Source organism: Emydura macquarii, unplaced genomic scaffold, assembly GCF_026122565.2.
Source record: "Emydura macquarii macquarii isolate MOO-44397 ecotype Brisbane River unplaced genomic scaffold, CSIRO-AGI_Emac_v2 contig_1045, whole genome shotgun sequence".
Lineage (NCBI taxonomy): Eukaryota > Metazoa > Chordata > Testudines > Chelidae > Emydura > Emydura macquarii.
This window is the reverse complement of record NW_027131182.1, coordinates 18,575,392-18,647,480: the sequence shown is the minus strand read 5'-3', so window position 1 is coordinate 18,647,480 and position 72,089 is coordinate 18,575,392. Positions and strand designations below refer to the sequence as shown.

Here is a 72,089-nt window from a genome sequence, read left to right as displayed (position 1 = left end):
TGTGAAATAATGCAGGTAATTTCAAAAGCAGCCCAGTGTTTGATAAGTCCAAGTAAAATGAGATTTTATATCTTATCTTTTTCGTTATGTCCAAGAGCTTGTTTTGGGTTAATAGTTGTTGACAAATAAAACTTATTCAAACATAGAACATGCAAAAATAAAAATCAGTTATAAAATTATCATGGCCAGGTTGCAACTGTTACTTGATGATGTGTAGTGAAATGAAATCCTTATCCCTGAGCATCATAGTGTATTCATAATCACAATATAAATTTGAACCTATCAGGAAATGTTGCTAGAAATGCCCATTACAACTTCAGAGACGTACACATTACTTTCAGAATAAAGATGTAGTTTCCGTTTTGGAATGAAATATCCAGCTTCAGTTGAAAATATGGAGTCCTCTCTGATATTTTCTTAGTGGGTCTTTCTGCTACACCCTGGTATTCCTTGGTATTCCAAAGCCTTTCTTAATCCTTACCTAACCCACTGATTCTATTATTATCTGCCACTTCAAGAGTTTGTCAGAATTGAAATTCTTTTTTAAAGATAAAAGCAAAAAAAAAAAAAAAAGGGGGGGGGGGGCAAATATAGTGCCCATCTTTAAGAAAGGAAAGAAGGAGGATCTGGGGAACTACAGACCAGTCAGCCTCACCTCAGTCCCTGGAAAAATCATGGAGCAGGTCCTCAAGGAATCCATTTTGAAGTACTTGGAGGAGAGGAAGGTGATCAGGAACAGTCAGCATGGATTCCCCGAGGGCAAATCATGCCTGAACAACCTGATTGCCTTCTATGATGAGATGACTGGCTCTGTGGATGTGGGGAAAGCGGTTGATATGATTACCTTGACTTTAGCAAAGCTTCTGATACGGTCTCACACAGTATTCTTACCAGCAAGTTAAAGACATATGGACGAATGAACTAAAAGGTGGAAATAAGCTTGCTAGATCAGTGGGCTCAACGGGTAGTGTTCAATGGCTCAATGTTTAGTTGACAGCTGGTATCAAGTACAGTGCCCCAGGTGCCAGTTTTGTTCAGCATCTTCATTAATGATCTGGAGGATGGGGTGGATTGCACCCTCAACAAGTTTGCAGATGACACTAAACTGGGTTGAGTGGTGAATACACCGAAGGGTAGAGATAGAATACAGAGTGACCGAGACAAATTGGAGGATTGGGCCAAAAGAAATCTGATGAGGTTCAACGAGGACAAGTGCAGAGTCTACACTTAGGATGGAAGAATCCCATTCACTGATACAGACTGGGGACCGACTGGCTAAGTAGAAGTTCTGCAGAGAAAGACCCTGGGGTTACAGTGGACAAGAAGTTAGATATGAGTCAACAGTGGGCCCTTGTTGCCAAGAAGGCTAAAAGGCATATTGGGCTGCATTAATAGGAGTACTGCCAGCAGATTGAGGGAAATGGCCTCTATTTTGCGCTGGCAAGGCCACATCTGTAGTATTGTGTCCAATTTTGAGGCCCCTCCCTCCCTCCCACTAGAGAAAGGATGTGGACAAATTGGAGAGAGTCCAGTGGAGGGCAACAAAAATGATTAGGGGGCAGGGGCACATGTCTTATGAGGAGAGGTTGAGGGAACTGGGCTTATTTAGTCTACAGAAGAGAAGAGTGAGGGGGGACTATGACAGCAGCCTTCAACTACCTGAAGGGGTGTTCCAAAGAAGATGGAGCTAGGCTGTTCTCAGTGATGGCAGATGACAGAACAAGGAGCAGTGGTCTCAAGTTGCATTGGGGAAGATCTAGATTGAACATTAGAAAAAGCTTTTTCACTGGGAGGGTGATGAAGCACTGGAATGGGTTACCTAGAGAGGTGGTGGAATCTCCATCCTTAGAAGTTTTTAAGGCCCGGCTTGACAGAGCCCTGGCTGGGATGATTTAGTTGGGGTTGGTCCTGCTTTGAGCAGGGGGTTGGAGTAGATGATCTCCTGAAGTTATTTCCAACCCTAATCTTCTATGATTCTATGACATACCAGAAATTATGGACATGATATAGGAATAAAGTGCTAAAATTCTAAGGTCTATATATGCAAGAGGTCAGACTAGATGATCATAAGGCTCCCTTCTGAATTAGGACTCAAGAGATCTGGGTTCAATGCCTGGCCCTTCCACTTGTCTACTGAGTGACCTTGGTCAAGACTGCCTCTCTGTGCCTCATTTTCCCCATCTGTAAAATGGGGATAGTGATATCGACCTCCCATGTAAAATATTTTGCGATCTAAAGATGAAAAGTGCTATATGGGCTAAGTATTGTTTTTATTATATCCAAGGAAAAAAAAGTTTTTATATATTCTTTTTCCGGAAATATAGATGATAATGCATGACATACACACATATGCAAAAAGCACAAGGTCAGCTGCCACCAAGATTCTTCAGATCTAGATTTCTAGAAAACATATTTTACTATGAACATGAAAAAGAGAAAATGAAGATTTATTTTTATATAAAATATAATAAAACTTTACAAATTTGCAGTAATGACCGAATGATCCATTGTGGATTTCTTAATTTTGCAAATTATCCCAATGTGCTTTGTTCATTTATTTGTGATTAGCATTTGTTATGATACTAGAGTGGGGCAGGAAACAGTTTTCCCATAATATGAGGTTTTTTGAGATTTCAACATTTTTTCTTGCTCTGAATTGGGACACAGTAAAAATCTTAAATTTTTGTGAAACAAAAATCTCCCAAAAATAAAAAAAGTCAGAATGCTCAACTGAAATGTTTCATTTTGATAATTTGAAAAGGTTTTGTTTCACTTTCAACCTTTTTATTTTACATTTCTTTACTATAAATTAACTTGAATTTTGAAACAAAAAGTCATTTTGACCCAAAAAGGAAAGCTTTTTGTTTAAAAAAATTTATGAAGCAGGAAATTTGTCAGCACTGAGCCTTTCCCACAAACACTTTTGGTTTAGACCAATCAGAACTTTCTGGCAAAAAATGCTTTGTTGAAATATTCCTGATTAGCACTGTAATACAAAACCTCACTAAATCATCTTCATTGAGAAGTGGGGAAAGATTGGAGCAAGCAAATGATGGGTGCGCATATTAGCAAATTACAAATTAACAATATTTAATAAATAAACAATAAATAGTGTCAATTTAAAGCATTAAAATATGTGAGGAGTAAGCATTATGTGAGGAGTAAAGCATTAAAATATGTGAGGAGTATACCCATGTGTGTACTGGTCACTTTTGGTGATTTCTATGGGGAGTCTTGCCTGAGCTGGGCCTGTGTCTGTCTTTCATTCCACAGGATGATCCTGATATGTTCTTGCACAGGTATGGTGTCTGCTGGTAACTTTAGCTCTTATCCAACAACTGCATGCACATGGATTCAGGGGTCTACCTATGTGAAGCCAGTTGCAATACAGACGCTCTTGTTATCTAGTATGAATCTAGTATCACAGATGCTTTAGAATTACTATATAGCCTCAACAGTGAAAGTAGTAAAATGTTAATTAATATCCAAAATGTTTCCCCATGTTAATATTAGAAAGCTGTATCTCTTGTAACCATTCTTACATTTTAATATTATTTTTATTATAAATATTACATGGTGTTAGCAAACTTGGTGGAATATTGATCCACTCACCTAAATATTCCTATTGAAATCAATGGAACTACTTGGGTGAGTCAGATCAGCAGGTTAAGTTTAAAACTGGATAGATTATTTCAGGCATTTTAACAACAATCGTTTAAAAGTTTGATCAATTGTTATGTATATATTTAGAAAAAATAAGCAGTAACAATTGCCTTGAAACCAAATCAATTTCCTTCAGTTTATTGAAGAGAACCAGACTCCTTCAGAATTGCCCCTGGAACCTTTATAAGCGGCAGCAGAGAAATTGGTGCTGTGTACTGAATTATTATTTTTTAACACCAAATCACTTTCTAGCTGCCAAGTTTAACATGGTTCACTGACCTTTTCATTTCCTCTGTGTGTGTGTTTGTGCATTTTTTTTCCTTTCCCCAGAGATTTGCCTTTTGACTAAGGGCCGCCGCACTGCCAGCGTAAGAGCCGACACATATTGCCGTCTCTATTCCCTCTCCGTGGACAATTTCAATGAGGTTCTGGAGGAGTACCCCATGATGAGAAGGGCCTTTGAAACGGTGGCCATCGACAGATTAGACAGAATAGGTAATATTTTCTTTGCTATTTGACTTTATTCTCAAATCATTTACTTTTTTTTCTGAGTGGAAATCTAAAATTCCAAAATAAAACCCAGTTTTTAAAATGACCTTACTGTTCCACTGCAGGAAATGTTCTATTGACTTATGAATAAGAAATGTGGTAAGGCAAGAAGTTTTAAAATAATAAAGAAGACTTTACTTCATGCTTTAAAAAGGTCTCACACGCTCCTCTGGGGTTTATTATTAATACCTTAATTATCATGATGATTATTTATTAATCATGCATAGTGCTGTGAATACACACAGCATTGTTCAGTGTTATAGGTTATTGACAAACAGATAACATTTTCCTGCCCCGTATAGTTTATCGTCAGAGAGACCAATGCTGAGAGAAGCTGAGTGCTTTCAACACGCACAGAAGGGGAGTTGAAACCATTCTGTGCTTTGCTTGAGGGCCTCATTTGCCTCACAAGATGGGTGCTACAGACCTGATTTCCAAGGGTGCTGAGCACCTGCAACTTGAATTAAAATCGCTGGCATCTGCTGGTGTTCAGAAAATCAGACCTCATATGTCCAAGTGAGCGACAAAGTGATGAGGTAGTCTCTCCACCACTTGCAGTCTTTAAAACAAGATTGAGTGTGCTTCTGAAAGATAGGCTGTAGTTCAACTAGTGCTTATAGGGTTAATACAGAAATTACAAGGTGAAGTTATTTGGCCTTTGTTATGCAGGAGGTCAGATTAGATCATCACAGTGGTTCCTTCTGGCTTTAAAATTTGTGATTCCTGCAAGGTGCTGGACACCTTCGACTCCCACAGGTACCTTCCAGGATCAGACCCTAACAGAACAGGTAGCCTGAATTTTCACTCAATAGGGTGTTGCCACTGGCACTGAAACACTTCAAGGGGTTTGGTTCTAGCAGTTTCTTCAAATGGAGATGTAGGGAGCTTGAAGTATATTAGTCATAGGGGCTCAAAAAGTAGCATGGAAGAAGGCATACACTGCTTAAAATGTTTACTATGAAAAAAGTCAAAGAAGTCAGTATTTATAACAGACTTCTGCTAATATTTAATCAGTAAATACATTTTAAAATTATTTGTGCAAACATTTTGCAGGAGTAAAAAGCTTTCAAAAATGTGGTGCACTGAGTTAGCAAATCAAGATGCTGCAAGCTCCTTTATTCAGGGGTCATGTCTTTATTTGTGACTTGCACAGAACCAAGCATGTGGTCAATGCTTAACACATAATAAATATTATTAATGGTAGTAATGAATGGAATTTCCAATAGGAAATCGACACTTGACAAAAATAGTACAAATTCTCATATAAAAATAGGAACAATTTAGTTGGACTTGTTATTCCTGTATGTCTGATTCAGTTGATTCACAGAGAAATACTTGTTGCCTGCACTTTCACAGCTGAGCAGAACACTGACAGTCATTAGGCAAGCATCTTTTGAGAGAGCCCAGATATTCAATTTACATCATTACATAACCAGGTACCACATAAGCAGTGAGTGTATATGAGTTCACAGTTATTTAGAGAGATTACATTACTTCTCTTGGTCTGGTAGTCACTGGTTACATATATCTAATAATTAGTTCCAGGAAATGTGCTAAATGGCAGATGTATTTATAATGTATGTAACAGTTTAGTGGACAAAAGAACTAATGGATATAAACTGGCCATCAGAAAGTTTAGACTTGAAATTAGACGCATGTTTCTAACCATCAGGGGAGTGTAGTTCTGGAATAGCTTTCCAAGGGGAGCAGTGGGGGCAAAAAACCTAGTTGGCTTCAAAATTGAGCTTGATAAATTTATGGAGGGGATGGTATGATGGGATTGCCTAGTTTGGCAATTGACTGATCTTTGACTACTGGTGGTAGATATGACAATGGCCTGTGAAGGGATGTTAGATAGGGTGGGTGCTGAGTTATTACAGAGAATTCTTTCTTGGGTGTCTGGTTGGTGAGTCTTGCTCACACGCTCAGGGTTTAACTGATCACCATAGTTGGGGTCAGGAAGGAATTTTACCCCAGGGTAGATTGGCAAAGGCTCTGAGTGTTTTTCACCTTCCTCTGTAGCATGGGGCACGGCTCACTTGCTGGTGGATTCTCTATACATTAAAGTCTTTAAACCATGATTTGAGAACTTTAATAACTCAGCCATAGGTTAGAGGTTTATCACAGGAATGGGTGGGTGAGGTTCTGTGGCCTGCATTGTGCAGGAGGTCTGACTAGATGATCATATTGGTCTCTTCTGAACTTAGAGTCTATGAGCCTATGAGTAGTCAGGAAATTATGGCAGTTTGATAACAAGAGAGATGTTCTTTTTACACTTAGTCCAGTTGTTTTTTCCACCCCTTTCTATTGTTTGGTAAATTGTCATGGTTATATGTTCAGAATATAATTTTAATAATAATGGTGCATTTTAAGTAAAGAGGTGGGAACCATGCTGGTACAGAAAGTTCAGATCTCTCAATGCAGGGTGTTGTTAAGGGAGGCAGTTCAGCTACAGAGGTTTTGGGTGTGAGCAGAGTCAGCGGATCTGGGTTGTGTGTGCTGTATGATAGCTACTGAAGAAGTACACCAAGAATGGTTCAGCACTACTCCACAGTGAGGAAAGATTTCTTTCATCCCTCACCCTCTATGAAGGTCACTACAGCACTACTACTTAGGCTGTGGGCTGACTCCCAGAACTTGAGCTGTACTGCATGACTGATAATGGATTTTGTGTTTTATCCCTGTTTTAAAACACTTTACATGCCCTTTAATATCAGGAGTTAAAACTGTGAGTGTGAGAATCTGTCACTGGGGTTCAGACCTGCTAACCTGTCTGCTCTTATACCCCTTTCTTCTACAGGAAAGAAGAATTCACTTCTCCTGCAGAAGTTCCAAAAAGATCTCAATACTGGAGTTTTCAACAATCAGGAGAATGAGATCTTGAAGCAGATAGTAAAACATGACAGAGAGATGGTGCAGGCTATTGCCCCAGTTAGTCTACAGCAAATGCCAGCACTGAATTCTAGCTCTTCAACCACTGCATCATCATCACGAATCAGGACACAATCTCCTCCTGTGTACACTGCAACCAGCCTGTCTCATGGAAACTTGCATTCTCCAACACCGAGCACACAGACACCCCAGCAAGCTGTCATTCTCTCTCCTTGCTCTTATACTACTGCAGTCTGTAGTCCACCAGTACAGAGCCCTCTGGCAGGTCGAACTTTTCAGTATGCATCCCCAACTGCTTCACAGTTGTCACTGATGCAGCAACAGCAGCAGCAGCAGCAGCAGACATCTAGTTCATCGCAGAAAAATGAAGTTCACAAGAGTACACAAGCCCTTCACAACACTAACCTGACAAGAGAGGTGAGGCCTCTCTCTGCCTCACAGCCTTCTTTACCCCATGAGATTTCCACTATGATTTCTAGACCTCATCCAACAGTAGGAGAGTCTTTAGCCTCGATTCCACAACCCGTCTCTAGTGTCCAAGGTACAGGTATGCAGGTTGGGAACAGAGGCACTGTCCCTCAAAGAGTTGCTCTCTTCCGACAGATGTCTTCAGGGGCAATTCCTCCTAACCGAGGGGCCCCACCTCCAACAGCTGTTCTACAAAGGGATTCTTCCACAGTCTTAAACACAGACCAAGAAGGAGACAAACCACGATTTGCTTCAAACTTATGATCCTTGTTAACTGTGAAAAGTAGAGACATTGTAATAAACTGAGAAATCATCCCAGAAACTATTTTAGCCTGTTTCCTGATAGACCCTGGCAGTCTACTGTGAAACAAAATATTTTAGACAGCTCTGCCCTTCATAACGAATAAAAAGTATATATCCAAAAAGGAATTTAAAAGATCTGTTTAGAATTTATGTCTTTTTTTTCTTGCAATCATTAAAGGAGTCTAAATTTTGTTGTATTATTTATTTTTAATGTGTGTTGACTTTAAAATTAATCTAATTTATTTCTCTACTTATGAAGAGATGCCCTATTTCAATGGGGGAGGGGGGGAGAATAAAACAACCCAATAATAATACACTTTATAGGTTAAATGATAGTATTATTTATTCCAGGAAAAAAACTTAAAAAAAAAAACCCAACTCATGCTAGTTAGGAAATAGCATATATTGAATAATAACTTTTAACTTTCATTAATTGCATTTCTGTATAAAAATTGTAAAGCATTTATCATGGAAAATCAGTCATAATCTCCCATTTTATGGGTCCAAATTTCATTTTAGTGCTTTCCATTCAGAATTAGATGGAAGAAGAAATATACTCCAGCAATCTGCAGTAGAAGAACTAGCATTACCACTGCTCTGGATAATTCTAATCTCAATACATGTAAATCATTCTGTTATTTCAGAAAATTGGGTGGACTTCTCTCTTCATATTACAAAAGACTTTTATGAAAATGATAAATATTGTCATTGTAAATAACTTTTTAGATCCAAACAAAAATAGCTTCTGTGTGGTGTACCATTGCAAGGTCTTTGTTTAGGAATTTAGTTTCAGCTCTTCACTTCATAACTTACTGTTTTAAAATTTATTAAATCTAAGTGCAACACAACTGTTAAATTGTAATGCAATGGCTTGAAACCTACAATGTTACTTTTACATGCACTGTTTTTATGCAAAATTGTACGCTTGATCCTGCAAACTGCTTGTGCTTCACCAGTACCATCACTTTTCTTCTTCCTTGCCCTAAACAGCATCTGAAAATATTCCATGCATGCTTTAAAAAAAACAACAACAAAAATATAGGTTCAGTCAGCCATTGTAGGAAAAGGCTTACAGTATCTCCTTGGCTTTAGAAAATGATAAACATTCATTAATTGTGTCTACTTTAAAAATTCCTATAATGCTGACTTTGAATCTCTGTTTTAAGTCTAGAAGTGAGGTTTTTCATTTAAAGGATTATTCGTAAATCACAGCTTGATTTAGACTTTCAGGTGCTTTCTGTGTCTTCACTGTAGTTTTGTAGTTGACTGTGGTGTTGATTTAAAAGAAATAAATATAATATAGCATCAAGTCTGTCTGGGATTGCACGATTTGCTCTGTGTATACTGTAATTAAATGGATAGTATATCCTAAGGCATGTAGTGTCAAACATAGCCCATAGATATGAGGTTTATTTTTTTAAAGTCTTTAAAAATAAAAGGGAAATGGTGACAGAAAGCAGGGTTAAAGCATACTGTTTTGTGAACGTTTTCTTTCGTTTGCTCAGATCTTCACATTATCTTGTGATTAGACAACCCCTCCACAAAAGAAGTTCTTTAATAATCATTTGTGCCTGATGTGCCACAGCAAAATAAAAACTGAAACTGCATATGTCATAATTCAACTATTATTGCTAAAACAGCCCTATGAACTATAAGACAAAGAATATATTGTATTCCTTAGGAAAAAGCAAACTAACCATGTGAAAGGAATGAATTCAGAGGAGGAGTTTTTTCCATTAATGCTGACCTTAGCGATGAGAATTAAATAACATCACAAACTATGCATTGCAGTACATTCAGATATACGTGAGAGTCGAGTAAATGTTCTAAAGCTAACAGAGCTTGAACCCATGCTGCCTGTTATGCCTTTTTACTTAAATGGTACATCAAATTAAAAAAAAAAAAAAGCAAGCTTGTTACAATTTTTACCAACTCCCACTCACCAGTATCAATCAATGTAATTATCCCATTAATGTGCTGCTGACATCATTAATTGGAATGGTCAGGAATAGTGTACAAGGAAGCAATGTTAAAATGTTTGAAGCATTATGGATACGCTGCAAGACCATTTATTTATCAGTACAATGTCCCTTATTTTATTTTAATACTAATAATGAATTAGAACCAATGTATTAAGATCATATTCTGATCTTTGACACTATTTAAGGTTTACATTTGATAGGTGTAATGGGGTTAGTAGTGAAATATTTTATATATATTATATTATTTTATTTTAAGCACTATGAAGAAACATTAACTCACATGGTCTTTCAGTGAAACCATAAAAAACTTTTTAATGACTTTGTAATAGAGTGGACAAAATCTGGGGTTTGTATGTTAATTCAATAAAAATGGTACAGGGTATACAATTATATACATTATATATATATATGTATGAATGTATATATACTTAGGTTAAGAAACAAATGACTCACATTCCTGTAATATAAATGTTCATTGCTAGTTCCAGAATTGACCTATTTTCTCTGTACATAAGTAAGCCCATATGTATGGAATCTCATATCTGTACAGGATGAAATGTATTAATGAAAAGGTTGGATCGTACTGCTGCTGGGAAGACAATAGTATAACTGATTCTTACAATGACTGTATGATCAGGGATGAGTTAGATTTTTTTCTTTTGTCTTTGCTCAAAGCCATAAATATATATAAAAAGATTATTAATAAATTGAACAAAATATATAAAAATGAATATTTGATTGGATCTGATATGTTTATAACCAAGCATGTCTTGTTTTACCATGAAGTGGGGACTGTCTGCTTTTTTCCTTTTCATAACCCTAACTTCTGAATTAATATGCAGGTGATACTAGAAAAACATGAGTAATTATGGAGAAAAGGTCGGTGAAGTAATATCTTTTGTTGGACCAACTTCTGCTGGTGAAAAGACAAACTTTCAAGCTTACACAGAGCTCTTCATCAAGTCTGGGCTATCCAAGCTCAGAAGCTTGTCGCTTTCACCAACAGATGTTGGTCTAATAAAAGATATTACCTCACCTTGTTGCTTTAATATCCTGGGACCAACACTGCTACGACAACATTGCAAACAATGAGTAATTATGGGCACACAATAACTTTAGAAAGAAAGAGGGCTTAGAATATTATGAGAACATTTCCAGTATGCACAAGCAATATCTCCTGCTAAAGGAAAATTGTATTCCAAAATATTCTCATTTTTTTGCTAAAGCTCTTAAACTAATAAGCGATTGAGATTAAAATGTCCCACTTTTTCAAATACAAATATTTGAAACTGAAGTTTATTTTTAATACAATTTTGACTATGCCGGCATCCAATCCAAAGGAGTTTTTTGTTTTGACAAATTGTATTCTGTCATATTTTTCAACTTTATATCATTATCTCACTGTATTTTGCTAATCCCATGTGATATACTTCCAAACTTCTATGCGGTTTGATACCTATTTCAAGTAAAAGCATATTTTTAATTAAAACTTTGTGAAGTGGTTGGAAACCAAAGGCTTGATTCTGCATCAGTCAAGTCAGTCAAATTTCCACTAAAATTTGAATGGGATCAGGATAATAAATAATACTGAATATTCCTACCCGATAATCTGCAATTGCTTGTAATAATACTTTGAGAAGAATGAATGGTATTTGCAAATTATGCCTTAACGTGCATCATGATTCTGTATTTCCCTGCACAGATACATTCTTCATTAATATTTAAATGAATTTATATCTCATATTCCTAATGTCAAATCCTGACTTAAATCATTGCAAAACTCCCATTGATTTCAGTGCGGCCCGGATTTCACCTGAAGATTTTTAGTTCTGAGCCAAATTCTGTCTGGATTTATACCTTGTTCAGAATCACTGAACATGTATAGAGATGTAAACAGGGCATAACATGGGTCCACTGCCTCCAGTCTTACTTTTTCAGATAATGTGATTCTGAAGGATTTTACAAGTTTTTGGAGAAGCACGCAAAGAAGCACTGAATTTCCATGTATCTGCTCATGCATGGAAGAAGCATCCTAATCTTAGGATTTAGGACCTGATTTTGCCACTGTTGAGCTATACCTTACACTCATTCAACCTGATTAAGGGTGGATTGGAAGCAAAACTGGTTTTATTTTAATCAGTAGAGTTCTTCATTCACTGATGCACATCTAATAGGAATAGGCTAATGCCTATGTTGTTGGTGTGTATTCACATTAGTTTTCTCACTGAATTCAATATGCCTACCCATGTGAGTTCCTGCTCAACAATGTAAGGGTTGCCCAACCTAGCTTGTATTCAGCCTAAAATGTCCCTGCTCTTTCTGAAGTATTTTTTCCCACATTTTCTTTTTAAAATTTTAGATGCAGTTTCTATATAATGTGCTGACAATGTTCAACTAGCAAACAAGATTCAGATGTTTTGATTTTTAAACAAACCATATCTCAACTGTAGTGGAAATATGTGGTCATTTCAACAACTTTCTCTTCTCTCAAACTCTGTAATTGCTTCCTCCATACCTCTGCTTACACTTTTTTGATTTCTAGATAGTCACACAAAAAACAGAGTTTCGATATAGAAAGAGAAAACCATTTCTGTCATAAATTATGCATCTATGCTATAAGCATTGTCTCATAAATTCCAGCAGATGTTATAACTAAAGCTGATTGAACTCTTTGTTGTGCACAATTTATTCACTGAATTTTGTTTTTGGTTTACAAATTGCCCAAGAGCAGATCATATGTCTTTGGTAAGTTGCAAACCGATTTGAGCCTATGGGTTTTCACAAACAATACCAAGTGCTCCTTTGCATATTTAATATTCTGAATCTGTGTTGTGGGTCAGATGGTGTAGTTTCTGGTCTGTGACTAGATGACATTTACGATCAGGAGCAGTGCCTGACAAAATCATTGCAGAATTGAAAGTCTCAGGGTGTGGGTGGGTAGCACTACAGATGGAAACAAGGTAGCAGTAGGATAATTGGATAGTTGTCCTTTTTATTTACTTTTTTTTTACATAAAAAAGAGAAATATTTGGCTACTATGTGGACAACCAAGGAATAAAATTATATGGATTCCTTCCTTACTGAGGGAGGAAGAGAGAGAAAGATAACAGATTGATGGTCTTTAACAATCTTTATATTCAGTTCTCTCTTTTTCACGCAAGGTCTAGATGGTCTGGAGGAGGTGGATAAAAAAAGAGGAAATGCCAAAGGCCACCATCTAGAAGCTTCTTCCAAATCGTTCTTTATGCAGAAAGGGAAGAGGGGCGTGCACTGAAAGAGCCACAGATCCATCCTCAAAGTCTATGATCCCTGAAGAGAGTTTATGCCCCTGCATTGGCTCTGGGACCCCAGAACCCCACTTCTACTCCTTGATTGTGGCTGTTTGTGGACCCATCTTAAAGGGTTGTTTATTTCTCCTGGGGGAGCAAATACACTGAAATGTTAATACAGCCACAGGCGTGAGTGTCCATGGGGCTGGTGAGGAACTCACTGCCAGATGTGAGGAGCACTGTAAAATGTCCATGGCCGTCTTGTATTTAATGTCTTAATTCCAACTCCCAGGCATATCTCTTCCCCTTTTGGGTGGGGGAGGAATGGAAAAATGCTGTGTTAAACGTTCCATCATTTTCCATATATAAATTTACAGCAATATTTTCTATATCTAATGAAGTACTGTTACTACGCTTACTGGTTTCTAGTTTTCTGACCTCCACTGATGTAGCTGGGTGAGCGTGTGAAAAATGTCCATGAACCACGTCCATCATATTCATTTTTCTAGTATGTACCATCCGTCATACATGTATTTTTCAGCTCAGACAATGTCCCTCAACATTCTCCATTTGGCTTTCACCATCTTAGAGTGACATGAAACTATTGCTCAAGTTGTGCCCACACCTCAAGAGCCTTAGCCAGCATCTTGGGTTGAAATGCAAGCATTTATTTTTCCCATCTACAAAATAGATTCAGCCACCAGAGAGGTACTGAATTGAATCTGAGTAATGTTAGCCACAAAATAATGGGACTTAACTGCCAATCAGGATTTCACGGAGGTTGTGATGGTGCTTCCTGAACAGCTCTGGCAAAGAATTTCAAAAAAAGATGTTTTTGCCACATTTGATCCCACTCAGAGTGAATCTTCCCCCACTGGTGCTGTAGCCAACTTCTCTCCTACTTCTTTATTTGCAGGTTATCTGAATCACACATTGGCCTGTGACAATGACAGCAGGGAGCCACTGCATCAATTCTGGAGCTCAACACATCATGATAACATCCACTGAACCATTAACCACTGATTTGTTAGCAAGGAAGCATTTTTCCTCAGAGTCCTTGGCATCCAGAGCCTACAACGCAAACAGATTATTTGCTTTGATAGGTGAAGTATGCCCCAACCAAAAACAGAAGAGGTAATAGTCAGGGCATAATGTCCACCACCCTATCTCAACATCTATCTGTAAAACAAGTTCCAGAATGTGTCAAATTACTGTATATTAGTTATAAAGCCAGAAAAAATCACTGTGATCATCTCGACTGACCTCCTGCATAACACAGGCCACAGACTTTCCCTTAATGCAGCAGTTCTCAGACTTTTTAAATGCAGCCTCCCCACGGACTTTTGTGTAACAATTGCGCCCCTCCCCCCCTTCCCCCAAACCTCCCCCATGTTCAGAAAAAACAGAGGGACTACATATCATAGGCGGAATGTGACTGCTTCATTTGGGGGGACAAGGGGTAGCAGCAGCTCCCCCGCAGCTCCGGAGCCCAATGTGACCCGCAAGAGAAAATGGTGGCGGCAGTCGGGAAATCGCACCTCGTCATCGGGATTATCCTCTGGCAGCAGCATGGACACAGCCACTGCCTCTGGGAGCCTGCAGAGCAGCAACTGCTGCTGCAGGAGGCAGGCGGTGACAGTGGATGCTGGGAGCAGCGCTCCGATTGGAGATGGAAGCAGCTGCGCAAAGTGTGGAGTGTGTCACTGGACTGGCTCTGTCCCCTGCAGCAGCCTCCCCCACCTCCACTCCCCTTAAGGGTCCCCCACCCCCAACACCTGCCCAGGGCTGCCCGTGGGAGGCACCGGGGACCCCACCGTCACCCAGCTCTGCTCTCAGCCTGATGCCCCTCACCCAGCAGGGGGAGACGGTTCCATCATCATAAGTTTTGGGGGCATTGGCCCCCCCCATTTCCTGTAAAACTCCACCCATGGCGCCCCCCCCCAATCCATCTCAGACCCTTTTGTGGGGGGCTCTCCCCCAGCTTGAGAACCGCTGTCTTAATGAATTCCTCTTTGAACTAGAGCATACCTTTTCGAAAAGACAGCCGATGTTGATGGCCAGTGATGGAGAATCCACCACAACACCTGGTAAGTTGTTCCAGTGTGTAATTACTCTCACTGTTAAAAAAATGTTCCTTGTTTCCACTTGGAATTTGTCTTACTTCAACTTCCAGACATTGATTCATGTTATACTTTTGCCTGCAAGACTGAAGAGCTCTCTATTAAATTTCTGTTCCCTATGTAGTTACTTAAACTGTGATCAATGTGCCCCCGCAACCTTGCCTTTGTTAAAATAAACAGTCTCAAGGAGCTTAATCTATCACTGTAAGGCATGTTTTCCAATCGTTTCTTCATTCTGGTCACTACTCTCTCAACTGTCTCCAATGTAACAACATTCTTGAATTGTGGACACCAGAATTAGACACAGTATTCCCAGTAATGGTTGGACCAGTGCCAAGTACAGAGGTAATATAACCTCTTTACTCCTACTCCAGATTCTGCTTTTCATATATCCAGGGATCACATTATCTATTTTGGCCACACCATAGCACTGTGCGCTCATGTTCAGATGATTACTCCCAAGTCCTTTTCAGAGTCATGGCTTCCAGGAAAGAGTCCTCCATCCTGTCAGCATGGCCTACGTTCTTTGTTCCTACACATATAACTTTATGTTTAGCTGTATTAAAAAGCATATCATTTACTTGAGCCCAATTTGCCAAGCAATCCTAGTCACTCTGCCAGTGACCTGTCCTCATAATTTACCACTCCCCCAGTCTTCAGGTAATCTTCGAACTTTATCAGTGCTGACTGGGCCTAGAACCAATCTCTGCAGGACTCCACTAGAAACACACCTGCTTGATGATTATTCCCTGTTTAAAATTACATTTTGAGACCTATGAGTTAGCCGGCTTTCACTCTATTTAATACGTGCCATATTAATGTAGCATTCTAGTTTTTTAATTAAAATGTTACAGCAGTCTAAGTATATTACATCAACATTATTAACTTTATCAGCCAAACTCATAATCTTATCAAAAAAGATATTGTTAGTTTTACAAGAGCTATTTTTCCATAAATCTATGTTGATTGGCATTAATTATATTACTGTCCTAGAATTCTTTATTAATTGGGTATTAGCTCATCATTCTGCCTGGGAACAGTGTGAGGCTGACAGAGCCAATTATTACCCAGATGTTGCATTTGCCCTTTTTCAGTATTAGTACTACATTAACTTTCTTCCAGTCCTCTAGAATGTCTCCAGTTTCCAAGATTTATTGACCATCACAATTAATTGTCCAGCAAGCTCCTTGGCCAGCTCTTTTACATATTCATTTACTTATTAAGTCACTCTCTCATTCTAGCTCTCTTTCATGTGATAGTGTAGCTACTCAGGGGTGTGCACAAGGGAGGGCAAGCAGGAGCATGCCCCCCCCCCAATAATCGTCAGGGACACAGAACTCCTATGGCCCCAGGCCATGGGGGCCATGGAGAGAGCTAGCTCCTCCCAGGGCTGGGGTGGGTGGGAAAGGAAGCACGAGCTCCTCCCATGGCCAGGACAGGGATTAAGAAAAGAGCAAGCTCCTTCTGGGGTGGAGGGAGAGGGGAGGCACAGAATGTGCCCCTCCAAAGGCCATCATATCTAAATTACTGTGCATGCCTCTGTAGCTATTAAATTTTGAGAACTCATAGAAGGCAACAGTTTTGAGGTATTGATTATGGGCAATATAATCCAAATAAACAAACATGGTAACTAGCAAGTGAGTTTACCTCTTCAAAGCAAGTAGATACTAGAGGAAAAAGTGAAATGTGTTCAGTTCCTCATTAATGTCTAAGAACATTTATACACAGCACATTCTTATCCTGAAAATCATCATGCACCCTGAATGTCATTCTTGCTGTCAGTTTGTTCTACTAGAGCAGTGTAGATAATGATACCCTTGTAGCAAAATCAGGGGAAAAATTCAGACGTGCAAAGAAGAAAATTAAGAGTTAATTGAGCTATTTTTCACCCTAAAAACATGATCTGCTCATGCTTTGGGGAAAGGTCTAGGTCAGTTCTAACTTTAGCAAAATCTGTTTGCTGATCCATAGTTGTCAGTTATAAATAAATACAATATTTTAGGTGTATTTACAATTTTTCCTTTACAGCTCTACATTACCTAGAAAAATATGAAAATAGTAATAGTACTAACCTACCAGCATTTATACCATAAACTATGATTTGAATCCCACACACTTGGATTCTTGCTTAGATTTCTTAGTATGTTTATGATTTTCCCTGTTAACTCTGGACAATATTTTCTGCTAGGACCAAATCATTAGCTCAGTACAAAGCCCAAGTGACAGCCGAGCATGAGGATAGCTGCAGGGGTCAGGACTAAGAATATCTCACCTTCTGCTATGCCGTGACAGTAGAAGCATTCCCCATCCAGTACCACAGCCTCCTGGTTGCACTAGGCTCACCACTTTTATGCACTTGCTCAGCACAAGGGAATTGACAACATATCCACATAGTAGCCTACCCCTTTCCCCAGGCTCCCTCCTGCTCAATCCTATAACATCTTTGCAAGTTGGAGAGCCGTGAGTCACAACAGAACCCAGCTGATATTTTGATACTTCTAGAGCAAATCCACATCATCCTGAGTACGTGTGCGCCTTTTTGAAGTCATAGTATGGGATGACAAATTAACCCTTTATCAACATTTGAATGACTATGCCTATAATTTAGCACTGAAATCTTCCAAAGCGGTTTTAAAAGTCAACAGTACAAATGCTTAGCTTAAATATTAGTTCACAATCACATTAGTTTGCTACTAATACCTACTTAACACTAACAGTTTAAACTGTGGTCATTTTTTCATGGTTAGTTATATAGTGTTGTCAACTCTTGGGATTTTATTGTGAGTCCTGAAATATTTGATGTTTTTTTAGGGCCCAGCTCCTTGAGCCATGTGATTTCATCTGGAAAAAAAAGGTAAGTTTCTAGACCTCATGGTCTCATTTACAGAGAAAAGCTTAAAAATGCAAACTCTAAAGAATAAAAAACCTAAAATATTCTGAAAATCTGATGATTTTTAAGCCAGTCTGATGAATTCTGGAGGCCTGACTCATAAGTTTTGGATGCTTGGGACAGGCATTACTGGAGATGAAAAACTGTTCCAGCAAATTTGGAGATCTCTGAATCTGCAACATTTAGAGTCCTATAGGATTTGCCAGCTGATTATTATCATACACTAGTCCCCTGCTAACAATGAGTGGTTTACTATAGCGGCTAGCTTACTCTAACTATGCAAATTATATCACAGTGGTGAGAAGTTCTGTCGAGGCTGTCTCAGTTTAAAAACCACTTCCATTGTTATGTGACTGTTCAGCATAATCGAAGTATTACTGATATATAAGTATCACTTAACATGGTATTGGATGAAAAACATACTCATAACCAGCCCTTTAAAACCTGTAAGGGTTTGAGGATGAAGGAGGGGGTTTAGTTACTGCACAAAAGCACATCTGCCCTGTTTTTTGTGCAGGGCTGGTTGACTGTCCCCATGGGACAAGTGCCGTAACCACTTATACACACCCAATCCATGCACAGGTTGTGGGAACTATAGTTGTGTCTCCTCACTGGCCACTACTTCAGTCTATGGGTTGTTGTAGCAGCTGCTAACTGTGGTCTCCCCAGCTCTGCATAAGAATGGACCCCGTGATCCCTTTCACAGTCCACCTCTAATCTCCCTCCTCACCTGCATATTCAGAGCTGGCACAGAGACTGCTTCCCTGCCATGCAGGCAGTGTGGTAGCCTCATGTCCCAGGCACTTTGGGAGGAGATGAGTTCCAACCGTCTGGCTGTAAGATGATGGAGCGGAAGAAGAGAGGGACCTAGCAAAAATGAGAAAAAGGCAATCAGATGTCTAAGATGCTATAATGCCATTTGTGTCAGGATAGTGACGAAGTAAAAATGGCATCTCCTTTCTTCACAGGTATGGTTTCTGTATGTATTCAAATTCTTTCTGTTCACTTTACATGTCTTTGCTACCTTTTAGTCCTGTTATCACTGCAAAGTATATTCACCTGTGGCAGGCGCAGTTGCATTCACAAACCATCAAGAAAACTGTAAGCTAACTTTTGGGTTTCAAAGCCAAAACTCAACCTGCACTCCTGGTATCAGGTGTAACTATAATGGGCCAAATTCTTGTCTGGTGTTAGCATCTATTCTATGTACTGTTCTGTGTAGGTTCTTGTGCACCACTCATCACCATAGCATATTTCCATTAAGTTCAATTGAGTTGCACCCATTTACATCTGGGATGAACATGGCCCAGTATCTGTGGGTAGATTCTATCTATGTAGCTTCATACATGGCTAATAGGAAGGAATATTTGGGCATCCAATAGCAGTATGAAGAATCCAAAGGTGAACTAATGTAATATCCTGAAGGCGGATGCCCATAATATCATGTCATAAGAGGAGCCAAGTTTTTCTAAGTGCCCCATTTTTCCTACCAGCTTCACCTGAGTCTTGCTGGGGGTCTGCTTCTGCCAGCTGCTCTTCATCATGATGCTGGGATGTAATACTGTTTACATTGATGTAGACATGTAGGAGCTGTGTGTTTTCTGTGAGCTGCTGGCACTTCAACCTTTCTTTCTTTGCCAGCTCTCTCAGTGGCTTCATATATGTTTTGAATAGTCCCGTAGAACTGCATTGTGCGGATGGAGAACCAATAGCCCAAAGTTGCCCTTTGGTTTTGAAAGGAAAGACCCAAGCCATTTTAGAACACTTCCGTTCACACCTGCATTCTCTTGGAGGCAGGACAGGAATACTTTGTGATCAATAATAGCTGGGCTGGCTGGGAAGGATTCTGAATGCTGGCAGCTGCCTGGTGGACTTGAAGACTGATTCTGCTAGCTTCTCATTTAGCTCACTCAGAAAAGGAAGTTTAAATAGGGGGTGTGGATGTTGCAAGGTTGCTAGCAGCAAGCAATGGTGTCTTTCATACTGGTTGGCTTATTATGTGCTTCCAGGTGGGTGGCAGACTCCCCTCATCAAAGGAGATTGATCATTTTTGTCAGCAGCAGGGCCCAGATATTCACTATTCTTTTTTTCTCTTTCTCCAGCTGGTTTGGCCACAGAAATCTTATTTCTGGGATGTTCCATGAGGAAGAGGGAACATAGGAAAATTTTCATTTCCCACGGTGAGTTTTCCAGTCTGGTAGTTAGGAAAAAATAATTTTTCGCTTATACCCTGTACAAATTTGCCTGGGAGTCACTGAGCCCCACTAAACGCATAGCCTCACAATGCCATTGTACAGAGTTACTTGTCAGAATGGAATTCCACTTCAAAGAATACTTTTGGGGAACAATGTGGTTGGCTAGTTGCATCTCTGACTGAGCTGAATCTGTGTTTATGGAACATAAGAATGGTCATACTGGGTCAGACCGATGGCCATCTAGCTCAGTATCCTGTCTTCTGAGAGTGGCTAATGCCAGATACTTCAGAGGGAATGAATAGAACAGGTAATCATCATTCCCTGCCTATTCTGGCTAATAGCCATTTATGGACCTATATTCCATGAACTTATCTAGCTCTTTTTTGAACCCCCTTATAGTCTTGGCCTTCATCCAGAACATCCTCTGGCAAGGAGTTCCACAGGATGACCGTGCGTTGTGTGAAGAAATATTTCCTTTTGTTCATTTTAAACCTGCTGCCTATTAATTTCATTTGGTCACATCTAGTTTTTGTGTTATGTGAAGGAGAAAATAACACTTCCTTATTTACTTTCTCCACACCAGTCGTGATGTATAGACCTTTATAGGCTGATAACAGCATATCAGTCCTTGCGTAGCACTACATTATGTTTTCATGGCACTAGGTGGGATTTTTCATTTTGTACATCATTTTCAACCCTCTGCAGTCACGTTACCTTATTCTGTAGTCATAGCAAAATAAAATGCTTAAATGATTTGAGAGAGGGGAGTTTATCTGAAAATCTAAAAGTTTTATCTGCAATTTTTATCTGAAAGGCTGTGTGCTGATTTTATGCTTAGGATACTGGGACTAGGAAATTTGTCTTTTGAAACTTCCGTATGCTGTTGTTGGTGGATTTTTCTAGCTACTGCTAAAATCAAACAACCATCATCTTAATATTAATTTTCCTTTTCCTGTTTTCTGTATCATCTACTTAATAAATTAATTCCTTTTCTCTTGTCTCCAGTTGCTTCCTTTTAGTATAACCCCCCTTCCCCCGTCACCAACATTGCATTGGCTTGATTATTAATCTCCCTTTCATTAGCAGCTAATCATTTGCCTATATCATTTAAATCTGACCTAAAATATATAATAATGGTTTGCAGGTCCTACCTAATTAATTGAAATTAGCCTAAAGAAATTTCCAGCAAATCTCTACATCTATCTACTTCTGCTACTGATACTCTCTGCTTAGCCTTATTTACAGTGTCACTACTGTTATAATTCAAACAGAGAGCTCTTAATAGGCTCTGCTGGCTCAGGAGTGAGCAACCAAATCCTAATGTCCTGGCTATGCAGACACAAGATACAAGAGATGTGGTTTAATTAGGCTCCAACTTTATTACTCATTTGGGAAATACCTGGCAATAAGTGTACAGAGTAGGTCCATTATTTTCTTAATTGTTTCCACCCATTTAGGAAGGGGCAGCTGTCACCCTATCCCTTCATACTTAGTACCAGCCTATTGGTGGGACTCAAGTGCCCTCCTATCCAATGAGGGTTAAGGGCAGATTAGTGAAAGTCTCCCTGCTGTACCAGACGTTTGGAGCCCCAATCCCTTTTCCTTAGTTTCCTTAAGGAATGCCCTTCCCTAAGAGAAGTTCATCTCCACTACTGTTTATCAGGGAGTAAGACCCCCTATAGAATGGGTATCTGACCTAGAAACAAGGAGGCACCAGCAATTAACTTGGCTGCCTCCCCAGCCCCTAAAAGCCAGGTTCCCAGATTGTTAACACTGACATTTGTCAAAAATATATCTGCTCCCTGCTCAGACAGGTATTCCACATTGTTCCTAAAGAACTCGGGTGCCCAATATATTTTCTGATGGATAATTACCTATCCTCCCTGATTGCATAGTAATTTAGCCACGTCTCTGTTCAAACGCCTTTTGGCCTTGTCAACCCAGAGAGGCTCAGCACTTCTTCCAATACTCTTTGCTGCAGCAAATTTATAAACACTCCTGAGAAAAGACCCTGAATCTCCCAAATCCCTATTTGCCCTGATGATCAAGTTAACTCCTTTACAAAATCCCAAACTATTTTCATGTGATGAATGGTAATCATGTCCAGTGGCTGCTTGCTGGCTGCCTAAGAATGTAAGAGGGGCATCAACTGGTCCTAAAGCATGTCCTTCCTTTCATGCCAACTGAAGATAACCTTGCCACTGAGGCTTACTTGTGAACCTCCAAGTGAACTGTGGGTCCACATCCTGGGCCCAGATACTGTGTCTACAGCTCTACACACTGGCTGGGCTGTCCCATTTGTCCACTCCTGAAATTGGATAGATAATAAAATTTAGCCCTTCACACTGACTAGCGGCCTCACATATGTTCTGTCCACATTTTAATGCCAGCATCTTATCTGCTTTCACTGGGAAAAGGCACCGCAGGCTCATAGTGCCCGGAGACCAGGAAGAGGCAAAGCTGGGTCTCATATGCCCTGAGTACAGACAAGGATGGGTAAGTGTGGGATTTGTAAATTGTGCAGGCAACTTAAGGGCATTTGGAAAAAACTGATGGAGCCTAACACAGTAAATAATAGCAAAATACCTTTGCCTTCTGTCAGAAAGAATCACCACCGACTTGGCAGAATGATCACCCCAGAGCAACCAGAAAAAAAGGGAACAAAGAAAAGGAACCACGAGAGGTGGGGGCTAGTTGAGGAGCCCACCTTCCTTGCTAAATGGGTAGTGGGACAAGGCCTGGGCCCATGGAGGAGGAGTGGTTCCTCAAGGAAAAGCAGGGTCAGGCTCAGATGGGTGGTGGCCATACAGCCTGCAGGCAACAGGTAGAAAGACTGGAAAGCTTGCTGGGAACCCAGAGGGTCATAGTGGCAGGAATAAGGGCGGACACTGGGAATTCAGATCCCTGGAATAATACTTGGAATGGTAATATCTGAACTGATGTAGATGTCATTTTGAAAAATAAGTAAACGATTTAAGAAAAAAAAAGTGAGCAGTTAAAGACACACAATATGGAGGAAAAGTGTTATGGGAAAAGAATTCTTGGTTTCTTTGCAGCCATTCTGAAGGAAAATGGGCCCTTTTCCCAAAAGTAAGGTCTGGAAATAATCAACTGTAAATAACTGTTGTATGCAGAAAGGCAATCTGATTTAAATCATTTGGGTATGGACGATTTAGTTAAAATCATTTAAAGAAACTATAAAAAATGTATTTTCCCCATGAAATGTGCTGTGTATATTGCATGGGGGTAATTTCTCTGCTTTGCATACAGTCAGCAAGGAGACTTGTAAAAGAAACGGTTATTTTAATCAATAATTTGCTGTCCCCCAAATGGGGGAAGAAAATGATCTTTTTTTCTTTCATAACTTTAGGAAAAGCAGATGACAGCTGAAAAGCAACCCAGGGCTGTTTGAGCCCACTACACCCATGTTAAAATGTGGGCAGGCACGGCCCTTCTGATCCCCCCTGCTTCTGGCACTCATGGGCCCCCAGGATGTGGGGGGGCCCAAATGTTCATGTCCAGGACCCCAATACATCTTAACCCACCTCTGACTTCATTAACCGATGATACCCAGGAACCAGTTAATCCGACAGTACATAGAGACAGCTGTTTCAGCATTTTAGATTTTTGTAGATTCACCACATCTGATGCTTTAAAAGCTACTGTTGCCAAATTCACTGCTGTTGGTTTCTGGAACATGGAGTTCTTGCTCTTGACATGGTAAGATAATGGTAATCAGTGGCAATGCCTAGGAGTGAGGGGCTGATGAGATATATATGAATAATGCCAGGGGCTTCTACAGCACAAATGTGAGTAGCTATCTCAGGAACGCAACAGTGCATAGCATTTCAGCCATGAAATGCAATTCCCTGAGAGTTGCCCATCTGCACAACCTTATTTGAGATCATCTATGAACTGAAGTTGTTGTGCATTGTTTGTCTCCAGAAAAACCATCCATCTGATTTTTTCTTCTAAGTTTTGCTGAAACAACAATCTACAACTTTGTGAAGCCATGGACAGAAGAGAAATGCATGACATAAAGCAAAATCAAGGTGGTGAAGGTGGTTGTATTCATATCACACCGAGGTGGAATAGAAGTCAAGCAGTGAATTAATTATGTGCCAGGCACATTTCATATCAGTGAAAGAAAAATTCTATGCTAAAAAGGCAGCCTCAGTGAAGACCTGTTAGCGTAATGGAAACTGAAAACTTAGGTGTGACTGGCTTTCATAAAAACTGCTGTCCTTTATCCTAACTCCTGTCTATGCAGGCTGCAGCTACAGATAGATCTATAGATAGATCATATCTTCACTGTTATTTGTAGCATTATTACAGTGCAGCCACAGCAGTGAGTGCAAGCATTGGATCTAGTGACGGCTCAATCAGGCTGTATCACGGTTTTCCAGATTCAAAACTAAAAATGTGTGACCCATATCTACATCCCATTTAATTTATTACTAAAGTTTTGGGTAGTAGATTAGTTTTCTCTCTTACAATGTGCAAACCAGGTTGATTTGTTTTTTGCTGGGCCGAAAAGAATGGTAGTTCTGACAGGGTTCCATGTTATCTGATCCAAGAAAACTTGGATCCATGTTATCTGATCCATGTTATCTGATCCACAAAAGTCCTCTAGAAACTCACCCATCCTCCATGAGTTCTCAAAGATAATTGCTAATGATCAGAGTTTGCTTCAGCTAATTCTCTTTTTTATCAGCCCCCGCCAACTTGAAAACATCTGACTTACCAAATATTGTTTAACCTGTTTTTTCCCTTTTTTGGCTTGTGTTGATTCCCCCTTGTTGTTGATATGTTGTTGAGTATCTGGTCACCATTAACCTTTTAGTGAAGACTGAAACAAAATAGGCATTGCACACCTCAGCCTTCTTAATGTCATCCATTAATAGTACTCTTTCCCCCACTAAGAATAACACCTACACTTTCCTACATCTTTGTCTTGCTCCTAATGTATATATAGAATCTCTTTTTATTGCCTTTTATGTCCCTTGTTAGATATAATTCATTTTGTGCCTTAGCCTTGATGATTTTGTCCCTCCTTAAATGCTTCTGCAATTCTTTTGTAATCTCTAGGAATGTATCTGTTTCCACTCTTTATAGGATTCCTTTTGATTAAAGAGTTCATTAAAGTGTTCTATGGATTCATGTTGATTTCTTATGATTCTTCCTCATTTTCTTTTTCACTGGGATAGTTTGAGGTTGTGCCTCTAAGATGGTCTCTTTGAGATACTGCCAGCTCTCCTAAACTCCTTTTTCCCTTAGATTTTCTTCCAAGGGGAACCTTAGCTACCAGTTCTCTGAGTTTGTTAAAGTCTGCTTTTTGCTGAAATCGATTTTTCTGATTCTTCTGCTTTCATTCCTTTTTTTCCTTAGAATCATGAACTCTATCTTTTCATGATCACTGTCACTCAAATTACCTTCAACCTTAGGATTCATAACCAATTCCTCCCTATTAGTAGGAATCAAGTGTAAAATGCCTACTGCCCTCCACCCCAGTTACTTCCTCTACCCTCTGGAACAATGTGTTGCCCCAATGCATTATAAGAATTACTGAACATTTTGAGTTTTGCCATATTACTTTTCCAACAGATGTCTTGGTAAAGTTCCCCATTATTATTAGATCTTGTGTTTTGGATATTTCTGTTATATATCTATCCCCTATTTGCCACACACACAATGTGACTCTCTGGCTCCATTCTGTTGTTCCATTCCCCACCCCCCATGCTTCTTCCCTTCAAGTTTTTTAAAACAACCAAATAATCAGTATAACCAAGATAAATAGGTGGCAAGGAGGTCTATTCTTGGAGTCCTGGTACATAACAATCCTCTCTTCTCTTTCCTGATTACAGAGGGAGTTATGGGATCATAGGGCATATGGAACCAGATGTCACATGCAGAAATCAGCTGAAGGAAATGTAATCGAAAAGTCATTCCGTTGCATTGCGCCTCTTCATTTCAGTTCAACCTCGGCAAATCTGAGACTGAGTTTCTGAAATCCCTAAGGTTTACACAGAGAGTGAGTATTTATTTGAAAGCAAATATCACTGACTGCCAGGCTGATTGCTTCTCTTTGGAAAATGGTTGTACAAATGAGTGAAGGGTAGGGGAATAATAAATACATAGCCATGGTTTAAGACACCAAGTACATTATTCTTAGGCTAGAGAGTACCATTCTAGAGAAGACAGGGGAATTAAGAGATGGGATTTTATTCTCTATCAAATTATCTTTAGAGTTTGAAGAACTACGTCTCTTTTATTAATATTCATTAGTGACTGTGCAAATAATAGCCTGCTTTGCTAACATTTTCCTGTGACGTTCTGCAGGAAATATACAAATAATTTATTCAGAAACATATTCATGTAAAAGGACAACATGCAAGTAGGCTCAGGAAAAAGCAATGTTGTTCATGATCTCTTGGTTGCTTGTATCAGATTCACACCACTGCTCTGCTGTGTCACTCCTTGTCAATTTTGTGCCTCCGCCATGCAGTGAAGCTACCTACCGAGCACATGTAGGCACAGGGATCACCAGCAGTATAAAATGGATATGTGACAGCTACCAACAACATCATAGACTATCTTCCCTGCCTTCTGCATCTTGATTTTACAATTTCCAAGATATGAGACACTGTTGAATGGTTTGTAGAAGGTGTAGAGGAAAAGTGATATTTCTACAAGCAAATAAATAACTACTCTGAAATTCTTAAATAGTGCCTTGAGTTTTTTATTTTATTTTATTTATATTAATTTAGTTTATTTATATTAATTTAGTTTATTTTATTTATATTAATTTAATTTCCAGGTCTGTAACACTGGGCATACTTCTACACTGCAATAAAAGACCCACGCCATGGCCACGACTTGCCCAGGTCAGCTGCCTTGGGCTCACAGGGCTCAGGCCATGAGGCTAAACATTTCAGTGTGGACATTCAGGTTCAGGCTGGAGCCTGGGCTCTGAAGCCAGTGAGGGGGGTTGGATCTCAGAGCCTCGGCTCCAGCCCAAACTCGAATTTCTACACTGTAAGTTTTAGCTCTGGAGACCGAGCCTCTTTGGCCCAAGTCAGCTGACTCAGGCTCTGAGACTGTGTCACAGTTCTTTTTTTTACAGTGTAGACATACTTCTGGACTCCATTTGAAAGAATGTCAATCATATACCTCATAGAGATTGTTATATGAAGTTATAGATGAAGAATATTGCCCAACAGTAAAGTCTTCCAGTATTGATTTTATCACAAATCACACTATATTTGGTGTTTTTCTTACAGCTCTTGATCCTGAAGTCATGTGAATATATCAGAATTAATAAAAAAGTAAGTAAAGGAGTAAGTTTGAAAACACAACCCCTAAAATTTCAAAAGTCAAATAAAAAAAATCCAAATGTATTATTTTTAAAATATCATGATTGTTTGGGCTTTGACTCTTGATTTTTAAGACGTTGGATTTCACCACACTGGTTTTATTCACCTAGTGTGCTGACACAGACTTCAGAACTCAAACCGTTTTTTAAATTCAAGGATCCTGTCTAACTGTTTCATTCTGAAGACAACTGCATAAAAGGGAAAGCACCTTTACCTCTAAACCCCATGACTGCTTAGGTTTAGTCTGCAGAGCACCACCACCAGCGGCTCCATACTATTGGTTGTGTCTGGATCACAGTCTGATGATGCATTATTCTCACGGTAGTAGTGTGGGACAAGCAGGAGTTCTGGTAAGATACGGTTCTTTATTTACAGGCTACAGTCCCATGACATGGGCCGGGTGTAGAAAAGTTTACACCTGTATCATATGGTGGAGGTCAGTGTCCACTGATTTCAGTCACTGATGTTGCACTACTGATTTATTTTTCTAATCTGACTAAATGCACTTTCCCACAATGCAGGAAGATTCAGCATTTTTAATGGATGACAGAGAAACTCCTTAATTGCTTATTGTAGTAAATCTGTGGCAGATAAAATGGTAAACATCTGGCACATTTTAAATTTCAAGTCATTTTAAAACCCAAAAGGACCCATGTTAATGTGAAAGCTCAAAATTCCTTTAATGACATGCAATGAATACGATTTGATTTGTATTTACTTTTTAGTGACACAAATTTAATTTTTCTTGAAATCACTAGATAAACAGTAGGGTTTTGTTAATAGAAAGAATATTAGAGAGCTAAAAAGAAAAATATATACTATTAAATAGTGCACATCTATAAAATAAGGTTTGTCAGTTTCAAATATTTCCTTGAAAAGTCTTACAAACATGCATTTTTTTTTCATTATAACTGCTCATCCTTTCTGATCACCATCTTCTAGGAAATTGGCCTTGCTATTTTCATCCAACATATGCTGGGCCTCCAAAAGCAGTGTTGTTTGGCCATCAGGGCCTGATTCAAAGCCCAATGAAATCATTGGAATATCTCCCATTGACTTCAGTCGGCATTGGATCAAACCCTAAATTAGGGATGCTCTAAAGCCCAGGTTAATTCCTGAGGCTGCTCCAAATTGGGAAAATTTGAAACTCATTCAGTCATTGTGCATTCAAAACTAAGAACAGAAATGAAAACTTCTGAGGTTCACGTTCCATTGGCAAGAGATGTTTTGGCAGTGTCAATGCTCAGCTGGAGTAGGGGAGAATGAAAATATTCCCTGCCCTACACTATCTCTCAGAGCGTGATGGGATGCTACAACTTTGGCACCATCTTTTTTTTTTTTCTTCCCCTTTTTTCCTTTTCCGACCCCTTTTTTCAACCTGAAACAGTGAGAAATGGGTATCTGATATTGCCATCTACTCACTCCCATCCTCAATATAGCACTGACCAGTTCTTGTCTGCCTGTCAGGAATCAAAGCCTGGAGCAGAGATGGTCTCCAGGTGGCCTCATGGGTACAGCTGGCCTGCAGCAGCTGCCTGATTAGCCACGCAATCTGATTGGTGCCGAGATCAGCAGACTGGCTCTTAAGCCAGCAACAGAAGCATGTTGCTGGCTTCTCAATACTCATGCCCACTGCTGTGCCTGCTCTTGTGTCACCTTGTTCCTGCCTTGCCTCTGTCCTGTCTCTGCCTTGAGATCCTCCTTGCCTGATTGCTCAAGTTCCTGACCTCTGGTTTTGACCCCTGGCTCCTGACTACGGACTTCAGGTTGACCCCCTTGCTCTGGTATCTAGTCCCTGACCTCCTGTTCTTACCCCTGGCTGTGGCAACTGACTATGACTCTGACTCTGGCCATGAGGCCTGCTGCCTGCTCCAGCCACTAGGCTAGACTGCCCTCCCCAGGTTAGTGATGTGCAACCCAACCTAGCTTGCCTTTCAGATCTCAGGGTGAGAATCCAGGGCTAGTAACTGGGGGGGGGGGAATCCCATCAGTGTACTTCCATGTTGTGCAGGTGCAGTGAGGAAGTCACAGGAAGGCAAAATTTGAAATTCCACAATACTATTTTTACAGTCCCTTTCCAAGTTGGAATCAGAGCTTTTGGTTGCAAGCAGTGGGCAGCTTAACGGCTCAGTGTTATGTGCCTGTCTCTTTAAATTCTCCCTGCTGTTCGCAGAGGCTCCCTGAATATATTCAAGTTTCTCCAGCTCAGTGGAGCTGAAAGGGACAGCGGGGAGAGCAGCTCTCAGCCTGGCCTGCTGCCAAGGTGTAGGGAGACCAGAGAGCTGGTATTATTGAACTGTCCCTGCAGAGAAACAAAAAAAAAAGGTTTAATCTCTACATAAGGACTGACTAACCACCATGGAATCCTTTTCATTGCATGCTAGTAAAAATCTGCACAGAATTCAGGCACTTGTGTGGTTTTTCTAATTTCTTTCAATTGCTTGCTGAAGATGAAAACACATGGATTTCCTTGCTGTGCTTAACGGTGCCTAGTAGGAAGCAAGCTGCTGTATACATATTGTAGTCCTTTATTAACAGAGAGCTTGGTCCTGCAAGAGGCTACATGCCTCTGGAGAGGCTGAGGCCACAGCACCTCACGAGCAGGCCCAAGATTGCTCCTAGATGCTGTTGTACGCTAATTGCCTGACTTTCCGAGGCACTGAGCAGCTGCAGCGCCAACTGACTCCTAAAAATCAAGTCACTTGCATTAATTTAAATAATAACTAGATCATAGATGGCTGGTGCCTCATTTTTGCTTGGAGATACTAATATTTTTAGTGAACACACATTGTCCAGGCTGAATTATAGCACCCGAATCACTGCCAGGATTACATTTGCACCAAGGATTATCTTATTCTGTTTATTTTTGTGCCTAGCATTCAGAACTACTGCCAAAGCATGGATTTAAAACAAAAAACAACCTTAGAAATATGTGACCAAATTCTGCAGGGCAGGTGCTAACAGGGTGTAAATTAAATCCACACATGTAAATTATTCATGTTCTATGGAATAAATCCAAGCTGGGATTCTATAGTACAAAGTGTACAAATGTGACAGGCGGAAACCCCTGGATGGTGGACTGGAACAGTATAATTGATATAATTGACAGGCTAAGAATCTTGCCCCACCTGTTTTACACAGACCAGTAAGAAAGCTGTTCACCAACACAGCACTTGTCACAGGCAGACAGCAGTAAAGAGGTGGAAGGGGATCTAAATGTTGTTTAGAGAAATCAAGTTACATCCATAAAGTGTGTAAATCTAAAGTGGGATCCTGCAATCAGTGGGGTGCAATCAGGGAATGCAACAAGGCATAGAATGGTTTGCATGGTATATAACTCAGTGACTGGCAAGTGAACTACAAAATAGAAGTTCATTTTCCACTGCAGTAGCAATGGATATTACATTTACTATTGGTGTTCAAGATACTAATATTCTTGATTAGAAGGGGGAAACAAACTGTGGGAAGCAGTGCTGATTTAATGGGAGGGCATATTGGTTAAGATCAGTTGACAGGAAATAATATAAATTGTTTGGGAGAAGGATTACCCAAGGGATCTAGTGAACATAACAGACTTAATCAAGATGCTCACCATAGGATTGCCACTTTTTAATATTGCTCTGCCAGTTGAAAGATGTAATGTGCCTGGTTTTGAATTTCATCACCACATAAGGACCCAGAGGTCTAGAACCCTGACTAGCAGAGTTACCAGCTAATTGGCAGCTCTGTGCTGCCATCTACTAGCAGCTATAACTTGGTTGTACTGCACTTCCCATGACCTGCTGTAGGACACAGCCCATGAGACATTCCGCCTCAAGGATTTGACAGACAGCAGCCTCATGGCTCCTTATTGGCTCCCTGGCCTATATAAACCCAAAAGGCAGTCCAGGGAGTGTTTAGGTAACACAATGGGGCTCTCCTTTAGGTACCTTGATGGTGCCTGACTGCCTGGTTTTGAACTTTACCTCCTGACTTGGACCCTGACCCTTGGTATTGACCCTGGCCTGGAACCTGTCTATGAACTCCTCAGCTACTCCCAACTTCAGGTTTGCCCCTGCTCTGACCTTTGTCCCTGACTGCCCTTGTTGGGATCCTGATATACAGCTGGAAGAATGGCTGGTCCCTGAGTCCTGCTCATGCTAGGCCCTCACCTGTTGAAACTGTGTTGACTCTTCTCAGTGCTGGGGACCGGGAAACAGAATGGATCCAAGAGGTAAGGAGTTGGGTGGGGGAGGCAGGAGCTTCTGGGAGGGAGAATAGGTGGCTCCTGCATTGGCTCTGGGAAGCAGGATGGATCCAAGACTCTTGCAGGCTTGGCACTAGGACCTGTTTTGTAGGGAAGGGGAGCAGAGGTCAGGTTTTCTGGGCCTCAGAGGTGGCAACCCTAGCTTGAGGTAGTGATAAAATGGTAATGTTCTGGTGCAAAGTGAGCTGGTGAGGAATATTATGAAGTAGGTGAGACCATAAATATAACAGTAAAGTGGAGAATGACCTTTACTAATATTGAGAGAAAACCAAACAATCATTTGGGTATGTCTATGGGAGTCAAGTTTTGGGAGGAAGCTAGAGGTTAGATAGCTCTCAGCATTAACATCCAAATCCCCACTGAGACCCGTCTGGCATAACAAATCAGAGAGGGGGGAGAGGAAGGAGGCTGTCTGACTTGTGTGCATCTCTGCAAAGTAAGCAATTAACTACCAAGAATATGAGTTTGGAGATGGGGAGGGTAAGGATAAAGAGCCAGATGTCTAAAAATATTTAGGCACTAGAAATGCAGATGGGCACCTAATGGGCTTTACAAAAGCACCTACTTCCTATTAGGCTTCGATGGGGGGATAGGCACCTAATCTGCCTAGGTGTTTTAGTATCTGCATCATACCTTAGTAAATCTGATTCCAAATGTTTGAATAAGGACTTGGGAGCAATTGGAAAATCTGACTGTATTGTGGAACAAAGTTAGATCCCATTCTATATAACTTTGGAAATAACTGATTTATCTTTAATGACTGTAGTTCAAACACAAACCAGTTAACCCTTCTTTTCTTAGGGGGTCAAGCGATGCTTTGAGTAAAGGACCTCTGTCAACAGTGATAGCAAACACTTCATTTCCATGAATTTAAAGTCCCACAGTAGATATCAATGATTTGAGGAATCTGAACTTTGCTTTTAGCTAAATCACATTTTAAGTAGTGGGCCTGACCTGGACCCAAACTTAGGTCTAACACCTCCCTTCCCCCAGAAAAAAACTGAGACACTTTGGATTTGTATCTAATTCAAAGGGTGACATTTGGGGCACACATTTGTACAGGACTTTAGACCTGAGGCCAAATTCACACACAGGGTAAGCAGTTCACTTCCATTAATTTACCAAGGGACCTCAGTCAAGGCTCTGTCTCCATTGACTTCAGTGAGCTTTGGATCAGGCTTTAGTCTGAAAAAGGCCCTTTGTCTGTACAAAACAGTGCGTGGCAAGCTGGGTGTAAATCTATCTTGCACTAGCCTGTTGCACACTCAGGCCATGCCTATACTGATGGTGGCAAATTCGCCGCCGCCAGATCAATCTTTCCCAATCAGGAAGTCGACTGAGTAAAACCACCCCGTCAAGTAGCGTAGCACTGCGTCGACGGGAACACTGTTCCCATCGGCGCAGCACAGTGTAGACAGCGCGCAGAAGGGAAGCACAGCAGTCGACGTGAGTTACGCAAGCTACTCTGTGTAATTCCCGTTGACTACTGCTGAATTGCTAAGTGAGTGTGGACCAGGGCTAACTGTCCATGTGGATGCTGCTTAGAGCACACTAAGGAATTTTTAGCATGCAACAGCAGAGTTCACACACAGCATGTGGCAGGCTAGCGATAAGCAGACTTGCATCCCAGCTTGCTGTGCACTAACAGTTAGTTTGTATAGACAAGCCCTGGGGTCACTGTGGGCCTGATCTAAATTCTTACGTCTAAAGGCAATTTCCATTAACTGAAGTAGGCTCTGGTTCTGTAAGAAAAAGTTAGTGCTTCATGGATTCATAGATTTTAAGGTTGGAAGGGACCACTACGATCATCTAGTCTGACCTGCTGCACAACGCAGGCCACAGAACCTCACCCACCCACTCCTGTAATAGACCCTTATCCCATGACTAAGTTATTGAAGTCCTCAGATAATAATTTAAAGACTTCAAGATACAGAGAATCCACCAGCAAGTGACCTGTGCCCCATGCTGCAGAGGAAAGCCAACAAAAAACAAAAAACCCAGAGCCTCTGCCAATCTGCTCTGTGGGAAAAAATTCCTTCCTGATCCCAAATATGGCAATCAGCTAAACCCTGAGCATGTGGGCAGGATTCACCAGCCAGACACCTGGAAAGAGTTCTCTGTAGTAACTCAGAACCCACTCCATCTAACATCCCATCACAGGCCATTGGACATATTATCCGCTAGTAGTCAAAGATCAGTTAATTGCCAAATCACCGAAGACTGTTATTCACCAAACAGCTTTTAAAAACCAGAACACTATTCAAAATTTATATTATGAATTCAACTGTGAAATTAGATGTAACCTGTACGTTGAAAATAGAACAACAATTAACAAGACATTAGTAAAAGCAAAACATGCTTCCAAGAGCACAATCTTTCATTTTCCTTTAATGTATCTTGTAATAAACAGTTATGAACAATATAGTCTCTGGTCTGCTACAGTAGCTACAATTAAGTCCCACTGCCCTAGCGCTCTTCTAAACATATGGGCAGCTGAGATCTAGTCCCAACACCAAGTCTTTTCAATACATTAACAAGTCTACATGCTGGTTAGTGTAGTGGGATGTAACAGCTGCTATATATGTGACTGTATGTGGACTGTGAGGGTGAAATTCTGGTCCTATTAAAGTCAATGGCCAAAGTCCGATTGCCTGTAATGGGACTAGGATTTCAGCCTATGAAAAGATTGTAGAAAAATAGATAGAATGATGCCCAAAATTCAAAACAATTGTTTTAAATGTCTATCTAGGTGACAAACTGATAAAAATTAATTAAATTTAGTTTCCACCATTTATGCTGTTTGTTTGCTTTTTGTATTTCACTCAACCCGAGCAATGAAAACTGATTATTCAGCTTCACTCATGTACTTGTAGAGGCCTGAAATATTGGGGTTGCAAATCTTGTTTTCACTGTGTGGGGTTTTTTGTGTGTCCATGCAAGTTTTTCTGTAAGCATTATATTTAAGGGGATAGTGAACACATAGCTCTTATTTTAGGAGATGTTCTTTATTTGGTGCCTAATACTTTGCATTAAGCTAGTACAATCCTTTATTTCAGCAAGAATTAGATGCTCTGGAAAAGTGCATTATGCTGTACCAAGTATGATTCAGTGACACAAACAAAACACGGTGGTTGTGTCATAGATCCTAGTAAATGCCCCCTCCTAACCACACACTTGGGCTGCTCCAGGCCCCTGTGCTCTGGAACCCCTGGGGTGTGTTAAGCTTCTGGAGCTCAGCCAGGCATACGACCAGTTCCTCCCTTCACCTTTCTGGTACATTTCTTGGGCACCGATTCTCAGTCTGTTCCCCCTTCTTGGAAATGGAGCTCCTCAGCCCCCCTGCCCTAGGCCCTCAGGACAAACACTGACCTCTGAGATACCCCAGCTACTGAAATATACCCTTCTCCCAAAATTCAAGTCAAAGGTGTGAAGCTTCTGGTTTACAATCTAACTTTCTCAGGGACATGCAGCAGTGGTGAAGCAGTCGACATACACACTTTGCACAGACTAACACCTTTATGCTCTTTTAGACTTCATGTATATTTCAGGAGAATACAGATCATACAAAACAATAAACATTACGCTTTCTAGCTCACCCTTCCCTTGGGAGCCCTTAGGAACAAAGGCAAGATGCCACCTGTCTCATGCTGGCTGCTGCCTGGTGTGTAATCTCTGACATGGACTGAAGAAAATGGTAATCTACCCAGCTCCTTTGACCTTGCTGTCTCCTGTCCGGCTCCCCTATTTCTAGGTTTCTTTATTTAAACTTCTCCTGGTCACTTGGTCCTTTTTTCCTACTCCTGGAAAGTTTCCCCTGTTTCTGCTTTCCCCCTCCCTTCAGAAGGGTTAAACTAAAATTGGATTTCTAGGGATACAACTGATTTTTTTTTTAAAGCACAACCTTTGTGAGGGCTAAGTATTGTCATTAACCTTAAGTATTTGCCATTGCGTCTGTCTGGTGTGTCCCTGCTACAGGACTTGTCAGCAATAGGGTATCTACATACTTCTAGGCAATCATGACACAGCAGTCTTTGATAATATAACTTCACAATATCAATCAGAATTCATAAACTGTATGGCTACAGCCCCAGTTCACTAGTGTCCCTTAAAATGAGCTCAGTCCTGCATTTTTAATACAATTGTCCATTTAGGTGTGTGGTGGGTATAAACCCTGGACTAACATGAAGGGGTTAAGGAGCTGCTTTGGGCTGGAGTGGCCCTGTCCCACTGTACCTGCAAATCCAGTCAGAACTGGAGGAGGAATTAAAAGGAGGTGGAGGCAGGTGGAGGCAACCTCAGAGTGGCAACAAAATGAGCTTCTCCAGTCTTGAAGAGAGGACTGGAGCTCTACAGGCTGTCTGCCTTTGCAGAAGGAGGATGCAGATCCTGAGTTGAAGGGGAAAAGGACTGAGATTTGCATTGAAGTCCAGTAAACTCTGAGGTGGGCAGAGATACTCCTAGGGCCCGTCTGAAGTAAGAGAGACAAGCCCATATCCTGGAAGGAACTGCTTACAGGTTTTTCACTGCCTTTCATTTGTTTAACCCCTTTTGATGACTGCAGGTTGTTTTGTGGCATCACCTGGGATCTTGAGAGGGAATGAGACAGTGTAGAGCCCTCATCTGGAGGGTGGGTGCTGGCCCATTAACAAGATGCCTCACATCACCTGTCAATATGTGGGGGATACTTGGACTTGTGTGCACTCCATGTAGCCTAAAGGGGGTGCTCTGCCATAGACAGATTCATGACAAGGTGACCATCATATCTGAGAAGTTTCCAACTCCCAATGGTCTAAGGCTCATAATTAAAAATCTCAGTATATAAAATAAGTCTAGCCATACACGCAGAGCAATCAAATGCCTTCTCTCTCCCTGTTGTACATCTATGTCAAACTCTAAAGTATTCCTTCATGTTTAGTTGTATGTTTGTCCCTTTTCACGTGTTCCATTTTTCCGTGGCATAAACACATTCTAATGTGTAAATGTTCTGCAAATTCCTTGATCAGTGACAGCTGTCCAAAGGCAGCCAATTCTTCTGTAGGTTTCAGTTAGGAACACTTGAGGTAATTACTATATCAGGCATTCAAAGATGTTACACACTCTGGCTACAGGACATGATATATTTGGACGTGGTCTGAATTCCTGTTCTTCCTCTGGCATGGCTGAGACAGGTAGTGCCAGTTTTTTGGATCCAGTAGCACTTGTAGACATTGATGGAATAAATCTATAATTGTCTTCCTTGCCAGAGCAAGGTTGCTTCCTGGATTTTTTCTATAGCTTGTTCGGGCTAGTTTTAAGTGTCTTCAGTGAGGAAGCTTCCTCTCCTTTCCTTGGGTGGAAAATATTTCACAACCTAATTAACCCCTATAGAATCTTTCCTAGTTTTCAGCCTTAATATTTGCTCTGCTTCATCCCATTACTTATAGGTAACTCCTCTAAAACTGTTCTAAATTATGCTTCTCCTGTAAATTACAGAAGATTTGAAATACAGACATCTAGAACATTATCGTATCTCCTATTAGCTGAACTGTGCTTAGGTTAAGTTCTACTATCAGTTAAACAATACCTACTAGTGATAGTATTTGGAGCTTTGACTCAGATAAGCATCTATAAATATGATGTGTAACTAAATGTATCCAAGAACCTTTGATTGAGAAATTGCCTAAAATATCTCAAAGGCCCTTTCCTAAGATTTCTGACAACTGGGTGGAATGTACTGCTGCAATAAGTAGGATGTATATTTACAATGTGTGCTGCTGATATCATGAGATTCAGCTTTCAATCCTGAACCAGTTTGTTTAGAAAAGTAAGACTTTAATAACTGTCATAAAAGAATATGAAAAGCCATTTGTTGCCCAGAGAGGAAGAGGAGTTTATCATGTATGTAGTACTGGTGACATTTGTATTGTTCCAGTAAAACTCCAAAGATTTATAAGTTGTGCACAACATTTAAAAAAAAAAAAAAAAAGACCTAAAAAGTGAAATGCTTTGCTGCACCCAGTCTCCCTGGGGGGCAGAGCAGAGGTAAGGATGCTGAAATGGATCAGGTTGCAGCTCCTGATCCTGGGCCAAAGGCCTATTTAGCCCACAACATAGTTCACAGCAACTCTAAACCCATATCCTCATTTCAGTGGTTCCCTTTTTCTACCCTGGCTCACTGCTAATATCCCTACTGCACCACCGGGGGATTTTCCCACCCCTGCACTGGGGGAACCCCAAGATGGAGGTTTAAACCAGCAATATGACCCAGGGGCCATAATGGTGCTCAATGATGAAACCCAAAATTCTTAAATTGGGAGCCAGTTTTCTATCCCAGCAAAGTCTGAGGTTCTGATTTGATATCCTGTCTCTCCTTTAAGCATGTGATTGACTTTTGTGGCTTTCAGTAACATTTGTTAACTTTTTTATAGACTTGGCTATTTTTCTAAGAAGTATGTTCTAATTCATTTTCTGTTGACTGGTTTGTTTATTCATTTTCCACTATTCCTGTATGAACATATGGCATCTTTCTGGTATGCCCAGCTATCTGGAGCATATTTGTTGGCTTTTTTCTTTTTTTCCTACCATCATGACAGAATATTTTATTCTGCATTAAAGCAGGGGAATATTTAAAAATATATATTCCGGAACATTCATTTGCATAAACACAAATTCCCTTTGATAATTTTTGAAGAGTCAGAAATACTTCCTTTCAACACTTGTACAAGCAGCTTTTCACAAGAACATTTGCAGAACACTGATATGTTTGCAGAACAAGTACTCATAGTAATCAGTGGGTGGACAGAAATTGCTTGGTCATCTTGAAATTTCTGATTTCACCCCCCTCTTATTTATATAGTCTTCAGTCCTCCAATCAGGGAGCTGAAGCAATACCATGTTACTTCAGTGACCAGTCACATGCCACAAATAAAGAATAGCCAGCAGTTAGTGACCAGTTTTTGAACAACCCATTGGCTCAGATATGTTCTAATGAAGTGTTCCTGGATATGTTATGAAGTGAGCTGGCCATTTAAGGGGAGCATAGACCCATTCCCTGTCCCTCCTCCTCCCCATACCTCTGCCTCAGATTTCTTTCTTGGAGAGAACACATGACTGAGAGCCAGACCTGCTGGGAGATATGAGTACCTTTCTACAGAGTGGAGTGAGACCAAGGTGAGTATAACTGTTTGATGTGGAAACTCTCCAGAGTGTCCAGACTTTTGTGGACTTCTGTGAAAAAAATAGCTGATGAAACTCAGGAGGAACTGAGGGAAAACACCTGTGAGGAGGAGGTTGAAGTGGGGAGGGAAACGTATGGATCAATATAGTCCTGGTGTGGTCTGGAGGTCCAGTATTGGTGCTTGCCCTTCCTCCAATGCTCAGAGCCCTAAGCAAGCCCACTTTCAGCCTGGGGGAGACCAGGACTGACCCTGGTGGTTAAAAGAACAGTTGAATGGGCCCAGGAAAAAGAGTTCATCTTGGAAGGGCTTTTGCTTTTGCTGGAGGGATAAATTGCCAAAGTGGACAAGAGATTAATGCTTGGAGATGAGAGGAAGCTCTGGCATAAATGACTTGAACTAGAGAGAGTGCTTCATTTGCAAAGAATGAAGTGGAACTTTACTAAACCCTGTGGACTGCTCTGTCCATGTGGCTGAGTTGCTTCCAGCCTTGCTCCTCCTGTCCCCCTAGTGTTTCATGGAGAGACTTGACAGAGACATGGGCTTTCTGACTCCAGTTCCACTGATCAAGATACATTTTCCCCATCTTACAAAAATTCTAATACTAACTTTAAAAACAAATAATGGGTCTCTGGCCAGAGGCTGCTAGCACATATCTGACTTGAAGTCTTGTCTTTACCATAGATTCTGCTGGTTCATGATCTTAGTAATTTGGTCTCCAATAGGTGACCACATTGGGACGTGGCCATCTGTCTCCCTGTCATCCGTCTCAGTCTAGCAACCTATCTCTGTGAAAGCTCCTCCCTTCCTGGGGAGTTGACCTGTGAATGGTTCTCTGTATCTCTCTGCAGGCTTTCTCTGCGTGTTGTCTGCTGGCTCATAAGTGCCTCTTGTTCCTTTGGATCACTCCTTCCTCTTGCATAAGCACCTCGTATGACCTGGGTATGATTCCACCTCTTATGGCTCCTTTAGTCCACCCATACAGGTGTCTCTCTAGGTTGGATATTAATAGGAGTGGCTGTCTCCAGGGCCAGTAGGTTCTTGGCTGACTTGTCATTCTAGTGCCTGCTTTCTGATTGATGGCTATCTTCTCTCAGTGGTATCTTGATTCTTCTGGCTGCAACAGATGTTCCCTTATTGGGAGCAGGGTTTTGGTCCTTCATCCCATCAGTGCCTGTGCTGGACTGTATTTTGACATCCCTGTGTGCCAAAAGTGCTAACAAGGGGTCTGAGCCAGAAAGTCTATTCCACCTTACCACCATTGCTTTGTGGGTATGCTGGGGAGAAGGTGTGGTGGTCAAATTCCCATTTGCATGGAAATTTCTCGAATCCTTCTGAAGCAAACTGGGCTCTGTTATCAGTGTCCAGAATACCAGTCTCAAAGTTAGCCTTCAGTTTGCCAATCACTGACTTGCTGCTTGTATCAGGCAGGACACTGACTTCTTTGACTTCCATCAGTTTTGCTGTTGAAACTGTGGGAGCTGGCGCAGCATGTTAATAGTTTGTGTCCTGATCTCCTTTCCCCAACTTGCTGATTCTGAGTATATATGCACTCCTGAGGGTGTCAGGTAACACCAGTAGTTGTCCTGGAGAATATCTGATCACTGCCTGGTAGCACTGCAGTCTCTTTGGAGTACTGAGAAGGGGCTTTGCCATGACTGTCCCTAGAGGTTTATTGTCTGCTTGCACTATTACTGGGTGGTCATAGGTGTACTGATAGAATCGCCTCCACTCCAAAGACCACAACCAGCAGCTCTTTTTCTATTTGAGGCATACCCTTGTTCAGTCTCTATCAAGGCTCTACTCTCGTAAGCAACTGGCTACTCCTGGAAAAGAGCTACACCCTGGCCTTTGTCCGATGCATTGCACTGGAGTGTCAGTAGCTGTCCAGGCTGGTAGTACTTGAAATGGGCATTCGTTATCATTTTGTTTCAGTGTGTCAAATGCTTACTGTTGGGAGCCTGCCCAGTCCCACTCAGCATCCTGCCTTGTGAGCTGACTACTACAGCCAGGTGTGGACAGAACTTGGACAGATAATGTATCATTCCTATGAAGTGCTCTACCCTTTGCACATCCACTGGACCTGGCATGTTTCTGACTGCCTGGATCTTGCTGGGATCCGCTTTCAGTCCCTCCGCTGTCAGCAGATGTTCAATGTCTGTCACCTCATTGTTTGTCACTTTTTTCTAGGTTAAATTTGATGTTTTTCCCCCTGCATCATTGTAGAAAACCTTGTAGTTTCCTGTCAGGGTCTCATTCCATTTCTGTATCACTGCTGCCTTCACCTACAAGGATGACAAAGGCAAGGATGTCATCTTCAATATTCTTACCCATTTCAAGTGCTTTAGGGAGTTTTCTCTGGCCATGTCTGGTGCTTGACTTGCTCTCATTGGCATGTATCTGTAGCAACCAAATAGTGTTGCTAAGGTCAGGCCCCACACATGGGGGTGGGGTGAAGGGTATACTTTACTGGGGCCCGAAGGCCCTGGGGGGCCTGGCCCAGGCTGCAACCCCCATTACCACAGGGAATTTTTTTTTCATGGCTCATGAGATTGTATGTATGGGATGAGGGATTGTAACATGGGCCCCTGCCACACACATCACAAGTTTGTACTAGGTCTAAAACAATTGTTTGGGCCCTGGCTAAGGTTGTCAGCATGCTGCATGTCGAAGCTTACGTGCCAAAACCCATTCCTCACATCAGATCGTAAAGACTCAGGATTTTGAAAGTTCTGGCAATATGTCATCAGTTGTGGGTAGTGGATGGTGGCGTCTCTTCAATGGCCAGTTCAGAGGCTTTGGGACTGTGCAGCCGAATAATTTTCCTGATGTTTTTTTTTCCCAACACCATGCTGCTTATCCAGGCTCTACTGGCTTCTACAAGTGCCACAATACCCCTGGTCTGCAGACTTCTGTGCTCCTTGCATACTGGATTATGTAGTGCCACTGGAATTTTCCTTTATGGTAAGCCCACAGGGTTCCACTGTGGGGCCTACTACCAGCCACAACTTTCTTTCAAGGCATTTGTTGCCTTTGAAAATATCCCCATATACTTTTAAAATTTTCTGTTAGCCACGAGACTCCCTGTTTTGCTTCTTTTACTGCAGCTATAAAATTCTGATGCTGTGCTCGGATCAGATCCATGGCTTATATGGGTGTACCCAAGAGGGTCTGTGGTTCTTCGCATCCACCACCACAAATTTCAAAAGGTACCGTCTGTCATTTTTCAGGACAGTTACCGTGATGTCACATTTTCCTACAGGCTGTATTATGTTCTCATTGTGCAATATTAGATTTCATCTGCAGTTTATAATGGATGCATTTTTTAATCCAATTCATGCTGAGGAATCACACTTCTGCTGGATAGTTGGGCCTCCTGCGATCACATAGGGGTCTGCTAGGACAATGTTTCATGCACAGAGATTGGTATTGTCCCTTGTTGCTTTCCTGTCCTAGCAGCATGAACCTGATATGCTCTCAGGCTCAAGGAGAGAGTCAAGATGTCATCAAAACTGTCTGATGTGCCATCACCCTCTTGTCATTTTTCTGAAACCTCTCTGCTCTTGTACACTGCTAAAATGTTTCAACTTGCTGCATTCCTTGCAATGCTGTCCTAGTGTGGAAAACTTCTCCTTTACCTGCTCATGCTGTCTCCCACAGTAAATGCATCTTACTCTGGGTATAGAACCCTGGTCACCTGCTTTTCTTTGCTGTTATATCACTGCATGTTCATAGATTGATAGATTCCAAGGGCAGAGGGGACCATTGTGTTGCTATAGTCTGACCTCTGTAATACAAACCATAGAACTTCCCCAAAATAGTTCCTAGAACATAACTTTTTAGAGAAACAGCTGATTTTGATTTAAAAATTGTTGGTGATGGAGAATCCACCATAACCCTTGGAGAGTATTCCAATGATTACTCCCTCCATTAAAAATTTACATCTTATTTCCAGTCTGAATTTGTCTAACTTTAGCTTCCAGCCATTGGATTGTGTTATACCTTTCTGTAGAAGGTAGATTGAAGAGCCCATTCTTAAATATTTGTTCCCCAAGTAGTTTTATAGGCTGTAATCAAGTCACCCTTTAACCGTCTCTTTGTTAGACACAGAGCTCAATCTATTTATCTTATCAGTAAAAAGCCTGTTTTCTAATCCTTTAATTATCATGGCTCTTTGCTGAACTATCTTCAATTTATCAACCTCCTTCACTTGTGGGCACCAGAACTGGACACAGTATTCCAGCAACTATCACACCAGTGCCAAAGAGTTAAAATAACTTCTCTACTCCTACTCAGACCTCAAGTCCACAAGAGACTGCTTGTTGCCTGCACCCCAGCTGGGAGTAATCCTCAAAGAGGGGAGGGTGGTATAAGAATGAGAGACAGTGGTCTCCACTTCATTCCTCCTCCTTCTCCATCTCTGCTCATGACATCAAGGTCTCGAAAGGGAAGGGATCCCAGGGTGAAAGGAGATCCCAGCCTGTGAATTTTACTGCAGCGTATGGTGAGACAAAACCTTCTGCTTTTAAGTTCACTTAGCTTGTTAAGATAGGGATTAGCTTATTTTACTCTTTTATTTTCTCTTTGTAACCAATCCTGATTTTATGCATCTTCACTTGTAATCACTTAAATTTATTAACTACAGAAAGATCATTTTTTGTTTTTTGGGGGTTTTTAATCTTAACCAGTCTGTTTGGATTAGAGTGCGGGGAAACATCATTTGGGATAAAAAGGCTGGTGCATTATCCTTTTCTTTTAGTGAAAGGACAGACTTCCTATAAGCATGTACTGTTCTGAGCTGTACAACACACACATTTCTAGGGACACAAGGCTGGGACTAAGAATTTGCAGGGGCCACCCTCTATGTAATTCATGAGTCATTGGTCAGAGTGCTCATGTATTTTTAGCTGGGAGTGCATTTCCATGCTGAAGGGTGTGAGCAGGTCAGGATGGATGTTCTGACAGCAAAGCACTCCAGGCTAGAGAATTAAGGGGACACAGCTGTTCAACAGTCCAGATTTTACCCTGGGTAATGTCACAGGTGCATCTCCACTGGAGGGGGGAAGCTTTGTTCTTAATTCATGTTAGTAATGCATGGTAACAGGAGATAAAATACTAATGAAGTCACTGCAGTCTGGTCAAGTTAAACTATTGGGGAGCATAGGATTAACTTGACCTGCTAACTCTTGTTAAAACTACACATTGCCTTGTTTTGCTAAGATTTCACTTGTTTTAGCTAGCATGAGTTAGATAAGAACACTCCATTTTTTTTCCACGTGAAGACAAGGCAGTGAGTGGCAGTGTTAGGTTAGTCCAACACAGGTCTAGCCTAAGAATAACGTTCTTTCAGCATTAAATATAAAGATTTGAGATCAGAGTGAAAATGTTCCTTTTTTAAACAGCTGTACTGAATGTATGTGGGAAAGGCTATGTGCAATCCTCTACAGAACTCTGAGAGCCAGACATTAACAGTCTTTGAGAAAAGCAAGGCGAGAGAATTAACGCAAAAACAACTCTCTCCCTCTTATCAAGCTTTTAAGAATACCATGGGTAAAGAGAATTTCTGGAACCCTCTTTTCAGGCACATTGTGTAATAACTCCATATTTTGCTGTGTCTCTGCCTCCTATATCCACTGTATAATAGAGCACAATAACCTATGCATTCTAGTTGTACTAAAAACTGAATAAGAGGAGAAGGAGAGGGGCAGAAAATCCATGCACTAGTTTGTTCTTTTGTTTTTAAATTCAAGTTTACAAACTGAGTAGCACTAAATCACATGAAAGGGAAGTTAATAGAGGGGAAAGCTCTTCTGATCTTGGCAAATATTGTTCTCATATTGTCATGTATACAATGGACAAAATTCTGCTTTCACCACTGAAACCTGAAAGCGTTTGACCTTAGTCATTACATGACAGTAGAGATACTATTATTTGTTCCAACAATTTATCTGGTAGTGTAGTCAGATCAACTGGCTGGCTAATAGATCGGAGATGCCCCTTTTCATTTTCGAACTCTTGAAACACTGGACAATCTGAAAACATAGTCCTTCCAGTTTTTAATCTATTTCCTAACATTCAGAAAACAAGTATTTTGTGGTTGTGTGATTTTTCTGTGGCAGGGTGCATCTCATCTGACCTTGATTCTGTATTTCATTTATACCACCTCCTCTTCCCTTCTCCAAGTGATATTCACACCTGCAACAGCTTTATGCTTGGAGGTGAATGTCACCCTTTGAATATTTCCCTGGGTTAAACTAGCACAGAATTGGATATAATTTTTAACTGGATTCTGCCTCTTCCTTGTTGTTGTGCTGGCTGACTGCTGAAAGAAAACATCTCTCAATAGACATTATTTCTACAAAAAAAGGTGCACAATCTCAGTGCATATAACACATTATCCCTGCCCTGAAGTGCTTGCTGTCTGAAGACACAAGTGGGACCAATAGAAAATAATGTAATACAGAACAAACAGTCTATGGAATGGTCATTCTAGGCAGAATACTTCATGGAACAAGTCCTGACTGTGTAAAGAATGTCAAGAATATATCATTCCTGTTTTCACTAGATAAAAATGCTATACATACAAGCAAATCAGACCCTGAACTCTTTGTTACATAATTGTTCCCTTGCCTCCCAGTTTGCAAAGTCTTCACTTCCCCTGATTGGTGGATTTTTCACACTTTTTGTTTTGTTTGCTCTCAACTCTGAAGCTAACATTCACCTCCAGCTTACGGTCGAGAACGGTGAGCAAACAAAATGAACCATCTCTTCAGAGCATCTTTGCTCGAGTTCAGTGGAGGCTGAAGCAGTTTGCAGCAGCTCTGTTTCTGAATGACCTTCTCTTCCCTCTAATGGTTTTCTTTCATTGCCCCTTTTTTGTGACCTTGCAAAGCTTTCAGGATTTAATCTTCCAAGAGAATTAAGGTGAACCAGAGCCAAATTTGGTTTTGGGAAAAAAAGCAGCAGCAGAAAGCTTCCCCAAAGGATTATATAAATAGTGAACATTATTTTGATTTGTCGTCTCCTTACGTTTATATTAAATGAACAAAACCATGTTCTGATTGAAGTCATGTAATTTGTTGGAAAATTGCCATGCTTCTGCAGCAGCATATGTCTTAGAATATGACCACACTTTATCTACCATGTTCAATATTGATGTGCACGCTTTAAAGGATATTTTTTTAGACCTGTTACAAGAGGGGCATTTGTCTATGGAGATATATACAGTTGGTTAGTTGATTTCTAGAAAGGCTAGTCTAGGATCAGATTCTCAGCTGTAGTATAATTGAAGTCAATGGAGCTATGCTTGATTTACACACATCTCTGGCCATAAATTCAAATACCACTTCAGGTCAGAAATGAAAAGGGTTGTGTTATCCTAAGTATTGATCCAGAAAGCGCTCCAGCAAATGCATAACTTCACTGGTATTATGCAAGTGCTTAAGTGAATTAGGGCTATAGTTCACATTTCCCACCTCTGGCATTTCTGACTGTCTCTAAGGCTATGTCTACACTGATGGCAGCAGAGTCTTATCTGGATCGACTGAGCGGTTAGTGAAGACCTGCTCAGTCGATCCAGAAGTCGACGTCATTAATCCACCCTTGCAAGCGGCGTAGCGCTGCATTGATGGGAACGCGCTTCCTGTCGGCGCAGTGCAGTGAAGACGGCGTGCAGAAGAGAAGCACATAAGTGGACAGGAGTTATGCAAAGTATGCAAAGAACTTGCATAACTCCCATCAACTGCCGCCAAATCGCGGAGGTAAGTGTAGACCAAGCCTAAGAAAAAGCGAGGGCTAGAAGACCAAGAATCTTGCAGGCCAGGACTGGTTTAGGTGTGCCATCCAGGTAGTTACATGGCTCTCACCACCATAGGACAGTAGACACTCATTTGTAGCAACATATTGGTGTTCTTTTGCTATGTTGCTCCTAAGTGGCTGTTGCTGTTGTAGGGAGTGTCAACAATTCACAGTAGGGAAAGTGTTCCCAAGGGCGATGTTGCTCGTAAGCAGTAGTTGCTCCTACAAGGTGTTGCTGCAAACAGGCATCTACGGGTATCAGAACTTTACTATGGTGATGGACACTAATAAAACACCCTAAAATAGAAATGACAGGGCAATTTTTTCCACACTTAGCCAAGACTCATAAGAGCTCTGTCTAAAGCTGTCCCAAGCATCAAATCCACCCTCAGACTAAAATAAATAATTAAATGTTCTTAGACTAATGTACCCTAGTTAAAGCAAATCTAGACCTATGGATCCAGGTAAAGCCAATCTAATTTTGACTGTTTCAAAACTCTAGTTCACCTGTCTTTTTTTAATGATAAAGTTGGGATTTAAAAAAAAAATCCAACTTATTAATGACAGGAAAATGGTATACAGTAGTTAATAACTCTTACCTAACTTTTGCCTGCACCTGCTTTTGTTGTAATAGTCAGCAGTATGAACTGCAACCCTGCAAATATATTGTAGCTTAGAAAAGACACATCTGGGACAGTGTGCACCAGCTTACTATATCAAGTGCTGTGAGATTCCCAAACAGCAGAACTTGCAAAACTAGAAATAGCTTGTGATATCTAAAGTTAATAAAAATAGTCTTAAAATAGTTACAAAGTTAGGGAAATGTAACATTTTTTTGCTCACTAGGCATTTATTCATTAGTTTATCATGCTTGTTAAGCAGGTTCATTAAGTTTTCGCCTGCATTTCTGGGAATGAATTGGTCTTTTGTCACTAAACTCAGGGTTATGTTCAGAAGGATACAATTCATCACAATGTGGTTGCTTTTGCATTCATAAATCAAGATCATGTCTCTTAAATCACACTGAGTGCTTTGGTCTCTTGTGTGTGACCCTGTGGTGGAAAGAGGCTATACATTAATGAGAAAATGTTCAGTTATTAGGTGATGTGGTTTGCTATTAAAAACAAAAACAAAAAACCCTGTTTTGTACAGTGTTTTAATCCATGCATAATCCATCTGGTATTAGCTCTTTCTATTTATGCTAAATTAAATGCACAGATATAAGAAAAGATTCATATTGTTCAAACACATATTAATCCCAATGCACAGTATACTTTGAGAAAAGGATTCAGAGCAATGAATGGCTTTAATTTTAGAAGGGGAGGGGAAAATGTGCCCTCCCTCTTTGCAGGTGTGATGGTCTCCCTGGGAGCAGAACAGATGTTCCCACTATGTAGTGCAATAAGCGTTTAAGGCCCCATGCAGGGGATATGTGGTCAGTATTAAACCAGTGAGTAGGAAATCACCAAGGGCAGGGAAGGGGATGAAACCATACAATTTGCTGTTAAAAAGATCTTCCCCCCCCAACCCTCTCCTCTTGCGGAGAGTGCACATTATGCCCACTAGAACTAGTGCAGCCTCAGGCTAGTAGCAGCAGTAGCAATGGGTTCTGCAGTCATTCCATAGCCTCTGAGGAAGGAGTCCTGCTGTTGCCCCACTCCTTCTCAACCTCTCTGGAGATACCCCATGACCATCCTAACTACTGAGTGGAGGATCTAGGCTTTGGAGCCTTATCCAAAACCTAGTGAAGTCTTCAATAGGCTTTGAGTCACATCATGAATGAATCATAGGCATACAAAGCCACCCTGTGTCCAAATGCCAGTGATGCCCATCTCTCTTAATTTAAAAGCACCGTCATAATGAGGCTCACACAAAGCAAATGGTTCCACTGTGTAGAATTCATGGGTGAACAATGAGGTCCTCAGTGGATCAGTTCTGCTGGGAAGAGACCTGTCCAGGGCTGATAGTGTTCCATTCACCTAGGCAGACAGAACTAATAACTAGTTGTGGAAACGTCCATCCAGATGAAAGTCTAGAATCTGTACAGTCTAATCATTTGTTTGACTTCTTTTGTGAAACTCCAGCCCCCTCCTCCAGGACAGCAAAGAAAGACTTCCCCCAAAAAACACTTGCAATGGAACTTCAGTTCACACTCCTTATTTCCAGAGCAGGGTCCCAAACATTGCAATGGAGAGCTTGTGGGAGCAATGGAAATTCCATTAACTTGTGGCCATCTACAACCAAGAGAGATAATATGCTGTTTTTCACACAAGCTTTGTCTAGAGGAGGAAAATAGGTTGTGCTTGTTAGCTAACATTCCACCTAGTGTAGATAGGGCAAGTTACATTTAAAATGTGTTGGCTGGTTGGGGTGCTCTAGAACCTCTTATTTAATGGGATTGTTGTGGAACAAGGTATCCTTATGCATGCTGAATAGTATCAGTCTCACCTCTGGTGTCTTGTTCCTCCTCCTTTCTCTTTCTTTCTCTGTGTACTAGAGCTTGATACATCCCTAGGCCATCCTCATACACTGAAAACCTATTAGCAAGTGTTTAAGGTCATGAATGAACCAAAGACAAAGATCAATGATGAAACAGGTCATATCCTTTGCTGAGGGTTTATAAAGAACATCAGTAATTTTATGGAGCAAACAAACTTTTTAAAAATCTGTTCCGTGTAGCAGTATCTGGTTTAAGGATATGGCACGGCCATACATCGAAATAAATTTGTAAATATCGCTGACTGAAAAGAACAAATGTATTACATTTCATTGAGCAAAAGTGGTTTTACGTACTCTAGAAATAATCTAAGCCCTCAGTGATGAAAACAGGTTCAGGACTGTTTAGAAAAGCTGGACATGCACAAGTCCATGGAGCTGGATGCAATGCATCCAAGGGTGTTGAGGAAATAGGCTGATGTGATTGCAGAGCCAGTGGCTATTATCTGTTAAAAATCGTGGTTGATTGGGTGAGGTCCTGGATGATTAAAAAAAAAAAGGCAAATATAGTGCCCATCTTTAAAAATGGAAGAGAAGATTTGGGGAACTACAGACCAGTCAGTCTCATCTCAGTCCCCAGAAAAATCATGGAGTAGGTCCATCAGGAATCCATTTTGAAGTACTTGGAGGAAAGGAAGGTGATCCAGAACAGTCAACATAGATTCACCAAGGGCAAGTCATGCTTGAACAACCTGATTGCCTTCTATGATGAAATGACTGGCTCTGTAGATATGGGGTTAGCAGTAGACCTGATATACCTTGACTTTAGCAAAGCTTTTGATATGGTCTCCCATAGTATTCTTGCCAGCAAGTTAAAGTAGAATGGGTTGGAAGGTAGATTGAAAGCTGGCTTGATCGTCTGGCTAAATGGATAGTGTTCGAATGCTAGATGTCTAGTTGGCAGCTGGTATGAAGTGGAGTGCCCCAGGGGTCTGTCCTGGTTTTGTTCAACATCTTCATTAATGATTTGGATGATGGGGTGGCATTGGATGGCATTGGATCTGGATGACACTGAGCTGGGGGCGGTAGTAGATAAGCTGGAGGACATGGATAGGATACAGAGTGACCTAGACAAATTGGAGGATTGGTTCAACAAGGACAAGTGCAGAGTCATGCACTTAAGATGGAAGAATGCCATGCACTGCTACAGACTGGTGATTAACTGGCTAGGCAACAATTCTGCAGAAAAGGACCTGGTGGTTACAATGGACAAAAAGGTGGACATGAGTCAATAGTGAGCCCTTGTTGACAAGAAGGCTGAAGGCATATTGGGCTGCATTAGTAGGAGCATTGCCAGCAAATCGAGGGAAGTGATTATTCCCCTGTATTCAGCACTGGTGAGGCCACATCTGGAATATTGTGTCCAGTTTTGGGCCCCACACTACAGGAAGATGTGGACAAATTGGAGAAAGTCAGTGGACAGCAACAAAAATGATTAGAGGGCTGAAGCACATGACTTTTGAGGAGAGGCTGAGGGAACTGGGCTTATTTAGTCTGCAAAAGAGAAAAGTGATGGGGGGATTTTGATAGCAGCCTTCAACTACCTGAAGGGGGTTCCAAAGCGGATGGAGCTACGCTGTTCTCAGAGGTGGCAGATGACAGAACAAGGAGCAATGGTCTTGAGTGGCAGTGGGGGATATTAGATATTAGGGGAAAAATAGGTCCTCTATTAGGAAAAGGCTTAGGTTGGATATTGTGAAAGTTTTTTTCCTTAGGAGGGTGATGAAGCACTGGAATGGGTTATCTAGGGAAGTGATGGAATCTCCATCCTTAGAGATTTTTAAGGCCTGGCTTGACAAAGCCCTGGCTGGGATGATTTATGTTCATTTGGTCTTGCTTTGAGCAGGAGGTTGGACTAATCTCCTGAGATCCCTTCCAACCCTAGTCTTCCATGATGATAAACTGAGTTCCAGTGAGCTGGACCCACACACTCTAACTGAAGCTTAGTACAATTCAGTCAATGTTTTTACCTTTTACGTATCTCGGAGGGTGACACTATCAGTGAATGTGCACATGATTTTTAAAATTTTTTTTCCAAATTAAACTTCTCATGTTTGAAGCAGAAATAGCCAATGCTTGTGCCATTAGCAAGGATATTACAAGTATAGCTTGACTACTTGATTTTGCAGCATGTATGCTACACTGTATTGTCAACTCCTCTATGAAGAGTGAAAAATGAGACCCTTGGCAGTTAATAGGAAGAGGGGAAAATAAACAGAGGAAAAGAGATACTCGATGGTGTGAAATGGGGGGAGCCTTGGAGCTATCCTCCACTCAATGGCCAGAGTGGCTGACCCAGGTACAAAGGAGATTCTCCCTGAAAAAGGATGAAGTAATTTGCTCCTTCCCCTGACCAAAGGGGAAGTAAGGCAAGAAATAGTGGCTCTTTGGATTCCTATTCATTCTCTGGTCTGTTAGTATAATGGAACTACATGCCCCTTCCCTCCTACTCAGGGCAAATTCTGATGTTACAGTCTAGTGCTTAGAACATATGGCTGTACTTCTACATTAGTATCCTATAGAATTTCCATGCTCCTTTTGAAAACTTGGAATAGGATGCTGGCGTGCATGACTTTATTTCGACTGGATGATGACACATAGTAAAATGTGTAATATTGTGGCTGTCACAATCAGAGCAGTGCTAACTCATCACTATAACTTGCCATCAGCTGTAAGATCTCAAAATTAACGGTTTGATTTTTGGCTGATGTGGGAATAAAGTTTATTCTTCCAGACAAAATGGAAAGATCTGTATATCTGATACTTACAGACTTGATCTGAGTCAGACTGCAAAGTTAAGCCTGACATGGAACTTATTTCACTTTGTCTAAGGACTTATCTACACAGTGAAGCAATGTGAACTATAAGCCTGTGAATTTTTATTGTGCACCAATGTGTTGCACATTAAAAGGCATGTGTAGACACTGCTGGGGCAAACTAAAAGTTCCCTAGTGTGCTTCTACTACCTTAATTTGCCCTAGGGAACTCTTAGTTCACCCCAGCAGGGTCTACACAGGCCAGTTTAATATACAACACATTGGTGTGAATTAGAATTCATACTCTTATTGTGCACATTGCATTCATCATGTAGACAAGTCCTAATTTAGTCATTAATATAATTTGTCACTGGCTTCTCTCTTTTACTGACTGCTCCATAACATAATTGATTGAAGGTGATGTCTAGGCTTCCTGTTTCTTGTTCATCTCTTGCAGAAAGATGAAGATGAAATAACATGCCTGAGAGAGACATGTTTTTTTGGGTTTTCTTGGCAAGGAAAACGCCCCACATTTCTCTACCTGATTCAAAAATTCTAAAGCAGAAGGAACCACTCTGATCACCTGGTCTGGCCTTCTGTATAGCACAGGGCATAGACCATCCCTGAAACAATTCCTCTTTGAATTAGTGCATACCTTTTTAGAAAAACATCCAATCTTGATTTAAAATTCCCAGAACTTTCTCTGATTCCTTAAAGTGTAGTTCTAGTCAGAAAGTGTCTGTAAAAATGACATCATGAAGTTGCATATTTATTATCTCAATGACTTTTTGTATCAAACTTGGTGGTTTCGTTCCCCCTCCCCCAGCTGTTCACTTGGACCACTAGTAAGATAAGTATTATCCCTCTTTTTTAATGGAAGGTGTTGCTTGTGATGGACTTAGGAATTGCACTAACAGCTATAAGAGAATACAAATGATGCGGCTGCACTTTAAAGGGTAGTGGAAACTAAGGACCATAGAATTAGAAGGGACCATAAGGGTCATCTAGTCTAACCCCCTGCCAAGATGCAGGATTTGTCTTGTATGGTTTAGCCATAACATGTTGTTTCTTATGCAAGTTAATGTGCAAAAGAATGGATTGCCTACACTCCTAAAGTTTCCCACTGGATTAGCAAGAAGAACTTGATAACAGAAAAGTACAGAGTTTCCACTCCACTGTTAAACAATAGATAGCCTAAGGAGTATTTAGTTAGTTCACTGATCCTCCAGTACCAGTTCATAATGTTTAAGCCTTTCAACGCTTTCATTTTTGAAGGATTAGTCTTTGGGCTAGTTATCTAACTCTCACTATAAATTGTCCCTGTGATTTGTTAGTTCGTACTTGGTTCCTTTACTAGAAAAAATTAGGAGAAAGGACTATAGCTGTGCTCCTCTATCGTAATTCTTTAAAGTCTCTAGGATAAGAGTTTATGTACAAATTCCTAATACGAGTGTTAGACTAACATTCAGGACTCGATCTAGCACCCATTGAAGTCAATGGAAACTTTACCATTGATCACATTGGGTACTGGACCAGGACATCCGTGTACCACAGCTCCTGCCCCTCACTTTCTTTAATCCTTACAATCATCCTAGATGAAGTCCAATCAGCTCTAAAAGTATAGTTTCCTTTTTGGACTCTAAGATCTCTAGTTAAACTTTCCATCTTCCTATTCAATTTTTTTTATAACTGGCTGCTTCGGTTGAGAAATATGCAACTTTATTCTTCTAGATGAGCCTCTCCTTCCTGGCACTATTGTAAAACACCTTTCCCAGCTTAGGCAATTCAGGATGTCGCAGCAGTTTGCTTTCTCGCCTCCTCCTACCATTAATCAGATTTACTAAACACTCTCAGTGCAGCTTCCAGCTCCAAATTCCACCCAGCATGTCAGAGCATTCAACGCTTTCCCAGTGTGACTTCCAGCTCCAAATGATTTGGGTGCAGCTAGTCTCCAAGAAAAGATAGAGAATGGGCAGTAATACGTTGCAAAAGAAATACCATGAGACATCTTGTCTGCTTCTACAGCAGCCAGCTTTCACACACCAATTTATACATCACAGGCTAACAAAGGGTAGATTAAAATTACAAGAGAAAAAGCAATTAAATCAAACTCAGCTTTAGAACAGCAAGATCTGTATACTGAAACAGGGAGCACATGCAAATAAACTGCGGTAAAAAATACTGCAACTCTGTTTGCATTAAAAACTGTTTATTTTTATGCTTGCAAATGCTCCGAATACTTGAGCTACTGGGAGTGCACCAGTGTTAGGGTTATTGGAGGTCAAAGTGGAACATAATTTAAGACTTGACTCTTTTTTTTGCCAGCTGAAGCGTTTTTATAAAATAAAAACTACTAGGTGTGAGGAAGACTAGCCTAGCTGGAGAAGTTCAGGATTAGATAATGGATATATTTGTAACTAAGAAACGCAATATGACTGATCTGTTAGATTATGAGCTGAATCTGACTCACTTTGCTCATACAATATTCGCATTGAAGTCAGTGGGAGTTTTGTGTAAAGTGAGTAAAGTGAGCTGGATTTCACCCTTGTGTTCAATGTATTAGTCTATTTGCTGTATCCTTCCTGAATCTGTTTTTCCTACTGTTGCTACAAGTAATCCATAACATCACTGCAACAGGGAAGCTCGCCTCTTAAAGGCTGAGGCTTGCCAATCCTGATTATAGAATGAGCTACACCTGGGAGAGAGCAGGGCCACTGTAAAGAGTGGCAGGAGGCTTCAGTGAAGGGGTGAAAAGCTCAGGGAGAGACTACTAGGAGTGAGCAATCCTGGAAGTTAGGATACAACCAGGTGGAGCCTGCGAGTAGTCTGACAAAGCAGGAGGGGCCCCAGGCAGGAAGAGAAGTGTGTGTTTGATAAATGTAATTCCTGGATTAAAGTCTAAAATACAAGTGCATCTTTTGTGGTAAACCCAGATGCCAAGGAGGGTATTTTGACCACCGAAAAAGTATGTGGAGTCTGTTTAAGGGACCCTGAAGAGAGGGAAACAGAGGGAGGGTGCTGTAAAGTGTCTCCTGGCTGCAAGGGGGGGCAGTCAACTGTTAATTTTTAAAATACTCTCCTATTTAGAGATTGTATTTCTTAATTCAATTTTTAGTTTATTTTTGTCAATGAGTTTCATTGTTACTTGGATTTGTATAGGTCTTTCACATAGCAGTGAAGAAAAACACATTTTTAAAAAACGATTGTAAATCCACAAAATTTGGCAGGGAGTTCTCTGGGTCAGGTTTAGCACCCAACTTATTTTATTTCTAAATGAAATTTCAAATTGCAGAATCTCTTTAAGAGGCACTTTGGTCACATACAAAGTGACAAGAAGCTAGAGAACTTCTCAGTATATTGTAAAAGAGTAACAACAATATCACCTGAGGGGGGTCAGAATTCTGCTGACAGCCCTAACCTTGGATGTATGCAGGTCTTATTTTACAGAGTTGCTTCCAGGTCAAGTAACTATTTATTCCGGATGAACTATAGTCCAAGGAAATATCTTTAATAACTTTATGAGGTTGTCAGGTTGCCTTACTAGTTCTATTCTAGTTTATATAAATTAAAACAGTGATTCTCTCTAGCTCTAGGTGTTTTTGGCAACTTTTAAAGTTATGAGCTCCCAGAAACACCATTTAACCAATCAAACCGAACAGGAAAAAATACAATAGGCATGAAATTTTCTGTTTTCACTTTTATCATCTCAACTTTCCCTCCTCTGCAAAAGCTAGGAATAAGGGTTGGGGCTTTGCAGTTTACCATCCATGTCAACAAGTTTGTGCTGTTTCATCCCAGGGGTGAAGGAATGAGTTCCATGTGGAAGGAATCTCATGCAGAATAGATTGCACACAGCTGCCTTTGTCATAGCTGAGACCAGCAGAGGTGCTCAACTTGGGGTTCCCTTAAGTATACAACAATGTAACACAGGGATATAGGCAAGTAGTACCCAGGCCACACAGGGCTTGATTTGTCAAGCCCAAAACCTTAATATTGACCCAGCAACCAGTAGATAGGAAGTTCAAATCAGAGTGAATATGTAGTGTACTCATAGTGGGATATATCACTTAATAAATAGGCTGCTAAATTCTGCACCAGTTTTAATCTACACATAGATTTTAAGATCTAGAGTATATTGCAATAGGCTAATCTTGAGGGGTTGAACACACGGATGACAATAGCAAAGTCCACATCCAAAAGCATTGTTTCAAATATCCTGGTCAGATGTAAACTGGGGGGGAAGGAGCCATCCTGTCTGTTACTGCTAACTGATCATCATTAGCAGCTAAGAATCTACTTAGTCTACAAACACAAGCATCAAGTGCATTGTGTGCACCATCAATGTAAGGGGCAGACATTATCCTCATCAACCTACGGTTAATTTTATATTGACACAGTTCGTGTTCAGTGTTTTTCTTCTGAGACAAGTGAGCACCAGAGAAATTTTTCAAATGCTGATCAGAAGAAAAATGGGTTCTGCATTACACTTGTCATAGGATTGTCACTCCACCGTCAGGTTAGACTGTGTGACTTCAGTGCATCATAAAAATGGCTATTCACATTTTAATAACCAAAGATATCTAACACACTGAAGACAGTTCATACAACATGAATATTCAGGGACATTTGACAGCCTAATTCTATTTATTACTCGGATATTTTTAAAGTTCCATCTTTCAGTTGTTTTGTATTGATTTGTAAACCTCTGCAATGGAAGATAAGGCATGACGTACAGTCTCTTGCACTCTTCATTACCATTTTCCCAAATCTGTTCTTGTTTCTTGGCTTTAGTGCAGCTCACAGTTCTGGAATGATTGTCATATGTAGTTTTCTGTCACTGTGCCGAGTTCGAACTCGTTCCATTTACGATTTTACAGTATTTTTTGCCTTTAAGGGTATTTCTGGATTTTTGTGTATAAGATGTGAATAGAACAAACTTGTTTAACTTGTCTATTCAATGATTGTATCTCATATCCCTGGTGTTTGATTTCCCTCTTCCTACAGTTACCTAGTTAACAGGATTGATGCCATCTTTATGCATCAGTCAGGACCTGTTGCATGAAGCGTTCTGCAGTTTGCTCTGAATTGTGGTGCTTTCTATTTAAACACACTCCTTTAGTCTTGAGACTTCAGGGCAAGCACTTCAGGGCAGGGACAATGTGTTATACATCACAAATCACCTATTGTGCAACGTTGTGTACTCTTATAGTTCTATATAAATCATTATCTCTAGTAGAGGATGTCTGTGCCCTTTCAGCTGTCAGCCAGCACGATACAGGAGAGGCAGACTCCACTTTAACAAACAATATGCCCAATTGTACCACACATTTGAGATTACAACTACCATGAACATCTGTAATTGCATATTAAGGACTAAATAATACCTTCTTCTGCACAGTTGGACAAGTGTGCAGATGATTGGCATAATCTGTCTCCCAGCGCTCTGGTGCTCAAGGAAGGAGAACCAGCTAATGCAAACATGGTTCTGCCTTTTGCCAAAAGGTGCATTTTCAAAACTGTAGCAAGAGATGTCTGTAGTTCTGCTTTCTGCAATGCCTGGGAGCCATGCATAATTCATTCCTAGTGCACAACAGTACCAGTCACTAGTGTTCCAGGAGCATGCTACCTCCCCTTCCCAAGTGAAGCCTAGCTGAGGAGAGTCATAACTCATCTCTAAGTATGAGAATAAAACTTAAGTCTGGATCCTTTTTCTCTTCCCAAAATAAAAGCTATATATTGTAATAGGAAGATATTATTTATACAAGCGTTCTTATCTTACCCATCTCTGAACTTCAGAAGGCTTAGTCAGAAAGAGATCCAGAATTGTCCTTATAGTTAACCAGATTTTTCTGGTAGAATCTGGCCATTGTTCTCAACTGGCCTGAAATTGGAGAGTAGAATCCCCACTAGACCAGGAAAACAAACAGTTTGACTTTTTAAAAATGCACTATTAACACAAAGATCAAAGGCAATTTTGTGTGCAAAATTCCACTTTTAAAATAGACAAAAAAGAAATAAACTTAAACTGTATATGGTAGAACAAAGAGAAGGGAGCATGAAAGGGTATCCCAATATATGCATTTTCTCATTATCTGAGCTTGTTTAATTTTGCATATTTAGTGATCTGAAGGAGGCAATAGAAAGCCTGCCAAACAAAACCACCCTTGAGTACGATAGTCTTCAAGCTCTTTTAAATATCAGACATTACACTACAGATAAGAAGCTTGTGGCTTCAGTTCTGAGTCAGGAAAAATGACAGGAAAGTTAATTTCTAAAAATATTCTGAGATTCTGGATCACATCTCAAAGAACTTATCTTGTCTATTTTGGGTACTGCGATATTTTTATAATTCATAGGTCAAGCATTCACCATTCAGCCCAATGTTCTTGTTATTGATCTTAAAAAAATCATGCCAATTAGTTAGAAACTTTGTGGAGGACATTTTTAATACATTCTAACTTTAGCATCCATACCCATGGGCAGGAAGGTAAATTTGAGAATCACCAGAGGCAAGGGCAGATCAAGGTCAGAATTCATAACGTTTTAAATTAATTCTGGAACTTGTATCCAGAAATCCTTAATAAAGGGCAATCAACAATTAAGGAAGTTAGACTCGCAAAGGACTTACGATAGCTCCAATCAGATGGCTCTGTAGGGGTATGGAAAGAATGCTGACTGTAACGTAATGGCAGATAGAGATATTAAAACAAGCTTCCCCAAATGAATTCTTCTCCTACTCTTCATGATGTAGATATATCTAGGACTTCAATCACCACAGCATTACTATAGTAGTAAACTAGTGCAACTCTTTAGGACTCAGTGTGGTACGCAAAGGTAAAGAAAGGAGCAGCATAGTGGTAAATCAGGTACCTGAGTCTCTCTACTTGATTTCTCGGATATTGAACTTCTTGGCTTCAGTTATTAGATAGTCGTCAACAATATTGTCTCCCTCAATCATTTATGACATTGTGTTTAGTGTTGAGAAGCAGCCACAAATGTGTGTACTTATGTCTACTTATGCAAAGTTACTTTGCATATTCTATTACCGCTGCATCAGGCCCTGATCCTGTAAACAACCATATGGGTGCTCATTACTGTACTATCAGAACACGTATATCACATGTTTAATACATTTAACCTCTCAGCTCCCCAGTGAGTCAGGGAAATACTGTGTTGCTATTTTACAGAGGGAAAACTGAGACACAGAGAAGCTAAGTGACTTGCTCAAGATCACCCAGGAAATCTGTGGAGGACAGGAACTTGAAACCAGATCTCCCAAATCCTAGACTAGTGGCCTGCCCCCTGAACCATCCTTCCTCTTATGAATAGCGCTGTTGAATGCAGCAGGACTAATTACAAATATAAAGTTAAGTACCTGCTATGTGTTTGTAGCACTAAAAGCCAATTTTTAAATATTTCATGCTCCTTGCATTGGACAGTATTTTATGTACTATCTCCACGGGCACTTAAGTTGTTTTTCCTAAATAGTTAATATTTTATTTACTTATTTTATTTAAAACCCAGTGAGTAGTTCTGATTGTTCTTTCCCAAGAGCATTACCTTGTACTCCCCTGCATTAATTTAATCTGTCATCATGTTGTCCAATCACCTAGCTTTGAGATCCCTCTGGAGTTACTTAGTCTTCTCTAGTCTTGACTAACCTAAATAACTTTATGCTATAGTCAAATTTACCTACTCAATGTTCACACTCCTCTAGATTTCTAAATTTTTAGAGCCAGAGGGGCCCCTAGATTGACCTTTTGCATAGCACAGATCATAAAATTTCACCCCCTGAATTCCTGCATCTAGTCCAATAACTTGTGGCTGAAACAAAGTACATCTCTTGGGAAGATGTTCAATCTGGACTTAAAGACTCTAGAGGGTGGAGGAACTACCATTGGCAATCTGTTCTAATAGTTATTCAGTAGACGTTTAAAAATGTTTCAAGAAAAATTTTGAAGTTGTTGCCATTTTGCAGGGTTTGAAACCTCCCCATTAATAGTAATTCTTCCACACTACTCGATCAAGAAGGCCTCAGCTGGAGTACTGTGTTCAATTCTGGATGCTACACTTTAGGAAAGATGTGGAAAAATTGGAGAGTTCAGAGGAAAGCAACAAAAATGATAAGAAGTTTAGAAAATCTTATCCCTGAGGAAAGGTTAAAAAAACTGGCCATGTTTAGTCTTGAGAAAAGACTGAGGGAGGACCTGATAACAGTCATCAGATATATTATGGGCTATTATAAAAGATAGTGATCAGTTGCACTCCATGTTCATTGAAGACAGAAGTAGTAACAGACTTAATCTGCAGCAAAAGAGAGTTAGGTTGGGAAACTCTTTCTAACTGTAGGGGTAGTTAAGATCTGGAATAGGCTTTCAAAGGAGGTTGCGGAATCACCGTCAATGGAGGATTTTTAAGAACAGCTTGGACAAACACCTATCAAGGATGGTCTGTTTGCTTAGTCCTGCCTCAGCACAGGGGGCTGGACTTGATGATCTCTTGAGGTCCCTTCCAGCCCTACATTTCTATGATTTTATTATACTATTTTTTTCCCACAGGACTCTTGCCTCTTTCAGTGCAGAGAGCAGACAGAGCTCTGGGAATGTTGCTAAGGAGGCTGTCTGTAGGACCCCAGCCTTATTTGTTGCAGAAGTTGGAACAGGTACAATGAATAAACCAGGAAACTGCATTAAGAGGATAACCATGTGGAATCATGTTTACACCCAAATGGTTCATCAGCAGGGTCAGAACCTTTAGACCTGCACTATAGGCTCCTCTGAACTATAACAGTCCTCATCTGCCTCAACCGCTCCTTTGAGACATTGGCGACTAGCACAATTTAGAGGAGCCATCAGCTTAGTCTAACCTGTGCCAAATAACTGGGTCAGAGCAGCCCCTGGATTGGATGATCATTAAAGATACACATGTGGACATCCCTCCTTGACTGTGCTGACAGCTGAGGATTCTTTAAGTGTTCCTTTTTCTATATGACTCCTTTATGTAAAACTATTACTCTATTGGATCATACCTCATGACTTCAACCCACCCTTCCTTCAGGGCAGGTGTCATATCTGCCCTACCTTGCATTGCTGGATGCACAATTTCCCTTGTGGTACTAACATCCCTAGCCTATGTTTGCCTTAGATGTTCCTTAGCACTTGCCAGATTTCCCCAGTTTCTGGTTGTAATCATTCCCCAGCAGTCTTGTTCCACTTTAGTAACCCAACTGTTTTCTTCTAGGCTCTCTATTTTCCTAACCATGCCCCCCTGCCTAAAGAATTTAAACTAATCTTGTATGTGCCATCTTCTCATTCATGCATCCAGACCTCATAAATCTTCCTGTTTAGCCAGAGTTGTGCTGTAATATTTATTACTGTAATGAGTCTAATAACGATCAGTCTTAATAGATTGAAAGTAACTACCAGGAAAACATTTTAAGCTATTTTCTTAATAAGACTCCTGCTTAGAAGCCAAGTTAACAATGGAGTGGAAGCATAGGCTTTGCCAAAACACACTCTGAAACTACATCACTACACAAGGGTGCTCAAGCATTTACGGGATGGTTTTAAATTATGATGATGATTATCCACTTTGTTCAACACATTCATTAGAATTATTATTCATCCATTAACTAACTAGCTGGGTCTCTGAAACAAAAAAAGATAAAGATCCATTTAAATATTAAAATGTTGGAATGATGACAGAATTGGAAGCAAAATCCCACACCTATTGATAACATGTTAAGAAGCATTTGAAGGGCATTATTAAAACAGCTAATGTTTTTTCTACTAGATGTCTGAGGAGCATTTTAATTTAGTGCATATTGTGGAATCAAAGAATTAATCATAAAATTGATTAATAGAATGGCTGGTCTGAAACTGGTCATAGAAGGCCTGGCCTGAAGTTGTAGCCTGAAACTGAAATAGAAAGCCCAGGCTAAGCCATTAACAGAATGCCTCAACTGAAATTAGGATAAAGATGTTAAAACCCCACAAGAGGTCTCTGAACCACACCCAAGAGGCAAGTCTCTGTTATGAGCCTTAAGCCTTATTGAAGTCTGAACAGACTTCACCTGTTTTGATAAGTACCAGTACCTGCCCCCCTTTGTCTTACTGGCCCCATAGAAACTTACTCCATAGAAATTAGCATTTGAACAGGTATTGTGTCACCACCCATCTTCAGGTGTTAGCCAGGGTCCCTGAAAACCTGATTGTATAATCAAGTGACTCATTGGGCGTTCCTGTGAGGGCATCTGGTGTGCCCCACTGTGCATTGTGATTGTCTTTCCTGTTAAGTATAAACTGTTAATCAAATTCCACTATACGATCTATGTGTAAATGAACCTAAGCAACCCCTATATAAGTCTTTTGTATCTGGTAGCCAGATGAAGTACATTTGCCCAGCATCCAGACATGCTGCTTGACTTCTCTATAGCCACCTGTGTTTTCCCTATGGCTATAGTATTCCCCATAGCTATGGTTATGTGATTGTGTGTGTCACAATTAAAGCTGCACCCAATCCAACTCTAAAATGTAGCTGTGTGATTCTTTTCCACGACAATATTAATGTAGACACACCATGTTTTATCTTTAAGGAATTCAGGGGCAATAATTAAAAAGGGGAGGGTTGTTTTTCTCTTTGGATTGTTCTCTGAAAGCTAAGTAAATGGAATCTAGCATAAAGATACATGCTGCCTATAATTTCTGGCTGCCCACTACCATCAGCACATACTGGGGATAATAACTAAAGCTAGAGATTGCTTAAATGGTTTCCCACAATTGAAATTTCTGTAAAATTTGCCATTTCAACCATCTGTATTAAGCAGACTACGCAACTCTTGACTGTTTTAACAGTCAGCTGCCATTTTTCACCAAGTAAAGCCCCTATATGAGCCCATGGTGGTTTTCCTGGGTGTCTTACTTTGAATGACTGAGTGGCATTCTTTTTTTTATGCATTAAAGACTCTGAACTCTTTAAGACTGAACTTTTGCCTCACCACAGAACCTGATACTACAGTGACTTGTAGAGAATTAGAAGAATTTTTCCAGTGGCTCAGCTTCAAAAAAATTCTTTCACAACAATGACAACATCCCTCACAATTACCACATCCCCACTGACAATCATAAGAAAAAAGAATCATCTGACTGGACACCATAGAGCAGGCAAAACCACAGTCTTGATCATTGATTGCTGCAGGAAAAAAACTGAAATCCTTAAACACCACATGCATCGCACTATTTCTACCATGGAGATGAGTGCTAAAAATTCCCTGAAATCTAACCTCCAGATACTGATCGATAGCACTCCCTTTGTCTACTAGTTTGTAGTCCTCAGCCATGATGACTACGTGAATAGGGTCAACCGCCAACTTTCTAACACCACCTCTCATAAAAAATTAAAAGATCCCACACCACAACTTACTCAGGAATTTCGGGATATCATCAAATTCTTCCCTAAACAACCCCAGAAAAAAACTTTACCACCTCATCCCCTATTAACTCACTCCAGGGCCCTTCTATATGATTCCCAAGATACACAAACAAGGGAATCCAGACAGACCAGACATCATAACTGGACACAGCACTATTCCTTCAGTACTATCAGGACTCTTTAGAAACAATCCTCCAACAAAGAGCCAGCTTCCACCGGGACACAAACAACTTCCTCCACAAACTCCATAATTAACAGTCTCCCTCAGAATATCATCCTTGCCACCATGATGTCACTTTCCTATATGCCAACTTCCTTCTCAATGATGGCATAGCTGCCTGCTTCAAATAGTTGCAAGACAATGGACAACTCTCAGCAATCCACCTGAGTTACATCCCCAAATTCATCCATTTCATCCTTACTCATAACAATTTTACATTCAACAATGTAACTTTGTCCAAACCATGGGAACAAGCATAGGTATTAGGATGATTCTTCATGGGCCACCTTTAAGAAGAATTTCTGGACAAATGATATATTCAGTCCCTCATAGATTAAAGTCCCTCATAGATTTCCCCCACAACTTCAACAGCCACCATCCATCCATTAAACTCTCTGGAACGCTGCCATCCACTTCCTCGATACCACAAACAGCTTCAACAATGGAACCCTTCAAACAATTATATACAAGAAACCCCTGGATCACAACACCTACCTTCTTATGTCCAGTAACCACACCAAGAAATCTGTTATCTTTGGCCTGGCACTAGATACCACAAAATATGGTCCAAGGAGAAAGTCTGGGATATGCACCTTAATGCACTCAGAACTGCTTTCACCAAGCAAGGATGCTCCACCAGAGAAGTAGATCAAATCATGGAAGGGGCTACCAAAATACTCTTAGAGAACCTGCTTCAATTAAAAAAAAAAACATCTGACTGCACCACCCCGCACTTGTCACCTGCCACCACACATTGGAACCCATATGGGGTAGAATCAAACAATTATAATCTATACTCGACTGGGATTCCATCCTGAAATAAATCTGTCCTGAACCCTCTTCTACCATTCAAATAACCCCCCAACCTCTCCAAGAAAGCTTTCCACAGCTTCATGCAAGCTTTCCACAGACTAGGACACACCAATTCCAAGCAGCACCAGACCCTGCCAGAACAACAGATGCAAAACCTGCAGACACATCTACACTGCTACAATGATCAATGACTCACAAAACACCTTTTAAGATCCATGGGTCCTGCTGATTGCAACATGTGGGGCATCTCATCCAGTGCATTAAATGCCCTATGTAGGGGAAATCAAATACACTACGCTCTTGAATGAATTCATTCAGAAAAATGATATGACAAACACCATCTGTGGGTGAATGCTTTTCACAAAGCGATCCCTCTATCTGACCTACCAGTCCTCATCCTCAAAGGAAACTTGCACAACTTTCAAAAGATGAGCCTGGGAGCTTAAATTCATAACTCTGTGAGACGCTCAAAATCATGGACTGAAGAGAGACATGGGATTTATGGCTTATTACAACAATCTTTAACCCACTAACCCCTCATTTTGCAGGTGAATTAACAGGCTACTTCATCTAGTATGTATTGTGAGGGACCATTCTATCTGTTTGACTTGTATTTAGCTGTGACGCTCTGTGTGGCTTGAAAGCTCCTCTCTCTCTCCAGTAAAAGATATTACCTCACTCACCTTTTCTTTCTGTTAAATTACTGGCAGGTGGCAGGATGTAGCCTTGTGTTCTAAGGCTGTCTACATTACACACCACTTTCAGCAGCAAGTAGTATATACGTAGCTACATGCTGCAGTGAAAAGTAAGCTGTGTCCACACAGTGGTGTGTGGCTACACACATTAGTGAAAGGCTGTGGCAGAAGTAGGCAGAGGGGAAAGGCTTCAGCAGCTCCCCTCTGCCAGAGCCTTTCCCCCATGCCTCCTCCCCCACCCACTCCCCAATGGAGCCTTATTCTCACTGCCAGAGTCTCTTCCTGCAGTTGGGAAAGACTCTAGCAGTGGGGGAGCTGCTAGAGCCTTCCCCTGCAGTGTGGGAAGTCTCCAGCAGCTGAGAGGCAGTGGGACACTACACCACTAAAAATAGTAGTGTAGAGAGGAGTCGTGGCTTGGGAAGTAGAGAGATGTGTAGGCTATGTACTCTCATTCGTACCCACACCCTTCAGGCGTGTCTGTACTGTTTGCCTAAGCCGTGCCTCACCAACTACACTGCCACATGAACCCATTCTGGAGGGAGGGGAGAACTCCTCGAACGCCATACTCTACATACATATGCTGCTGAAAGAAGCATCCAGTGTAGACATAGTTTAAATGCATTCCCAAGTGAAGGCTTGGAAATTGCTTGTATTTTCTTTGGAAGATATTGAACAAAAATACATTTCCATTGTCTCTTTTTTTAAAAAAAAGAATGGGATGTCAGTTACTGCATATATTGACACCTTTTTCTACAATATATAAATTAACTCTTCTTAAGATTGATTACAACAGATACTGTACAACTCCATTTCTTGCACAGATGCCAACTGCAATGAATCATCATGAAGGACTCTGTCTGATTCAGTGCTGCTGCATATTTGTTCAGTACTATTACAGTCCTTTCTAATTTAGTATAGAATATCTTGAGATGGGCCAAACTGCATTAGCCTAGGCTCTAGAAAGTTGAGAGATGTCAGGTATCGGGGAGCAGCAGTATTATTTTAGATTTTAGTGACTAAATGCAAAATAGAAATCTAAAAGTTTCTATTTTGATAACTTTTGCTGGAGGTGGACCACACCAGCTGGGAAGAGTATTTGATCAGCTGATCTGATCAACTAATATGAAATTAATTGGACATCCCTGCTCACTAGATCTTAGAAATGTATACAGTGTGCTGAAGGTACCTTCATACAAATGATAGATATAATGAACCTATTGCAATAGTGTTTATTAAAGATGATGTGGTTCTTTGGGGCTTTTTATGTATGTTGCTGTCTCTATCTGCCTGAAGGTTGGGCCATCTTTTGAGCTGCACCCAGCTTGTAAGAACTGCCATGCTGGGTCAGAGCAATAGTTCATCTGGTCTAGTAACCTGCCTTCCAGCAGTGGCTAGTGTCAGATGCCTCCAAGGGAATGAACAGAACAGGGAAATTATCAAGTGGTGCAGTGCCAGCTTCTGGTAGTCAGAGGCTTAGGGACACCCAGAGCATGGGGTTGCATCTTTGACCGTCTTGGCTAATAGCCATTGATGGACTTATCCTCCATGAACTTATTTCATTCTTTTTTTTTTTTTTTTTTTTGGAATCCTGTAATACTTTTGGCCTTCACAACATCCCCTGACAATGAGTTCCACAGTTGACTGTATATAGTATGAAGAGGTTCTTCCTTTTGTTTATTTTAAACCTGCTGCATATTAATTTCATTGAGTGACCTCTGGTGCTTGTGTTATGTAAAGGGGTAAAAAACACTTCCTTATTCACTTTCTCCATACCATTCATGATTTTTATAAACTTCTATTGTATTCCCCTCAGTCATCTCTTTTCCAAACAGAACAGCTTGTTTTAATCTCTTCTCATATGGAAACTGTTCCATAACCTTTATCATTTTTGTTGCCCTTTCTCTGTACATTTTCCATTTCTAATATATCTTTGAGATGGGGTGACCATAAGTGTTCAAGGGGTAGGCATACTGTGGATTTATATAGTTGCATTATGATATTTATTGTCTTAACTATTCCTTTCCTAATGATTCCTAACATTCTGGCTTTTTTGACTGCTGCTGCACATTGAACAGACTAATCTTTCTTGAGTGGTAATGGCTAATTTAGACCCCATCTATTTGTATGTATAGTTGGGATTATATTTTTCCAATCCATGTTACTTTCCATTTATCAACATTCAATTTCATCTGCCATTTTGTTGCCCAGTCACCCAGTTTTGTAAGATTCCTTTGTAACTCTTTGTAGTCATCTTTGACCTTAACGTTCTTGAGAAATTTTATGTCATCTGCAAACTTTGACACCTCACTGTTTACCCCCTTTTCCCAGATCATTTATGAATATGTTGAAAAACACTGCTCCCATACAGATCCCAGGGGGCCACCTCTATTTATCTCTTGTCATTCTGAAAACTGACCATTCATTCCTACCCTTTGTTTCTTATCTTTTAACAAGTTACTGATCCATGAGAGGACCTCCCCTCGTATCTCATGGTTCCTTACTTTGCTTAAGAACCTATGGTGAGGGATTGTGTCAAAGGCTTTCTGAAAGTCCAAGTACACTATATTCACTGGCTCACCTTTGTCCACATGTTTCTGACCCTCCCACCTGAAAGGATTCTAGTAGATTTGTGAGGCATGATTTCCCTTATAAAAGCTGTGTTCACTCTTTCCCAACATATCATGTTCATCTGTCTGATCATTCTTTTCTTTACTATAGTTTCAACCAATTTCCCTGGTTCTGGGGTTATGCTTACCAGCCTATAAGGGCCAGGATCACCTCTGCAGCCTTTTAAAAATTGGCATCACGTTAGATATCCACCAGTCATCCGGTACAGAGGCTGATTTAAGCAATAGGTTACATACCACAGTTAGTTCTGCAATTTCATATTTGCATTCCTTCAGAACTCTTGTGTGAATGCCATCTGGTCCTGGTGATTTATTACTGTTTAATTAAAAATTTTCTTCCAAAATCACCTCTATGGACACCTGTATCTCGGGGACAGTTTCTCAGATTTCTCACTTAAAAAGAATAGCTTCTGGATGCCACTGAGAGTGGGGACCAGCAAGGGAACCATTTGCAGTGGCTGGCCCTATGGCCCATTGTATGCTTGCCCTAGCATACATTAGAACAACCCGGGCCTGCTCTAAATCAAAAAGCCTGGCTACGGTCCCAAAGAGGTCCTACATCTCCTGGAGATATCTACAGCATGTCATACTCTGCCTATGCAGGGGTCTTCAATGGAAGGAGAGCTTATGTGCCATCTGTATGTCAGCTCTAAACCTGCTGCGAGTTGGGGGAGTCATTAGCAGGAGGTTTGCAGATGAGCACAGCAGATTATGGCCGTGTGTGTAGAGATGGGCAGGAGTGTGTGGTTATTTGCCTGATTTTAAATGTCTCAGTCTCATTGTGCATTTACCCCATTGTTTTCTGATTTACTGTTGCTCCACTGATGTAATTTCCTTCATCCTTATTCCAAGTGAATTGATCTGCCTTTTTTTGTTCGAATACAGAAGTCAGGGGCCACTAAATGTGTATTTTCCTCATCTTGACCCACAGCAGAGGGCATAAGAGCTGGATGGGATACAAATCTGCCAGAGGAAAAACTCATTATTGTGAAAAGAGATCATCACATTAGGGAAGTTTCATAATATTGAAAATGAATGATTTGGATGCCTTAAGGGAGATCATTCATCTAAAGAGAGATGCTGGATGAACAAAACAATGAATTTGAAAGAAGCAGGACATTTTTGCCATCCTATTGAGAAGTTATAAAATGTGTGCAAGATCTAAACAGTAATTTATACAACATAATTTTAAAAATGCCCCCATGTCCTGGTTATGCTCCAAAGCAGCTGTTGGTTAATTAAAGACGCACCTATATAAATTCAATTTGGGATTTATACACTATATATCTAATCATAGTGAAGTGGAATAATTTTCCTGAGTTGGTGGGGGGTATTTTGGTAGGCCTTTCACCATGCTGCTTTACTCAGTTAGTTTTATACCACTGACAATTGTCACATGACTCGGAGGTGACACACCTTGCATTCCAAGGAATTATCAGCTCCCTCTCCTTTTTTTCTGCCATCTCCCATACCTGGGCTTCCTACAACTGCCTTGATTTGGAGTGAAGAAAGGGAGTTCTGTGCACTGCTGAAACTGACCCTTGCAACTGTAGAGGAAAAGAGGCTCTGCAGCTATTTGTGAGTTGAAGAGAAATTGATCTCTTACCCTGCTGTAGTATTGAATTAAAAAAACAAACCATATATGCCCATATACATATGTAACTCTCTTAATTCTGAAACTCTTTATAGCCAAATTTCCTTTACAATATGAAGTTTTATAACAGAATCTTGCAAGCAGGTCTCTCAGAAAACAGCTTGATTAGCAGCTGAGAAGTGTGTAGTAAAGTCTGTCTTTTTTTCTATTGTAATCATGAAGACTTTACCAAGAGATGGATTGTGTCACACTTAAAGGCAACTGTATCTTCATTTCTTCTTATCCAGCAAGGGCACCTATTCTTAGGCTTCTGGCTCCCCTGATCATCTCCTCTCTTGGGTGGAGACACAGATTTCACTATCAGGTATCTCCAGGCTGAACAGCTCCCTGCAGTTCTTGCAGAAGACTGACTGCCTCTATGCAGACCTGCTTGCTTTCTCTTCAGAGACTAATAGGGTAACTGCCCATTCTTAAGCTAGCACACAGCTCTTTCTAGGGTAAAAGCATTAGAGAAAACATATTAAAAACACATGCTAATAAGCTTAACACATCACAGCAACTCCAACATGGGCTGTGGCAGGTGGTTAGTGCTTCAAACCCCACAAAGGAGTCTCTTCTATGGCTTCAAATTCCTAAGTCTCAGATCAGAACTAGCACCCTAGTGACTGAGTGTCATTCTTTTATCCAGCTTGGGCCTGTGAAGAGCTATGAATAGGTAATCAGCCAGACTGAGGTGAAGATTCAAAAGTGGGTGAGGGTCATTTGCATTCCACTCATCCCAAGTATTTCTTATGAAATCCACTTCCTAAGTATTGACCTCAAAAGTCCTTTTGAAGTTCCTAATATTTCCCAGAGCTTGCTTCAGTCATGGGATTAATGCATACAGTTCTACACTATCTCATAAACAATTGCATTTTTAATACAATGGATCCTCAGTTATTAAACGTCAATAGCATTTAGGCAGGATGTTGCAGGAGATTTCCCTGTTTGTCTCAGATTGCACTGCTACTTGCCTCAGCATTTAAAGTCCTCGTTCCCTGGAAGTTACTCTTCAACCAACTGCTATAAGCAAGATTTCTGAATAATCATGAAAATATGACAAGTGCAGTGTATTTTGTCCCACTCAATAAGGTTAGATGTTTTGAGAAGGGGAAAAATGTTTGGTATTAGCTGAATGATCAAATTTGGAAAGTAATTCAGGAAAGGCACTGAGCTACTTCCTGAAAATCTGCATGTCTCAGTGGGGCCAGGACAGGGATTTAAACTGACATAATTGGGTTGTCAGATAAACTGTTTATGGAAAGCCATTATTGCAGGTGTCTGTAGAGTATAAACACTATAGTTGCAGAATGTGACTTTAACAATACAAGCGCTTTTATCAATTAGCCCATGTCCATTTAGTTCCTAACAAAGGGACAGCTCAAATGGTGGCATGTGTAACTTTATTTGATCATTCTATGAAATACGTTCTGCTACTGGTTCCTCTGACCCCACTTGGCTCTCTATATTAGGGGGTGGTAAACAGAAGGCTCATCAGGCAGTCATTCCTTTCACATAGGACTGACAAGTGGAATTTTGAAAAAGCAAGCTAGAAATCTGCTGAAGAACTATCAAGCCAACTTTCTGTTCTATCTCTCTCACTCTTCTTTTCCTTTTTTTTTATTAAGAGAACAACCGGCAAGCCTTCAGGAAGAGCTGAAATAGTGACCGTTTTTTGAACAAGGCCTGGTGCAGTGTTCAAAAGCACAAGATATCTTAAAATAAGGTTTCTTGATTTCAGTACAAATGGAAAGGTACAAAGACAGAGGCAAATTTTCAGCAGGCATAAATCAGTACAGCTCCAATAGTTTTGGTAGAGCTATAGCAATTTACACCAGCCTACACTCTGGTCCTTAATGACAGAAGAATTTGGAAAGTGTGACCGGGGATGTACCAAGCATTTGTTGCCCCTTGATGCCTTGGTTCATTCTGCCCCAGGAAGTGGCCCTTTAAGAAGAGAAGGGCAGCAAGCTTTGAACATCCAGGGTTGCCTAGAAAGGCCTCCCTGTAATCATCCTCTGGTGGAACCAGAGAGACTTGATCTTCCAGTGACTAGAAGGGCTGGGAGCAGGCAGCAACCAGTAGGTCATGAATTTGAGACCATAGAAGAGACTAATTTTGAAGGACTAATCACTAATTTGAAGCCCTAAGTTTGAAGGACTAATCACCAGCCCATGCTGGAGTTGCTGTGATCTGTGTTAAGCTTATTAGCACGTTTTTTTAATATGTTGTCTCTGGAAGCCTTTACCAGCTAAGCTCTTGTAGAGTTCAGTTATTGCCCCCACGTCATCTCTAAGCCCTCATGTGGCAAATACGGTGCAAAGAGCCACACTGAGGTGTATGAAATATGTGCATGCAAGCACACACTTGTGCCAGTGGGCATGAGGTTCCATGGATCCTGAATCCATGCCCATCGGCTATTGCTGCATCCATAACACCACCCACTGGGTTCCTAGTGAGTAGAGAACTGGGACCCCTTACACTCAAAGTACTACCCAAAGGCACCTGATTGGAAGAG

General features: G+C 40.7%; 1 protein-coding gene and 1 long non-coding RNA gene across 2 annotated transcripts in view; both read left to right on the top strand.

The window, feature by feature from the left end:
- Positions 1–10,588, top strand: part of HCN1 (hyperpolarization activated cyclic nucleotide gated potassium channel 1) — a 276,543-nt gene extending 265,955 nt beyond the window's left edge. The window contains exons 7-8 of the mRNA XM_067545675.1: positions 3,994–4,158; positions 7,013–10,588. Of these exons, the coding sequence (XP_067401776.1) occupies positions 3,994–4,158; positions 7,013–7,836 (989 nt within the window). The 3' untranslated portion in view covers positions 7,837–10,588. The remainder of the gene's footprint in view (positions 1–3,993; positions 4,159–7,012) is intronic.
- Positions 10,589–43,518: 32,930 nt separating this feature from the next.
- On the top strand, positions 43,519–61,296 carry LOC137151320 (uncharacterized). Its single transcript, XR_010919250.1, has 2 exons — positions 43,519–43,608; positions 60,712–61,296. It is a non-coding gene; the product is annotated as an uncharacterized lncRNA (long non-coding RNA).
- The last annotated feature ends 10,793 nt before the right edge of the window (positions 61,297–72,089 follow it).